General features: G+C 52.0%; 5 protein-coding genes and 1 pseudogene across 7 annotated transcripts; 3 read left to right on the plus strand and 3 right to left on the minus strand.

The window, feature by feature from the left end:
- The first annotated feature begins 10,768 nt into the window (after window positions 1-10,768).
- On the plus strand, window positions 10,769-16,011 carry STX4 (syntaxin 4). The gene is made up of 11 exons (XM_021700510.2): window positions 10,769-11,155; window positions 11,344-11,445; window positions 11,559-11,658; window positions 11,794-11,868; window positions 12,379-12,449; window positions 14,006-14,114; window positions 14,187-14,263; window positions 14,483-14,620; window positions 15,345-15,455; window positions 15,556-15,654; window positions 15,750-16,011. Exons 1-10 carry the CDS (start codon window positions 11,126-11,128, stop codon window positions 15,634-15,636), a joined length of 894 nt encoding a protein of 297 aa, XP_021556185.1. The 5' UTR covers window positions 10,769-11,125; the 3' UTR covers window positions 15,637-15,654; window positions 15,750-16,011.
- Window positions 16,012-21,581: 5,570 nt separating this feature from the next.
- On the plus strand, window positions 21,582-21,912 carry LOC110589926 (annotated as a pseudogene).
- An 11,311-nt stretch (window positions 21,913-33,223) lies between these two features.
- Window positions 33,224-42,262, minus strand: ZNF668 (zinc finger protein 668). 2 transcript variants are annotated; one of them, XM_021700600.1, is made up of 3 exons: window positions 42,190-42,262; window positions 35,015-35,689; window positions 33,224-34,468 (listed from the first exon to the last, which is right to left on the minus strand). In XM_021700600.1, the coding sequence occupies exons 2-3, from the start codon at window positions 35,665-35,667 to the stop codon at window positions 33,256-33,258; spliced, it is 1,866 nt and encodes a 621-aa protein (XP_021556275.1). In that variant the 5' UTR covers window positions 35,668-35,689; window positions 42,190-42,262; the 3' UTR covers window positions 33,224-33,255. The 2 variants fall into 2 exon arrangements, with proteins under 2 accessions (XP_021556275.1, XP_021556276.1); XM_021700601.1 differs by having other exon boundaries at window positions 35,015-35,684; window positions 42,190-42,230.
- A 2,208-nt stretch (window positions 42,263-44,470) lies between these two features.
- ZNF646 (zinc finger protein 646) lies at window positions 44,471-51,684 on the plus strand. Its single transcript, XM_021700602.2, has 2 exons — window positions 44,471-49,814; window positions 51,098-51,684. The coding sequence occupies exons 1-2, from the start codon at window positions 44,471-44,473 to the stop codon at window positions 51,217-51,219; spliced, it is 5,466 nt and encodes a 1,821-aa protein (XP_021556277.1). The 3' UTR covers window positions 51,220-51,684.
- Window positions 51,685-52,314: 630 nt separating this feature from the next.
- Window positions 52,315-56,800, minus strand: PRSS53 (serine protease 53). The gene is made up of 10 exons (XM_021700405.1): window positions 56,743-56,800; window positions 55,799-55,819; window positions 55,531-55,693; window positions 54,921-55,186; window positions 54,673-54,827; window positions 54,289-54,508; window positions 53,341-53,491; window positions 53,009-53,253; window positions 52,780-52,925; window positions 52,315-52,545 (listed from the first exon to the last, which is right to left on the minus strand). The coding sequence occupies exons 1-10, from the start codon at window positions 56,798-56,800 to the stop codon at window positions 52,315-52,317; spliced, it is 1,656 nt and encodes a 551-aa protein (XP_021556080.1).
- A 1,406-nt stretch (window positions 56,801-58,206) lies between these two features.
- Window positions 58,207-60,255, minus strand: VKORC1 (vitamin K epoxide reductase complex subunit 1). 2 transcript variants are annotated; one of them, XM_021700603.2, is made up of 3 exons: window positions 60,008-60,255; window positions 59,156-59,265; window positions 58,207-58,666 (listed from the first exon to the last, which is right to left on the minus strand). In XM_021700603.2, exons 1-3 carry the CDS (start codon window positions 60,178-60,180, stop codon window positions 58,458-58,460), a joined length of 492 nt encoding a protein of 163 aa, XP_021556278.1. In that variant the 5' UTR covers window positions 60,181-60,255; the 3' UTR covers window positions 58,207-58,457. The 2 variants fall into 2 exon arrangements, with proteins under 2 accessions (XP_021556278.1, XP_021556279.1); XM_021700604.2 differs by lacking the exon at window positions 59,156-59,265 and having other exon boundaries at window positions 58,214-58,666.
- Window positions 60,256-65,228: the final 4,973 nt, after the last annotated feature.

The following is a 65,228-nucleotide window of genomic DNA, read 5'->3' on the forward strand; positions in this document are numbered from 1 at the left end:
TAGCTCCTAGAATCTTCCCAACGGAGCTGCTACTGCCATGATCCCAAGTGCACAGATCAGGAAACTGAGGCTTGGAATGCTTGAGTAATGGACCTAAGTTCACAAGGTTAGTAAAGGACAGGGCTGGGGCTCTCGCAGGCAGCCTTTGATTACAAACCTTATTCTTGTAAAACCACAGTGTTAAAGCTTCTCCCTCAACTGCCAAACCCAGAGCTGCCTCCTAGGTCCTCTCCCTCCTCACCACCTCGGGTCAGTCTAGGCCCTCATTGGCTTTCACCGGGAGCATCACAAGAGCCTCCTCTCTGGTCCCCCCACCTGCAGCCCTTTCCCTGAATGTCCCATTTTCTCCCCAGGTGTTAGTGTGATTGTCCCCTAAACAAATGTGGTAATATCAGTCCCCTGCACCAACGACTCCGCCCACCAGGCCATGGCCTCCCGGGTTACACTCAGTAGCTGCTCTGGCATTTGAATCCCACCACCTTCACCTCATCTCTCCTACCACTTCCCTCCCTGGGCCGCAGACCCCAAGCCTTAACCACACCACGGGATCCCAGACCCTGGACACCCCGGAGCCTTTCACCGTGCCATCTCCCCTCTGCCCAGGACCCTGTCTTGCCCCTTCTTGGATAGTCAGACTTACCGCCCTTCAGGCCTCTCCCAGCAGTCTAGGCAAACAACCTCAGGAGGTGTGGGCTGAGTCAGCTTCTCCATGAGACCAGACTGGGCCTGACTCATGTCTGCTTCTCTCCAGCAACCAAGGTCAGGTGCAAAGCAGATGTTCACTAAAAATCTCAATGAATAAATGAATGAATGAATGGCGTATTCCTTCACACCCTTACCCAGGCATAAGGACAAAGGAAATAAGTTCCACGAAGGCAGGGACTTTTGTGTGTTTTGTTCATGGCTGGTTCTCCAATGGCACGTAGGCACCCGGCACATAGAAGGTGCCCAAATATTTGTGAAATAAAGGAATGAGTGAAAGGTGTGCATCTCAAATCTGGCTGCAGCTCCAAAGGTGGATGCAGGAACATGCAATGTGGCAACAGTCGTAATTCCTCTCATTGTTCAGCGATTCTTAAAGTCCACCCAATAACCCTATGAGATGGGTCGCCTGCACCAAGCCCCAGCCTCCTGCGCCGTCTCCCAGCCTGACTGGCCTTTCTAAAGCATCAGGACGACCAGTCCGGCCCCTGCTCGGAAGGCCTCCCCACGTTCCCGCTGTCCGTGAGACAAAGCCCAGACCTTCTACCCTGCCTTCCCCCTTCAGCACACGCCACCATCACTCATGTACTCCGATTCCAGTGACACGCTAGTCCCCGCATTTCCCCACCCCATGCTTTTTCTCATGTTCCTCCTGACTCCTGGAACACCCCTTCCCTCTCACATCCCGAAGCCCCACTCCTACCCTTCCCTCCAGTTTAGCTGCTCAGCCTTTCTTGACCCTTCTGAAGATGGAGGGGGAAGCCGGTTAAATATGCAGATTACCAGGCTCTTCCCTGGAAATTCTGATTTGGTAGATCTGTGTTGCAGCTCAGGAACCTGGGTTTTGAGCAACTACCTCTAGAAATTCTTAGGTTTAGTCAAGTTTGGGAACAACAGTGTATCTAGGCAGGGCCAAGGCTATGTTATGCTACATAACAAACATCCCCCGAATCTCAGTGATTTAATGCGACCAAGGCTTATTTTTGCAGTGCGCTTGGGTTATTCCTGTCCTTCAAGGAAGATTCAGTACTTCAGGTGGAGAAATTTCCACATAGCTTATCAGCCCAGTGGACTCTGAGGGCCTCATGTTCAAGGACCCCATCTGATTAATCTCTGCCTCCCCATGGTACCTGGCACAGGACCCATCTCTCACACCTGCTGTGCTCAGGAACAGAAGAATGAATACCCATTTGACCTATTCATCCATTAACCAGTATTTATGGAGACCCCACTATTTATGGAGTCTTTATGGAGACCCTCCTCCTTGTGGCAAGACTATGCTGTGGTGCTTCAGGTAGAGTGGTGAGCAAAACAAACATCAACCTGTCCATTTCCATGGAGCCAGTAACCTAATTTCTCTAAGTCCTAGGTCCCAAATCTGTAAAATGGGCCATAAGATTCACCACCACCCCCCTCCCCAAGGCACAGTGTGAGGATTTACTGAGAAAACAGGCATGGAAGCCATCTGTAACTAGAAAATCTGAATTCAAGCAGATGTGAAAGAATATTGTTGTCCTGTTCTTCTACCCCTCACATCCGGCTTTCAGGTTTTATTCATTACAGCCCTGGAATTTGGCTGCACAGCCTTCTCCCTATTTCCACTGCGTATTCGAACCATCATGAACCTGTAAAATGAACATAATGTCAATAACACGGATACTAGTAGTGATGGTAATAGTTAAATCTCACATGGTGCCGATCACGTGCTGGGCCCTATTTTATGTGTTTTATTCGTATGATTTAATCTTCACAAGAGCCATCTAAGGTTACTGTCACTATCTCCATCCACAGACAAGGAAACAGAAGTGCACGGAGTTTAAGTAATTTATTCAAGGCAGGAGCTGGGATCCAGTCCCGGCAGAAATCCTGGACTAGCGAAACATTCTCTTAGCCGGTTGGTATCTGGCTGCCGGGGGCCTCGTTCCAGCCCTTCTCTCCATCAGAACCAGAGTCCATGTCATGCAGCGGAGACCGGATCGTGGCTCTGACTCTGGAAGAACTGATGTCATTACAATATTGACATCGTCCTGTCCATTTACATGGTATATCTACCCATTAGTTTTGGATTTCTTTAAAATCTTTTGATAAAATTTATTTTTTTAAAGATTTTATTTATTTATTTGACAGAGATAGCGAAAGAGAGAACACAAGCAGGGGGAGTGGGAGAGGGAGAAGCAGGCTTCCCGCCAGGCAGAAAGCCCGATGTGGGGCTCGATCCCAGGACCCTGGGGTCATGACCTGAGCCGAAGGCGGACGCTTAACGACTGAGCCACCCAGGTGCCCCTCTTTTGATAAAATTTAAAGTGTTCTGTCATGGGGCGCCTGGGTGGCTCAGTGGGTTGAGCGTCCAACTCTTGATTTCAGCTTGGGTCATGATCTTGGGGTCGTGAGATCGAGGCCCACATCAGGCTCTGTGCTCATCAGGAGTCTGCTTGAGATTCTCTCTCTCCCTCTCTGCCCCTCCCCGCCCCCAAAATAAGTAAATAAAATCTTAAAAAAAAGTAAAACGTTCTGTCATAAAAGACATTAACGTATTTTTAAAAGGTTTACTTAGGCACTATATATTTCTATAAATGGTATTTTTACATTTCCTAATAGTCTGTTGCTATGATTTATAAAGGCAGTTTATTTTAAATAATTTCTCTTATTCCAGCAAACTTGCCTCCACATATAGCAAGAGCCAGATATCCAGGGGTGATCTAGGACCCTCCTACTCCCTTACCAATTTTTCCAATCTGCAACCATGTTTGATAGACTCTGTCACTTTAATGGATGTTCCATCCCCAACTCCAGGCCTCATTATTTGCTAACTGATTTCCCAATCAACCTTCACCTGGCCAGGGCAATTGCGCCTTTGTGCAAATAGAAAAAGGTGTCCCTTCCTCAGGACACTCTACCTCCATCTGTCAGACAATTGTAATAAATATTCAAATATGCGAATGTGCACAATGTGGTTGGTGACTCTCTTGTGTGATAGCCATCTGTGGTGGCCCTGCACATGGCTACCAGCAGGATCATTGTAAAATGAAAATATGATCATAGTATTCTGTTATGGGCTGAATGTGTCCCCCCCAAATTCATATGTTGAAGCCCAAACCCCCACTGTAACAGTATCAGGGGGTGGGCCTTTGGGAGGCAAATAGGTTTAGAAGAAGTCACAAGGGTGGAGACCCTGATGGGATTGGAGCCCTTATAAGAAAAGGAAGAGACACCGGAGAGTCCTCCTTTTGCCATGCGAAGATGCAGCAATCCATCCGCAATCCAGGAAGAGACCCCTCACCAAGAACCAAATCTGCAGGCACCCTGATCTTTTTCTTCCAGCCTCCAGAACTGTGAGAAATAAATGTCTGTTGGTTAAGCCAGCAATCTGCGGTATTTTGTAACAGCAGCCCAAGATGACTAAGACATATCTCTTTGTTTGAAATTATTCAAAGGTACCTTCTTTCTTTGATACAGTTATTTAAAATAGGTAATACTTTCACCTGGTTCAAAAATCTAAATGACATAAAAGGTTTACAGTGAGAATTCTTACTCTTGACAACGGTGCTTACCACCTTGTTCTCAGGAAACATCTGTAGGGAACCACTTTTATTAGTTTCTTCTGTAACTTTCCAGGATTTCTTTGAGGATACAAGCATACACACACGCACGCACGCGCACACACACACACAGACGTGCATGCCCACAGACACATTTCTTTTCTTTCTTTTTTTTTTTTTTAAGATTTTATTTATTTGACAGAGAGAGACACAGCGAGAGAGGGAACACAAGCAGAGGGAGTGGGAGAGGGAGAAGCAGGCTTCCCACAGAGCAGGGAGCCCGATGCGGGGCTCGATCCCAGGACTCTGGGATCATGACCTGAGCCGAAGGCAGACGCTTAACGGCTGAGCCACCCAGGCGCCCCCACATTTCTTTTCTTATACCACAGGAGCATGATATACTCATTCTACACCTTGATATTTGACTAACAAGATATTTTATTTTTTTTTTAAAGATTTTATTTATTTATTTGACAGAGAGAGACACAGCGAGAGAGGGAACACAAGCAGGGGGAGTGGGAGCGGGAGAAGCAGGCTCCCCGCAGAGCAGGGAGCCCGATGCGGGACTCGATCCCAGGACCCTGGGATCATGACCTGAGCCGAAGGCAGTCGCTTAACCAACTGAGCCACCCAGGCGCCCTGACTAACAAGATATTTTAAAGCACTCTCACGTTATATGGGATGAACATCCTCATCCTTTTTGACAGCTGCTTACCTGCTGATGGACAAATTTGCAAACAAAATCCAATGAGTAATACTGATATATATGTCATTTCATACATGGGCAGATATCATGAGTTAAAATTCTGTTTCCCCCCCCCTCCCCTTTGCACTGGCATGGACTTGTGACTTGTTTGGACTAATTGAATATGGCAGAAGTAATGTCATACAGCTTCTGAGCAGGGCCTCAAGAGACCTTGCAGCTTCTACTCTCACCCTTTTGGGACCATGAGGACACTATGCTATGAAGAAACTCAGGCTGGGGGCACCTGGCTGGCCCAGTCAGTAGAGCCTGCAACCCTGATCTCAGGGCTGTGAGTTCAAGCCCCACATCGGACACAGAGCTTACTTAAACAAACAAACTCAGGATGAAGTACCACATGGAGAGAGCGGCTCAGCCATCCCAGCTGACTCAACCATCAGAGCTAAGGTCTCAGACTAGTGAGTGTGACAGCCACGACAGGCCATCCAGCCCCAGCTGAGGTGCGCGCTGACTGCCATCACGTGAGTAACCTAAGATAAGATCAGCAGAAAAACCACCTGGCCATCCTTAGAATCTGGAGAAACAATAAGTCGTTGTTGTTTGATGCCAGTAAGCATCAAGGTGGTTTCTTGGGAAGCAATAGCTAACTGATACAGGTAGCCTTTCAGATAGATTTTCACAAGTGAGAATGCTGGCTCAAAGTGTGTATACATTTATAATTTTGATAAATATTATCTGAGTCGGGCGCCTGGGTGGCTCAGTTGGTTAAGCTGGTTAAGCCTTCGGCTCAGATCATGATCCTGGAGTCCCGGGATCGAGTCCCACGTCGGACTCCCTGCTCAGCGGGGAGTCTGCTTCTCCCTCTGACCCTCCCCCCTCTCATGTGCTCTCTCTCTCATTCTCTCTCTCAAATAAATAAATAAAATCTTTAAAAAAAAATATTATCTGGGTTGTACCATTTTGCATTCCTGCCAACAACGGGTGAAAGTCCCTGTTTCCCCACAGTCTTGCCAAAAGAGTGACAAAACAAAATGTTTTGTCAGATATAATGGGTTATTGCTAATGCAATAAAGGAAAAAAAAGGCATTTCAGTATTTCTTTTCATTTCATTTCATTGTCTTTTCATTTCTCTCATTATGTGTGAAGTTGAACATCTGCATAAGTGTTTAAGGCCTTATGGATTTTCTCTTTTGTGATCTGTTATGTTCTTTGCCCATTTTTTATTGAACTGTTGGTCTTTCTTATCAATATGAAGAAGCCCTTTAAATAGCAGAGATTACCCTTTGTATATGATAAGAATTGCAAATATTTTTTCCTAGTTTATTGTCTTTTGATTTTGCTTTGATGTTTTTTTGCCATGCAGAATTTTTTTTCCATGTAGACAAATGTATTAATCTTTTATAGCTTCTGAGTTTTGAGTTGGAGTTGGAAAGGCTTCCTCACTCTAAGAGTTATAAAGGATTTTTGCCCATATTTTCTTCCAGTATTTTTAGGGGAGCTTATCCTGACAAATTGTGTGATCCATCACTTTTAAAATGAAGTTCAAGGCCAAGGTTATGGCCCATGTGATCAGGAGTAACCCACGTGGAGAGGCAACAGGAGAAATAGAAGCTAGTTTAGGAGATTCTCAGGGGGAGACGATGCATCCTGTTTGAAACATGTTGTTGAATTTATTTTTTTATTTTTTATTTTTTTTAAAGATTTTATTTATTTATTTGACAGAGACAGAGACAGCGAGAGCAGGAACACAAGCAGGGGGAGTGGGAGAGGGAGAAGCAGGCCTCCTGCCGAGCAGGGAGCCCGATGTGGGACTCGATCCCAGAACCCTGGGATCATGACCTGAGCCAAAGGCAGTCGCTTAACCAACTGAGCCACCCAGGCGCCCCATGTTGTTGAATTTAAGGTGCCTCTGGGACCTCCAGGAAGGGATGTCCGGGAGACAAGTGGATTCAAGGATCTGGAGGTCAGGAGAAAATTTGGGCCTAGAGATACGGATTTGGGAGCCAGTTAAAGCCACAAGACTGTGTGTAGTGTCTGAAGAGGAGAGGTACTCAGATGGAACTCTAGGGAGTGGTCAAAGTCAGGCCACAAACACAATCATGAGGAGAAAGCTGTGGGGGCTTCATCTCTGTGGGCCTTGGGGCTTGGCACAAAAACCGCCTCAGAGACTTGCAGGATAAACAGAAGCCCTTTATGTGAAACATGCATGAGTATCTTTGGCTCCTGGGGCCAGAGCAAATAGGGAGTGGGAAGAAGACAAAGAACCTCCCAGCGGTCAGCCCCACCCAGCAGGTGTGGAAGAGAGACCCTGTGACAGGGGAGGGGAGAAGGCTCAGTCTTGCAGGCAAAGTCTTCCCCCTCTCCTCCCCACAGATGATCTAAAGCAGGGCATCAGCAGGTGGCAGCAAGTTCCCAAAGGTAGGTGGACACAGTGCGCCTTCCCCCGGCCCACGTTTTCCTTGGATCATAGTGGAGAGGACAAGAGCACAGAACCTAGAGCTCCACTTTCTGGGTTCAAATCCCGACTCTCTCCTTCACTAGTGTGTAACCTTCGGCAAGTTACTTAATACCTCTGTGGCTCAGTTTCCTCCTCTGTAAAACGAGGACAATAACAGTAGCTATCTTGTAGAACTGCTTATGAAAATTAAATGAGTTAATATTTACAAAGTGCTAATACTGGTGCCTGGCACATAGCAAATGCTCTATAAATATTACATTAAAAATAATAACTTCATTCATTCATGAATATTTATTGACCAGCTGCCATTTGCCAGGTGCTCCTGGAGGTACTGGTGAAAATCCCTGTCCTCGTGGAGCTTCCATTCTGGTAGGTGGAGAGGAGGAGTGAAGACAGACAATATATAAAATTAATATAAATAATATAAAAAATACATGGTGTGTCAGATCCAGGTGGAGACATGAGAGACATGAGAAGCTGGCAAGGCCCCTAGCCTCGTACCTGACGCACAGTGGGGTGCAGGAGGTGGAAAGCGGAAGGAGACCCTGGACAAGGAGCAGAGAGGAATCTGTGCGGAGACACTGGGGCTGCTCACCCCCTCAGGGTAACGATCAGCAGCAGCACTGCCATATAATGGCAGCAAACACTTACATAGCACTCAGTCCGTACCAGGCCCTGTTCTATTCACTTCACACATATCATCTCATTTAATCCTTCTGGCAATCCTTTGAGGTTGGTACTGTTATTGTTCCCATTTCTCAAATGAGGGAACTGAGGCATAGCAAAGTTATGTAACTTGCCTTAGAGAGTTGTATGATGAGGTGAATGAGCTGGGATTCCAGCCCAGGTCATCTGGCTCCAGTACAGGTAGGATGTTGGTAGGAGGGACCTGCAGGTGGAGGGGACCGGACGGGCTGCCATGCCTTGGGACTGGGTAGGGCTTGACCTTCCCACAGACTGAAAGGAACACACATACACAGCCCTAATACCTACACATCCAAGACCCAATATACTTAACACACACTTCAAGCTTGTTCAGAGGTCCCAAAAGGAATAACCCCCAAGTCATGAAATAGAGATAAGGACTCAGCTCTGGAGAACTCCATCTCCAGAGCCATTCTCCCTATATGGACCCTGCGCCCCACCCTCTCCACATACCACTCCATGAGGCTTTAAGCCCAGCTTCCAGTGACCTTAAGCCACCATTCCAAGCCCTGTGATCCCACCCAGAGACCACAAATACAATAATGAGTATCATAATCCTGGGAAATTTAACAAAGGCACCAACAACTCCAGATCACAGCTGGGAACTGAGAAGGCAAACCATCAAGAGGCTAACAGAGAGGCAGGTGGGACTGGTGGTCCTAGAGAGAGCTGGAACCCACAGTCGTAAAAGCCCACAGAGGAGGCAACCCTCAACAGTTCACAAGATGCTTCCATAGTCTTTCTCACCTCACTTGATACTGTTCAATTCTTACCTTAGGCAAGGCAGAAATTACCAGACCAAGTTGTCAAGTGGAGAAATTAAGTCCCAGAGAAGAGCAATGAGTTATTCAAGACCACATGCAGGACTGGGAGTCAGATGTCCAAAAGCCCTTCCACTGTCCCACTCAGAGAGACAAAGTATGAGAGAGAGAGAGAGAGAGAGAGAGAGAGAGAGAGAGAGAGAGAGAGAGGGAATGGGGGGAGGCAGGGAGGCAGAGGCTGATATAAAAGACCCTAAAGTGGAGAAATCCTTCTTCATGATCTCCAGGGGACCCCAAGGGGCAGGGCTTGGCCTCCCGAAATCCCTCCAACCCTTCATTCCTCCTGTAGGTTGATCAGAGCTGCACACCATCTTCACTCCTTCGTTCCCAACCCCAGGTGAGCTGGGTTCTGAAGGGAATAGAACGATCAAAGCCCTTCGAGTAGAATCAGACAGCATTTTTAGTTTCCAACCTCATAATCAATGAACTTTAGAGCAGGGAATGCCCATAAAGATGATCTCCCCATCCCTCTAGGCCACCCATTGTATAGATGGGAGGTTGAAGCCCAGAGACAAAGAAGTCACTTTCCAGAAATCCATACCAACTCAGTCACAGGAATCTAGATTTCCTTACCGGGGCATACTAGAGAGAGGCCATTCTTTCCTTTGCTTGAACCTTCATGTAAGTTCCCTGGAAAGAGCCCTGGAATCCAGGAGACCTGATTTTTATTCTGGCTATGCTGAGACTCACTGAGTGGCCTTGGGGACTCCTCTTACATAATCTAAGTTTCATAAGTGAAAGGTGTTTTGTCTTTTAGGCCCTGATTTATCTCTGACCCCTAGAACAGTCTCTGGCCCATAATAAATGCCCAATAAATATCCATTGAATGAGTGACCATCTAGAGGGCTAGGGCAGTGTCACCATGAGAGGCTGAAGCCTGAAAGACTAGGGAACCACGAGCTTTATCTTCAGATACATGAAAGGCTAAATTTCTGTCCACAGATATTTATTGAGGACCCATATGTGCTGGGTACTGGGGATTCAGGTAAGAACAGGACTGCCATGCCCTGACCTCAAGAGCTCACAGTCCACTATAATGTGGAATGTGTGCAGATTTTTTTTGCGGGCTTCAGAGGGTAGACCCAGATGCTAGGTAGGGAATTAGACGTAAGTGGCAGACTGCTCAATGTAATACAGACACTTTTCTCAGCTTTAGTTACCCTGAAATGGTCTCATGCTCAGAAGGTGGTGAGTGCGGCGGAACTGCAGTGTTCAAGCAGGGCGCCAGCCGCCCACCTGTCAGAGGCTGCGCCAGGAGTATGCGGGAGAAGAGATTTCTGCCTTGGGTGAGGTCACTTTCCACCCCCAGATTCTCTGCCTACAAAACCCTGCAATTCTCTAACGCTGGATCTTATTATTCTCTCAATTTCAAGGTCCCATGATGGTGACAGCCGCGAATTCTAAGTTCTCTGTCTGCCCACACCCCCGGTCCCAAAAGAAATGAAGCCGAATTCAGCAAGGGGCCTACCACCCACTGCCTCAAAAGGTCTCTGGGGATAGCCAGCAGCCCCTTCCCCGCTTCGTGGGGGCTGGAGGGGCGTAGCTTGGGCGCCAGGGTGCCGGAGACGTCGTGGGGAGAAGGGTGTTCCAGAGACGCAGTTGACAGCGTCGAGACACGTGACAATCAGAGCGTCACGTTCTGTGGTCCGCGAAGGTGGGACCGGGCCGGTCATGTGACGTGGGGGGGGGCACCATGGGGTGATGTGAGATGCAGGGCCTCTTAGATTACGCACCAATGACGCATTCCCACCCGGTTTGGCAACTAGATTTCCGTTGGAAGATGCGACAGTTCCGGCAAAGGGGGCGGGTTCTCACGTCCTGGCAGCTTTGCTTCCGTTCGGGGCGCCGCAGCTTCCGACCTCAACCTCTTCCTCGGGCGAGGAAGAGACGCGACCCCGTGCGCATGCCCCGATCATCCCAGAGGGGCGGGGCTGAGGCTGCGGGTGCGGGAGGGGGGGAAAGAAAAGGGAATTCCAACCTGTGGAATCTTGGGGGGTCCCCGAGGTCGGCTTCTTCCCATTGACTGTGGATGGTGCCCGGGACAGAGCCTCTGGTGGCTCGTGGGGGGGTTTGGGGGTCCGCAGGGTGAGGGCGGAGGGGAGTGTCACTGTCAGAGTGCGAGTGCGGTACGGGAGTTCCAAACTTAGTCTTGAGGCCCTCGGGGCTCCGGCGCCGGGGAGAGGGAGCTCGGGCCACCATGCGCGACAGGACCCACGAACTGAGGCAGGTGAGAAGTGGGGGCTGCAGGGTTGGACACGGGCGGACGGGACGGGGTCTGGCTGGAATACAGGACTCCTGGTCTTCGGGGCAGGGAGGGGTGGTTGAGGGCTAGGAAGGAAAGACCCGGAAGTCCGTGAGTCCTGCGGGGAGAAAGCAACAGCAAGGAAGTGATGCCAGTGACCCCGGCCCTGGCAGGGGGATGACAGCTCGGACGATGAGGACAAGGAACGGGTCGCGCTCGTGGTACACCCGGGCACGGCAAGGCTGGGGAGCCCGGACGATGAGTTCTTCCAGAAGGTAAGAAGCTGGGGTCTCTGCCCTGTCTTCGCGAGGGGACTGGATGACCCGAGGAGCAGCGCGGTCTGGAGTACCCCCTTATCTCCTTCAGCCCTCTCGGTCACCTTCCCCAGGTCCGGACAATTCGACAGACTATTGTCGAGCTGGAGAATAAAGTCCGGGAGTTGGAGAAGCAGCAGGTCACCATCCTGGCCACGCCCCTTCCCGAGGAAAGTGAGTGAAACCCCAAGTGCAAACGCAAGCTCAGCCGGAGGGATTGTGGGGATTGTAGTTCCATGCAGGTGGTGGCCAGGGAGGTTTGTTGAGGTAGGGGCTGCTGTTTGGGAGTCATGGCTTTCTCTTGTTCAGGTATGAAGCAGGACCTGCAGAACCTGCGTGAGGAGATCAAACAGCTGGGGAGGGAGATCCGATCGCAGCTGAAGGGTGAGCTCCTAGGGCCTCAGACAGATCCTTCCCTGTGGTCCAGCCCAGCTCCTGGTATATCTGGGGAGTGTGTGGCCCAGAGAGGCCAGTGATGTATCCAGGTCACACAGCAGGCCTAGGCCTAGAATCTCTTTCTCCTGGCTTCCTACTTTGCACAGCACATGCCTGCCTCTCGAGCTCCTTTATTTGAAAGGAAACTATTTACTCCTACAATTCTTGCTGCCCAATGTGCATTCTTTGGACAGGCAGATGGGGGTTTCTCAAGAGGCCTCTGTACACCTGTGCGAATTCTCTGATGTACTGCAAAGAAAAATATACTTTCTCCGATCAGAGGCTCAGAATTAGTCATTTATGATCAATTATAATTCCCAAAAGAATCCCATGGAGATAAGCACCTCTCTGTTACATGGATGGGGTATGGCCCTGGCCCTGTGTCCTGGTTCCCACATGATTTTCCAAAATCACAGATCAAATCCCCTTCCCCACTAATACCCTTGTATCTTCCCACAGCCATAGAGCCCCAGAATGAGGAAGCTGATGAGAATTATAACTCAGTCAACACAAGGATGAGAAAAACCCAGGTGGGTTATTATTCCCAGAACTAAGACATTTTGCAAGGGTTTCATAGATCATTAGATGGCCGAAGTAAGGAGGAAGGGCTCTTAGAGATCAAGTCCAATCTGATGGTTTTCAAATGGGGAAACTGAGGTTGAGAGAGAAAAAGGACTTGCCCAAGGTCAAGACTCCCGACTCCCAGTCCACTTAACATCCTGTCACCTTGTCCATTTAATGAGAAGTTGCTGAGTCCCCAGATATGACCTGGGTTTGGCTGTGGAAGGCATGCTTTCTAGAAACCAAGATGGGGAGTCAAGCTTGACTAGATGACAAAGACATTACTCACATAGGGTTTGGTAGCTAATATCCCTGCCCAGGGAAGAAGGGGGAACAGTCATAAATGACTGGGAGGTTTCCTGCCCATGTGACAGGGACATGCTCTGCCCCATGGGTGGAATTCAGGAAGTCAGGAAGAGGAACTTCCCTGGAGACAGAAGGTCACTGAATCAACATCTTAGTAAGGAGATTTGAAGTGATCTAACTGCCCACCCCCCCCGCCCCGGGTGCCCAGTGAGGAGTAATTTTACTTCCTGGAGGTCAGAGTTGGAGTAGGTGGGCCCAGAGCTCAGCAAGTCCCCTAGATTGAAGGTAGAGCAGTTTGGGCATCTTGCAAGGGTGCAGCTGAAGGCAGGAGAGCAGATATGTCTCTGAGGAAGGAGCTCCAAGGAATGAACACATTGAAGGCAACAGGGGAATGGACAAGATGAGAGGACGTTTCAGGGGGAGCCTGTGGTGGCCATCAGTGTGAGAGGCTGAGGGCGCAGCTGGACCTGTAAAATCTAGGCAATGGACTGACCTCCAGGTATATTAGTCTAAGCAGTGAGGCTGGTGTTCAGCAAGCATTCACAGGTATTTATTGAGTGCCTACTGTGTGCTAGACCCTTTTCTAGCTGTTGGGGATCCAGCAGTGAACCAAAGAACCCTATCCTCATGGAGCTTATGTTCTGGTGGGGAGAGACAAACACCATAGTGAATATGTACATTATTTTAGAACACAGTTAAGCATTAAGGGGAAAACTGAGGAGAAGAGGGGTTGAGAGTGCTGGGAGAAGGCAGGTTGCCGTTTTAGTAAGGTAGAGAAAACCTCATTCAGAAGGTGACCTCAACCCAGAACGGGCCCAAACTCATCTGATCTCGGAAGCTAAGCAGGGTCGGGCCTGGTTAGTACTTGGATGGCAGAAGGTGACCTCTGTGGGGCATGAGCATTCTAGGCCCAGGGAGCAGTGAATGCAGAAGTCTGAGGTGGGGGTGGCTTTGGTGGGCGAGGGGGGAGGAGTCCACCATGGTTGGAGGGAGTGAGGGAGGGAACGGCTGGAAGAGGTAAGGTCACAGGGGAAATGGGGGAAAGGGAAGGTCATGCAGGGCCTCATAAGCCCTGGTAAGGGCTTTGGCTTTTACTTTGAGAGAATGGTGGTCAAGGGGGCAGGCACCTAGAACAGCTTACGCTGTTTGCTCGCTGTACCTGTAGGGATGTTGAGGCCAAATCCTTCCGGGGTGCCCAGCCTATATTCTCTACCACTAGCACGGGGTCCTGTCCCAGCAATTCGTGGAACTCATCAACAAGTGCAACTTGACGCAGTCCGAATACCGGGAGAAGAACGTGGAGCGGATTCGGCGGCAGCTGAAGATCAGTGAGTTGTGGCGTCTGGCCTCCAGGGTCAGGTAACCTGACCCAGCTCTGAGCCTGGCCTTTTCCTTCACAGCGAATGCTGGAATGGTGTCTGATGAGGAGCTGGAACAGATGCTGGACAGTGGGCAGAGCGAGGTGTTTGTGTCCAATGTGAGTGGCCACAGCTAGCCTCCCTCTTCTGGGACTCTCATCTTCTCTGATTGAGGGGATATGGAGGCCCGGAGGGGAAGGAGTTAGCAGGCCTAGAGTCACTCATCGGGGCCCCAGCCCCAGTTCTAAGCCCGAGGGCTGCCTGAGAGCTCAACAGGAACTTCTGACCTGCTGCCGGGTTCCCCGTGACCTGTCTGTCCGTTCCTATCCACTCCCCAGATACTGAAGGACACACAGGTGACTCGACAGGCCCTAAATGAGATCTCTGCCCGGCACAGTGAGATCCAGCAGCTTGAACGCAGTATCCGTGAACTTCATGAGATCTTCACTTTTCTGGCTACTGAAGTGGAGATGCAGGTGGGCACCCAAGATGGCCGGCTGGGCTTGACGTGAGACCGTGTTCAGTCAGAACCCCCGCTGTGACTGTCGGCCCATTCCACCCTCCAGCCTCTCTCCCCGAGGCTTTCGTCCCCCCCGCCCCCGAGGCTGGCCCTCACTCCTCAGAGGCCTGCCTCCGCAAATCTGTATGAGGTTGGGGTGGGAGTGGTCTTCTGCTGCCCCTGGTTTCATGGGGTGAGGTAAGCTTCCAGCCCTGTCCTGGAGGAGCTGACCCCTAGTGCTGCAGCCAGTGGCCTTGGGGCCACTGGGGGAGGGATTTCATTCAGTAGGAGTACTAGACCTGAAGGCTGGCGGTGCCATGAGGAGGCAGGGATGGGGAGGGCTTCACAGCTGTTGAGAGGCAGGCCTAGAAGAATGGGCGAATTCAGACAGATTACGAAGGGACAAAAGTTCGCCCTCTGTGAAAAGGTATGAGCACTTGGCTCCAAGCCACCACAGCAAATGAAGGTTGTAGGGGGTAAGGGAGCAGGGCGGAAGGGACCACATGATAAAAGGGAGCCCAGAAGCCGCCCTCAGGTGTGCGAACTTTTGTCAGATGTGGTCCTGCCCCACACCTTTGTTAGTGCTGTGTTTGCTGCCGGCAGACGTCCTTCAGGCGGCTAGCGTGAGCAAGCAGAGGGGCTGCTGGGCCCTCCACCCCCGGTCATCCCTACCTGCCTGAACCACCCCCTCCTCTGAGCAGGGGGAGATGATCAACCGGATTGAGAAGAACATCCTGAGCTCAGCAGACTATGTGGAACGCGGGCAGGAACATGTCAAGATTGCCCTCGAAAACCAGAAGAAGGCTCGGAAGGTGAGCCTCCCCTCCCCTCCCCTCTGCTCCCCTCCCCTCCCCGGCCCTGGTGGTCTTTCCTCCCCTCCTGAGTGAGTTTCCCTGAACTCCTCTCCCGCAGAAGAAAGTCTTGATCGCCATCTGTGTGTCTGTCACTGTCGTCATTGTGGCAGTCATCATTGGTATCACCACATTGGTTTGAGAGCTTCGCACATTCTTGGTGAGATACTGTGGGCCTGCCCCCTGGCCTGCCTCATCCCAGGCCCCAGCCTTTCCTCGTCCCCTCAGACCCTCTTCTCCCTCCTTCCCTTGCAGGCACTAAGAGCACCAGAGACCCCGGCCTGCCCTCTCTCCCAGCAGCTGAGGGGGGAGGGCAGGACAGAGCCTCCAGCGGGATCCCCTTCCTCACACTGGCCCTGAGCCGAGGGGCAGACAGTTCTCCTGGGGTTGCCAGCCTCTCATTCATGGGGGCTTCCCCACTCAGGCCACAATGCCTGGGGGACGGCCTGCAGCGTCCTGTTTGGCTGGGACACACGGTTTTGTAAGAAATTAAAAAAAAAAAAAGTGCTTGGAGACTGCCATGTGCATGTGTGTTCCTGGAAGGGCCGGCCCAGGCCCTTCAGGCATCCAGCCTCCCCTTTTCCTGGCCATCCTTGGGGCCAGGCCCAGCCGAGGGAGACTCAAATCAGACCGTTCTAGGTGCTGTGACCACAGCAAGCTGGCACTGCCCTTCTCTCCGTAGGAACAGGTGGGACAGGGAGGGGCTAACACCTGCATCTGGCTCAGTATTGTCCTTGGGGAAAGACTACTGGGAGCCCCTAACCCCAGAGCAGTGAAGCTGGGCCAGGCCAGGCTGGGACATAGGTGAGATGTGTGTGGGCATCAGGTATTCCTGAGGCCAGGAAGAGGCACCGTGAGTAATGGAGGCTGTTACTTCAGATACAGTGAACAGGGAAAGGCCTGTCTCAGAAGGGGTGACATTTGAGTGGAACATTAAATGAGGAGGAGCCAGTATGGGAAGAAGCAGGGGGAGAGTTGCCAGGCAGAGGGGAGCAGGCAGCCCTGTGCCCAGAAAAGGGCATAGCCTTTGACCTAAGAGTCTGGCCTAGAGAGCCAGGGACTCTGGATCAACACACCTGGTTACTAGGGGGCTATGTTGCTGAAGCAGTAGAAGAGGGGGAGGAGCCTGACCCCTGGTTTCTTTGAGGCACCTAAGCTCCAGGCCCCAGCTCTAAATTTCTAAGAGTTCCGAGTCCAGAGCCTGGTTTCCAGAGCTGGGTATGGCACCTGTCCCCAGACACCTGGTTTCAGGAGTAGGCTAGCTCCTGGCTCCGAAGCCTGGTTGGAGTGGGGCGGCGCCTGACCCCAAACAAGGTCTGGGGGCCGGGTTCCAGCCACCGCGTCCCATCCCTCTTTCGATGCCACAGGCCCCTGCTGCTGCTGTCGTCGCTGCTGCTCCAGGCTGCCCTTGCCCTGCCCATCTGGCCGCAGTACCGCTTGCTTCGGGTGATGGGGTGCCGCGAGTCATAGAAGGGCTGGACGTGATGGCCTTGGTGCAGTCTCGGACCCCGCCCGGCCTGGGGGAGGCCTGGGGGAGGAGCCAGAGGGCGGGATTAGGCCCCAGTGACCTCTGCCTGCTTTGCCTCCTTCCACCTGGGCACCCGCCTGCAGCGCCTCCCAGTGGCCCTCGAGCGACCCTGCCTTGGCTGTTGCAAGGCGCCTGCGCCAGGTCCGAGCCTTTGCTCGGCCCCTCGTGTAGGGGGCGTGGCCTGGCCGCAAGTGGAAAATGATTGGCCCGCGGAACAAATGTTGCTCCTAAGGAGCATCAGGATTGGTCTGTAGGACTTCCAGGGACCTCCTGGGGGAGTGAGCCCAGGGTATTAAACCACAATTAGCCTTGCGCGGATATGGGAGGGGCCTCAGCGAGTCCTCTGTCGCATCCAAAAGTGATTGGATCACAGGGCGGGGCATGATCAAACCTCTAAATGAGGCGGAGGGGGCACGGGCTTGAGAGGGTAGGGTGAGTCAGGGACCTCACCCGAGAAGGCGTGGCTGGGTCCTCCTCCCTAACCGCTGAACTTGGCAGCTGCACGAGTCTGGAAGGGTACCCACGCCTTTGTCCTGCCTGAGCTCATGTGTCCTGTGTACCGATGAAGCCCTAGATACCTCAGGAAAGAGCTCCTCATTCTCACCAGTGTGCAAACACAACCTGGATGTCCACTCGCTGGGAAAACTGCGCGGCCAGACGGATCCTGCCCCACTAGAAGACTGATTTAGATACGGGGCCTCCGGGCTTCCCTAATTCTCCATCTCTTCCCCTGCGGCCTGCATCTTCAGCGGAATTCTGCCCTATTGGTCGCCTTTGTCCACCCCCTCACCTTTCTGCCTTCAGAGGAAAACTGCACAACCCACTGGCACCTACTGGGATCTGATAGAGATGATCAGATCTATGCCGGGACTGCCTCACATCTACGCACCTGGATGTCAGTGTGCGGTATGTGACCTTGTATTGGCTTTGCTGGACAGCGCCACCCCTGAAAGCCTGCTTACCTGTCTGTCTCACCCAGGAAGTGGTCCAGAACCTCCTGACAGACGTAACTAGATGGCCGAGTGAGGCCTTGGATGCCAGGCCCAGTAGTTTGAACTTTTCCTGGGGTCTAGGGGACACATGGAAGGTTTTTGAACAGATGAGTGGCAAAGTTTGGGGCAGACCTAGCAGTCAGGTGGACCCAGGCACTGGAGATTTCACAGGCTCCCCTGTGTATACCCTTTCCCTGCGGGGAGCTGACCTAAATGAGAAGTTAAGGGCAGGTTTTGCACTGAAATCCTGTCTTGGCTGCTCTCAGCCCAACTTTCAGGGAACAGGGTCTTGGTTGGGTGTGGCTTTTCCAAATCCATCTTGCATCATAACTTTTCAGCTGTAGCTCTCCCCGCTTATTGCCTCATTGACTCGATATTTTATGGTTCAGATTGCCAGGAAAAAGAACCTGACTGGTCTGGGTCAGGCTACTTTGACCAGCCTATAAATTGAGCTCGAGTCAAGACTTTACCCTTGACCACGATGTATGTGAAGTGTTTACATGGTACAAAACACTGCCACAGAGTGTGTATAAAGGAGGAGTGGACAGGCTCAGTGATTGACATTTCTCGTGATATCACAGCCCTGTGATAGACTGTATTATTGTTCCAAATATATACTGTCCTTTCTACTGGATCACTCACTATAGGATTATATCCATTCGTGCCCCACTTATAGTAGGCTTGGCTATATGTCTTGCTTTGGCCAATGGGATGCGAGTAGAAATGTAAAGTATCACTTTCAGATATTTAAGTGTCAGTAAGTAGCCTGGAAGCTTGCCTTTTCTTTTCCCACTTGCTGTGAACCACTGATATTTGGAGAATAGTTGTTGCCACATCAGAATAAGTCTAAACCAACTGTCACAGAACTAGTACCCAGAAGTGGGTGCTACCACATTAAAAATGAATCTGAATTATGTGCCATTGGCTCTGGAGCTAGGCAGCGGCTGATGAGGAAACCATTAGTGGAAGTTGGAAAGATGGTGATATGTGTTAGGCAGTGGTGAAGCATTTGGTTAAATGGTAGGCTGGAAATAAGTAAGAATATAAATAATGTCCAAATGAGCTTGGGGCTTTAGGGAAAAAAGAATTTGAGAAAGAATATTAGTAGCATGACTTGATTGCTTTGGGGGTGCATTTGACAAGTTACTGTAAGAAAGAGATGACTCCGAAAATAATTGGCCAGTTTTTAAGCAGAAATGGAAGAGATGGGCACGTGGGTGGCTCAGGTCTGCCTTCAACTCAGGTCATGATTCCAGGGTCCTGTGATCGAGCCCCGCATCGGGCTCCCTGCTCCGCAGGAAGCCTACTTCTCCCTCTCCCACTCCCCCTGCTTGTGTTCCCTCTCTCGCTGTGTCCCTCTCTGTCAAATAAATAAATAAAATCTTAAAAAAAAAAAAAAGAAATGGAAGAGATTATAGAAACTCCAGGAAGGTGATCTACATTTTTAACCAGTGAAAGATACAGTTGACAAGGCCCTTAAGCTGAAAAGTTTGAGTGAAATTAATCTTTGTGGCAAGGGTCTTATCAAGTGTATGACTCTCATGCCTTTTGTAGAAACTTCTGAATTGGTCAGAGTGGTTCCCAGTAAAGCCTTTCAGTTAGTCAAGGTGATTCAGAAAAGTGAGATTAAGAGTACAATTCCCAAAGGAGTTAGTAGGTTCCACTTGCTTACAATTAAGTCTACAGAGAGAGGCATGTCCGAAGAGAATTGTGGGTTTGGCAGTTAGCCCATAGAACTGACTGGAATCAAATAGATAAGAAGCTGCTTTCCCTCCACACAAAAAGCCACTAGGTTGGATTTTTTTTTTTAAAGATTTTACTTATTCACTTGAGACACAGAGATACAGAGAGGGAGAGAGAGAGCATGAGCAGGGAGAGAGGCAGAGGGAGGAGGAGAAGCAGGCTTCCTGCTGAGCCAGGAGCCTGATGTGGGGCTCGATCCCAGGACCCTGGGATCATGACCTGAGCCGAAGGCAGATGCTTAACCATCTGAGCCACCCAGGCGCCCCCACTAGGTTGGATTTTTAAAAGACCATGAATGTTCAAGACCTTGAGGTTCCCAAATTTCTATGGGCATAAAGGAGACGGAAAGCTGCTTTGCCTCAGAAGGGCATAACCTCCAATGTTTTCTCAAACATTGGCCAGGGAGAATAAATGGGAAAGGATGAGCTACTTTATGGGAACTAGGGAACTAGTCCCAGGAAGCAATCCCACTCCCAGGTAAAGGTGGGGGGCCTTTGCAACATCTGCTTAGCAGGATGTTGCAATTACTATGGACCAGTAAGTGCTCTGTGTCTCCCATTCTTCCTTCTAAATGGGAGTGTTCACTGCTATTATCCTGTCCCTGTTCCACTTCATATGTTGGAATGTGTGTGGGGAGGTAACTTGTGATGATGGTGATGATGGTGATCATTTTGGTTCATAGGTCTCTGGCTCAAGAGAAGCCGCCTCTGGACCTGATACAGAGACTATTAGTGGTCCTGGACTTGAGCCTGATGCCATGATTAGATGGGTCAGTTGGGTGGTCTCCCTGGGGAAGGATATGTGTTTATTTTGATGTAGAAGAAACACAAAGGCTGTGTTTGTGACAAAGAGGGCAGACTAAGAGGATTTCACAATCGTTCAAAAACCCTCATTCATTAACCCTCTCTGTGGGTCCCCGCCATATGAAAAGATCATATATCCCTACTCCACTGACATCAGCTTTGGGTATGTTGCTTGCATTAGGCCATGGAACTCGAGTAGGAGTAACATGTACTACTTCCAAGAGGAAGCTTTAAGAGCCATCATGGGGACTGACACCTTTCTTCTCTTCTTTGTCTTGAGATTGAAAATTCCAGATTGAAGCTGTTCCTTCAGACTAGATTCTGGAATGAAGATGATGTAGAACAGAGCAACAGCTGTCCCATGGAGGATGTTGGTTCATAACATCCTCAGGAGCTTCCCAAGTGAAATCTGAAACCAGCCCCTGTACACAGAGAGCACGGAGAGATTGAACAAAGAGGCAGACCACTGCAGATCGGTACATAGCGGGGTTAAGAAGCAAGGGGACTTACATGGAAGGCTTGTCTTGGGCAGCCACCAGATGAGTAGATCTCTGCACCTCCCACCAAATCTTTTTTTTTTTTTTCCCAGCTCCCACCAAATCTTAAAAATTTATATAGAGGCCTTGGGTGCCTGGTTGGCTCAGTCAGTAGAGCATGTGACTCTTGATCTCATGGCCATGAGTTCAAGCCCCACACTGGGCATGGAGCCTTCTTAAAAAATGTTTTATATAGAGGCCTTAACTGGGTTCAGTCATGTATACCATCCAGATGGTCTCAACAACACGGTGCTCTCTCAAAGCTGCATTCTTGGGGCAGTCTCTGGGCGCAGGGAAGGCAAGTACATTCCAAGGACATGGAAGGGGTATGAGGAACCTTTGATTATGGGGGTGCTGCTCACAGGTCAACTGGCAGTCATATCCTCTCGGTGACCTCCCCCCACAGAGGACATGGAATATGAGTGAGAAAAACACATTTGGGGCGGCAGCTCCAGAGCAGAGTACAAACTGTGGCGTCTGGAGTTATGGCAGGGCAGGCGTTTAGAAAGTTTCTTCCCCAATTGGACCAAGTTTTAGTTGAAACGAGTGCAGCTGAAACTGTAACCAAAGGAGGTATTATGCTTCCAGAAAATCTCAAGGAAAAGTGTTGCAAGCAACAGTAGTAGCTGTTGTATCAGGCTCTAAAGGAAAGGGTGGAGAGATTCAACCAGTTAGTGTGAAAGTTGGAGATAAAATTCTTCTCCCAGAATATGGAGGCACCAAATTAGTTCTAGATGACAAGGATTATTTCTTACTTAGAGATGGTGACATTCTTGGAAAGTATGTGAACTGAAATCATTATTAAAATGGCACAAAGTGAAGCTGCCCATTCCAGTGAAGTTGTGAAATCTTTCATCATGTAAATAATTTTCATTTCTCTCTTTTATAATAAACTAATGGTATCCAAACTAATGATATCCAGTGTCTCTAAAATTTAGTTTTAGTGTACTGATATAAACATTAGCAAATAAAAAAAAAGAAAAGAAAAACACATTTGTTGTGAGCCACTGAAATTTTGGGGTGGTTGTTACTGCAGCATAATTTGATCCTAGCTGACTGATAAAAGCTCCCTCCATGTTGCAGAGATTCTCTATTCAGTTCTCCTTTCCTATTTTTTTTAAAGATTTCATTATTTATTTGAGAGAGAGAGCACAGAGGGAGAGTGTGAGGGAGAAGCAGATTCCCCACCCAGCAGAGAGCCTGATGTGGGGCTTGATTCCAGGACCCTGAGATCATGACCTGAGCTGAAGGCAGAAGCCTAACCAACTGAGCCACCCAGGCGCCCCGTAGTTCTCCTTTCCTATCATCAAGACAATGACATACCAAAATGAGCTGCAGTGGCTCTCTAAGGTCTGAGGCTTGCCCCTTGTTTAGAGATATTTACCCTCAGGTCCAGTGAGCCTTCTTGATTCTTGCTGGTTCTTGGCAACTTGTGGTAGCTGCTTATGTGAACTAGAAAGACATCTGGGGGATGGGGCCCCAGACCTTCTAGCATCAACTTGGTCCCTAGTAAATGCCAATCTCACATATGTCCTAAGACCACAATGGCACCATTACGAGGGACTTGTCCAAAAGGAAAAACAATAAAACCCAAACTTGCCTTAATTGCATGGATGTCTGCCCTTCCGAGAAGCCCCAACATAATGGATAATAAGTGGAAATTCTGTATTTTTGCCTATGGGTACATCTGCATGAAACAGAGACCCAAACTAACCATGGCTTACACAAGGTAGGAGTTTATTTCTCTCTTACATAAAAGTCCAAATTAGTATGGTGGGTCTTTGCATGAAGTCATCAGGACCAATGAATAATAATAATAAAAAAATAATTTTTAAAGGTTTTATTTATTTGACAGAGAGAGAGCACAAGCAGGGGGAGTGGCGGGCAGAGGGAGAAGGAGAAGCAGACTCCCAGCTTAGCAAGGAGCCCAATGTGGGGCTCGATCCCAGGACTCTGGGATCATGACCTGAGCCAAAGGCAGACACTTAACCAACTGAGCCACCCAGGCACCCCAATAATAAATTCTTTTATTTATCTTATTGCCGTTCCATCCCTGGGATATTGCCCTCACCCACATGGTCTAAGATGGTCCAACACCACTTCCACAGTTTAGCCCTTGTGAAGCAGAAAAGTGAAGGGGATGGCTTGTCCTTTACCCTAAATTGCAGAAGTTGCACTGAGAATTTCTGCTGTAATCCTATTGACCAGAATGTAGTCACATGGCCAAGAAATACAGTCTTCACCCTGGGCAAGCTTTTTGTCTGGATAAAAGTTCTAGGGGACCTGGGGAACTATTCCCAGGAAACAAGCTAACTTTGGAAGGATGAATATTGGGGGACCATCAGCAGTCACAGCCACACACTACCCGTGTTAACCCATCCCAATTGTATTAATTTCCTATTACTCCTGTTACAAAGTACTACAAATGTAGTGGCTTAAAACAACACACATTTATGCTTTTACAGCTCCGGAGATCAGAAATCCAATATTAGTTCACTGGGCTAAAGTCAAGGAGTTGGCAGGGCTGACTCCTTCTGGAGGAACTGTTTGCTTGCCTTTTTCAGCTTCTGTTGGATGCCTGCATCCCTGACTAGTGGCCTCATCCTCCACTTCAAAGAACATTTTCCATGCTCAGCTTCCGTTGTCACATCACCTTCTGCTCTGATTCTGACCTTCCTGTCTCCCTCTTTTTTTTTTTTTTAAGATTTTATTCATTTGCGAGAGAGAGAATGAGAGAGAGCACAAGAGGGAGGAGGGTCAGAGGGAGAAGCAGACTCCCTGCTGAGCAGGGAGCCAGATGTGGGACTCGATCCCGGGACTCCAGGATCATGACCTGAGCCGAAGGCAGTCGCTTAACCAACTGAGCCACCCAGGCGCCCTTCCTGTCTCCCTCTTATAAGGATGCTTCTGATTACTTTGAGCCCATCCAGATACTGCAGGATAATCTCCCATTTTACAATTCCTAATTACATCTGCAAAGTCCCTTTTGTCATCTAAGGCAACATTCTCAGGTTCCGGGGATTAGGATGTGGACATGGTTAGGGGGCCATTGTTTAGCCTACCATACCGCCCCATTCCACATTTAAGTCATTCTTCATATATTCATAAAATACTGAGCAAGAGTTATGTACCTGATATTATGGAAAGTGCTGGAGAAATAGAGCTGAAAATACAGACAAGTTCTCTGCCTTTCGTGGAGTTTTTATTTTAGTGGAAAGGACAAGTAAAGAAATAACTAAGATATTCCAAAACCATGACATGTATGACAAAAAATGGCAAGCGGTTAGAGATGGGTGTGCTAACAGGTAGTCAGGAATGGCTTCTTAGAGAAGGTGACTAATCCAGAGGACAGACCTGAGAGCTCAGGGCAGAACAGAGCCCTGGAGGATTCCTTCTAGAACTGGAAACCTAAGGGAATTTGCTCAGCTGGATTTTGGAATTGCTTTGGATCAGTGACTCCTTTTTACCTTCCATTTCTCCCCATTTTGAACCAGAATGTCTATAACTATTATCCTATGCACGTCCCACCATTGCACATTGGGAGTACATGACTCGTTTAGTTTCATAGGTCCACAGATGGCAGGAATTGTGCTCTAGGAAGGATTATACCCAGAGCCTCATCTGCATCTACTTTTAGATAATGAGATTTAGGACTTCGGACTTGATAAGATTTGTATGAGATTTTTTTGGACTCTGACTTGATGCTGTAATGGAATGAGACTTTTAGGGACTTTGGGAGGAAGTGAATGTATTTTGCTTGTGGAACAGACAAATCTTTGAGGGCTAGAGGGTGAACTGTAGTAAGGAGAATAATGGCCCCTAAAGATTCCATGCCCTAATCTCTATGAATATGTTACCTTACATGACAAAAGGGACTTTGCACATGTAATTAAGTTTACTAATTGGTTGACCTTAAGATAGGGAGAGTATCCTGAATTATTCAGGTGGACCCAATGTGATTACATGAACTCTGAAAGCAGAGAAGCTTCTCCAGCTAGCAACAGAAGAGGAAGACAGAAGTCAGAGAAATTTGAAAGAGGAGGATTTGATGTGCCATTGCCAGTTTTGAAGGGATCACAGCCAAGGAATGTAGATGGCCTTTAGAAGCTGAGATCAACCTCTGACTGACAGCCAGGAAAGAAAACAGGGACCTGAGTTCTACAGCCAAATGGGACTGAATTCTGTTAATAACCTGGGTAAGTCTGAAAGTGGACTCTATGCGAGAGCCTCCAGATAAGAACCCAGACTGGCCAAGACCTTGACTTCAGTTTTGTGAGACCCTAAGTAGAGGACCAAGCTGAGTCAGCCTGGACTTCTGACCTATAGAACTATGAAATAAGAAATGAGTGGGGCGCCTGGGTGGCTCAAGTAGGTTAAGCATCCGACTCTTGATTTTAGCTCAGGTCATGATCTCTGTGTTGGGATCGTCCTCATTGGGGAGTCTATTTCTCCCTCTGCCCCCTGTTGGTGCGCGCTCGCCCTCTCTCAAATAAATAAATAAATCTTAAAAAATGGGTTTTGTTTTTAAGATGCTAAGTTTGTGGTTATTTAATATGCAGGAATAGAAACCTAATACAGTATGACTGGAGCTGAGACTTGAATGAAGAGAAAGAGCATCATGGATGGGCAAATCTGGGGCAGTGTGTTCCATCCCCAGGGAGGAGCAAGTGCAAAGGCCCCAAGCCTGGGAAGAAACAAATTTGTTTGCTGGAGCTTGCTGAATAGGAGTAGGTAGATGAGGTCAGAGCAGGGCTAGGGACTGAAAGGAAGGCAGGCTCCAGGTGGAGGGATTTCTGTTGAGAGGGGACTATGTGTAGATAATTGAGAACTGGCCTCTAAATCTTGGTTGAATCCAGAATCACTGCCCTGCCTACAAAGCTTGCTGCCTTCCCCTATCTCATCCTCAACCCTGGTCCTGGAGCATTCTCCTGTGAGAAGCCCGTAATTTATCCAGCCATTTGGCTGGGTAGGGGGTGATGACTGTGGTCTATAGTACAGACTGATGAGGGATACCAGCTGCTGCTCCAGCAGCGGGGCCTATGATTTGGCATTCCCAGGATGTACTCACTACCTGGGACAGTCCTGGTAGAGAGCCAGGGAGGTAAAGAAAGTTAGGGCGGAAGAAAAGTGAAGGCCAGAAGTTAGACCGGACATTATCCAGATAATAAAACTGGACAAAGACATCACAAGAAAAGAAAACTACAAGTGTATTTCTTACAAAAATCCTCAACAAAATACCAACAAACCAAATCTAGCAATATATAAAAATTATTAGGGGCGCCTGGGTGGCTCAGTCGTTAAGCGTCTGCCTTTGGCTCAGGTCATGATCCCAGGGTCCTGGGATCGAGCCCCACATCGGGCTCTCTGCTTGGCGGGAAGCCTGCTTCTCCCTCTCCCACTCCCCCTGCTTGTGTTCCCTCTCTCGCTGTCTCTCTCTCTGTCAAATAAATAAATAAAATCTTTAAAAATAAATAAATAAAAATTATTATACAGCATTACCAAGTGGGATTTTTCTCAGGAATGCAAGGTTGGTTTAACATCCAAAATCAATTAATGTAATTTAAAAAAAATTTTTTTTTTAAAGTAACCTCTACACCCACTGTGGGGCTCAAACTCATGACCCTGAGATCAAGAGCTGAATGCTCTTCCAACTGAGCCAGCCAGACTTACTTCAATTAATGTAATTCTGAATATTTTTAAAAGATTTTATTTATTTATTTGAGAGAGAGAGAGCACGAGTGGGGTATGGTGTAGGGACAGAGGGAGAAGCACACTCCCCACTGAGCAGGGAGCTGGACCTAGGGCTCGATCCCAGGACCCTGAGATCATGACCTGAGCTGAAGACAGATACTTAACCAGCTGACCCAGGCATCCCTAAATAGATTTTTTTTTAAGATTTTATTTTTATTTATTTGAGAGAGAGAATGAGAGAGAAAGAACACCTGAGAGGGGATAGGGTCAGAGGACGAAGCAGACTCCCTGCCGAACAGGAAGCCCGATGTGGGACTCGATCCCAGGACTCCAGGATCATGACCTGAGCTGAAGGCAGTCGCTTAACCAACTGAGCCACCCAGGCGCCCAAGATTTTTTAAATCCCAAATTCATGGGTCAGAGGATTTAATATTCTTAAGATGGCAAAACTTCTCAAATTGATCTACAGATTCAATGCAATCCCCATCAAAATCCTAGCTTCTTTTTTATTTTTCACAAAAATTGGCAAGCAGATCCTAAAATTCATATGGAAATGCACGGAATCCAGAAAAACTTAAAATAGAGGAATAAGTTGGAGGAATCACAGGTCTTGATAAAACTTACTACAAAGCTACAATAAGCAAAATAGTGTGGTACTAGCATAAAAAAAGTAGAGATAGATGATAGATAGACAGATAGATAGATAGCTATGTATATCTTCTTGGAATACAATTGAGATTCCAGAGATAAACGATGTGTACAGTTAGTTTATTTTCAACAAGGGTATCAAGAGAATTCAATGGAGAAAGAACATTCTTTTAAACTAATAGTGCTGGGATAATGGGATATGCATGTGCAAAAGAATGAAATCCGGGGCGCCTGGGTGGCTCAGTCGTTAAGCGTCTGCCTTCGGCTCAGGTCATGATCCCAGGGTCCTCGGATCGAGCCCTACATCGGGCTCCCTGCTCGGCGGGGAGCCTGCTCCTCCCTCTCCCACTCCCCCTGCTTGTGTTCCCTCTCTTGCTATGTCTCTCTCTGTCAAATAAATAAATAAAATCCTTAAAAAAATTTTTAAAAAAAGAATGAAATCGGACCCCTCTCTCAAACACATACAAAGGTTAGCTCAAAATGGATCCAAGATCCAAATATAAGAGCTTTTAGCTATAAAACGTTTATAGTTTTTTTTTTTAAAGATTTTATTTATTTGAGAGAGAGAATGAGATAGAGACAGAGAGCATGAGAGGGGGAGGGTCAGAGGGAGAAGCAGACTCCCCGCCGAGCAGGGAGCCCGATGCAGGACTGGATCCCGGGACTCCAGGATCATGACCTGAGCTGAAGGCAGTCACTTAACCAACTGAGCCACCCAGGCGCCCCAAAACGTTTATAGTTTACAAAAAATTTTTATAAATTTTTAAAAAGGATTTATTTATTTTTAGAGAGAGAGAGCACATGGGGTTGGGGAGGAGGGGCAGAAGGAGAGGGAGAGAATCCTCAAGCAGACTCCCCGCTGAATTGGGAGCCCAACATGGCTCCATCCCAGGACCCTGAGATCATGACCTGAGCCAAAATCAAGAGTTGGACACTTAACCGACTCAGCCACCCAGATGCCCCAAAAGTTTTCTAAATTTTAAGCTTATAAGTTTATAACTAGGTTGTAAACTTTATGTTTCTAACATTCTTAGATAAAAACAGGCACAAATCTTCATGAACTTAGATTAGGAAATGGTTTCTTATGTATGGCTCGCAAAGCACAAGCAACTAAAGAAAAAAATAGATAAATGAGATAGCCTCAAAATTGAAAACTTTTGCGCTTCAAAGGGCACCCAGAAAGTACAAGGACAATCCACACAATGAGAGAGAATTTTTGCAAATCATAGGAAACTTCTATGTAGAATACAGAAACACTTTTGCCACTCCACAGCAAAAAGTCAAATAGTCCAATTAAAAAATGGGTAAAGAACTTGAATAGACATTTATCCAAAGATGATGTACAAATGGCCAATAAGCACACAAGATGTCCAACATCAGTTTCCATCAAGGGAATGCAAATCACAACCACAAATTCACACCCACTAGGATGGCTATAATAAAAAGACAGATAATAGCAGCTGTTGGTAAAGGTATGAAGAAATTAGAACAGTCATACCCTGTTGGTGGGAATGTAAAATGGTGCAGCCACTTTAGAAAACATTCTGACAGTTCTTCAAACAAGAGAATTGAAACACATGTCCATGTCCAGGGACACCTGGGTGGCTCAGTCGGTTAAGCTTCTGAGCTTCAGCTCCTGTCATGATCCCAGGGTCCTGGGATCGAGTCCTGCATTGGGCTCCCTGCTCAGCGGGGAGCCTGCTTCTCCCACTGCTTGTGTGCACTCTCTCTCTCTGACAAGAAAGAAAGAAGGAAGGAAGGAAAGAAAGAAAGAAAGAAAGAAAGAAAGAAAGAAAGAAAGAAAGAAAGAAAGAAAGAAAGAAAGAAAGAAAGAAAGAAAGAAAGAAAGAAAGAAAGAAAAGAAAAAAAGAAAGAAAGAAAGAAAGAAGAAAGAAAGAAAGAAAGAAAGAAAGAAAGAAAAGAAAGAAAGAAAGAAGAAAGAAAGAAAGAAAGGAAGAAAAGGAAGGAAGGAAGGAAGAAAGAAAGAAAGAAAGAAAAGGAAGAAAAGGAAGGAAGGAAGAAAGAAAAAGAAAAACATGTCCACATAAAAACTTGTACATGAATGTTCATAGCAGCATTATTCACAGTAGACAAACAATGGAAACCCAAATGTGCATCAAGTGATGAATGGATTAGAACATGTATCTCCATGGGGTGCCTGGATGGCTCAGTTGGTTAAGCGTGGGACTCTTGACTTTGGTTCAGGTCATGATCTCAGGGTTGTGAGATCAAGCCCCTCATTGGGCTCTTGCACTGGCTGTGGAGGCTGCTTAAGGTTCTCTCTCTCCCTCTCTGCCCCTCCCTCTCTCAAAAAAATAAATAAAAAAAAAATAAGCGGAAAACATGTATCTCTATACAATGGAATATTATTCAGCAGTGAGGAGGAATGAGTACTGACACGTCCTACAGCATGGCTGAACCTTGAGAACATCGTGGGAAGTGAAAGAGGCCAGTTACAAAGACCACATATTGTATGATTCTGTTTGCACGAATTGTCCACAAGAGGCAACTCCAGAAAGATAGAAAGTAGATTAGTGATTGACCAGGGCTGAGGGAAAGGAAATGGGGTTGGGGACAATAGGGAGTGACAGCTAATGGGTGTGGAGTTTCTTTCAAGCGGGTGAAACTATTCTAAAATTAGATTGTTCGATAACCCTGTGAATATACTAAAAACCACTGAATTGGATATTTTAAACGGATTAATTTTATGGCATGTAAGTATTATCTTAATAAAGCTGTTAAAATAATTTTTTAGAAAAGTCAGACCGTCTGAGTCCTTAAGGAGTGGGAACTGGGGTATAGGATGCCTGGGGTAGCAGAGAAGGGGGACCAAGGCATGGGTGTGCTGTCTGGTCTCAGAAAGGGAAGAGAGGCTGTGGATTCCTTCTAAACATCCATGGGACCCACTTCATCCTTCATTGTAGATAGATACCCATGGGTATCTATTGATTAATTAGGGTATATGGATCTTGCTCAAGGTCACAAAGCAAGTTGGTAGTAACCAAAATCCCCCTGTTGCCAATACCCCAGTCCAGTCTGTTTCTTTCCTGGACCCTGTCAGTCTTTGGTTCCAGCCTGGACAGGCAGAAAGCCTGGGGTCAGTGCTTGTCCTGCTTTGGGCAGTGAATGTCCTTGGCCAAACTGGTGTCTCTTCCTTCAGCCACGACACCCTGCTCCCTGCTGTTGCCATGTGGCCCCCTTGTCCTGAGATGGAGAGCAGGAATAAGAATGCTTTCTAAAGCTAATGTCTGAGGACCAGGCACGACAACTGTGAGTGAGGTCCTTGATGTCAAGGGAATACTTGATACTTCTGTTCCTGGAGCTACTGGGGTTCACAGTCCTGACACTGCCAGCTGCAAAGTCCCCTATGACTGGCCTGTGGGCCTGGAGAGGGGCTGCCCACTGGTCACTTCCTGAGGCTGCCAACTTGGTGTGGAGTTGGTAAGAGCAAGTCTAGAGATAAGAGCATGGAAAGGAGGATCTGGTTCACTCTGACCTTTGGCTTCATTTTGGCTTATAAATCAGGAAGGCCCTAGTGGCTGGACTTTATAACCCAAAATCAGTTCCTGAGTGTCCTTCTAAGAATATTCTATAGAAATTTGAGTACTAAGGTGTAATTAAGCCCAGATGGGAGTATACTAATTACACTGCTTTGCACTTTATTTTTTTCACTTGACATATTTTTGGGATATCTTTCAACAACATGGGTTAATAAGCCTCATTTTTAAAAAAAATAGCTGCAGAATATATTTTACAGCGGCTAGCCTTATTTAATTAGTCCTTTGCTAATGGACATTTAGGGTATTCCTGGTTATCACAAATTTTGCTGCACTGAACATTCTTTTCTTTTTTTTTAAGATTTTATTTATTTGACAGAGAGAGACAGCGAGAGAGGGAACACGAGCAGAGGGAGTGGGAGAGGGAGAAGCAGGCTTCCCACAGAGCGGGGAGCCCAATGCGGGGCTCGATCCCAGGACCCTAGGATCATGACCTGAGCCGAAGGCAGATGCTTAATGGCTGAGCCACCCAGGCGCCCCTGCACTGAACATTCTTATCTTCAATTTTGCCGATGGAACATGGAAGTGGAAAAAGAACTCTGTGGTGTAATTCTTTGACGTGTGCTTGCCAAGTTATAGAGTATATGCATTTAACTTTTTATTTTTTTTTAAAGATTTTATTTATTTATTTGAGAGAGAGAATGAGACAGAGAGAGAGAGCATGAGAGGGGAGAGGGTCAGAGGGAGAAGCAGACTCCCCGCCGAGCAGGGAGCCCGATGTGGGGCTTGATCCTGGGACTCCAGGATCATGACCTGAGCCAAAGGCAGTCGCTTAACCAACTGAGCCACCCAGGCGCCCCTATGCATTTAACTTTTTAATAAACATGATCAAATCATCTTCCCAAAAGGTTATACCAATTCACATTAAACATGGGCCTTCTTTTTTTTCTTTAAAAAGTTGTGTAGCCTTCCAGAATATGGATATGACTATAATTTAACAGCCTATCTTTCTCCACTGATTTAAATAATCACATTTATCGTCAACTAAATTCCCAGAAATAGGGCAGTTTCTAAACCTTTCTCCCCTACCCCATTGGCTAATGGATTCTTGTGCCAGTAATAACCTGTTTTAACTTCAGTGTGTTGCTATTTATCTAGTATGTCAGATACATCACCTCAAATATGTATTACATAGAATTTTGGGCTTTTAAGTTCTATTAAAAACCTTTTTGGGGGTGCCTGGGTGGCTTAGTCTGTTAAGCCTTCAACTCTTGATTTAGGCTCTGGTCACAATCTCAGGGATCGAGCCCCAAGTCGGTCTTCATGCTCAGTGTGGAGTCGGCTGGAGATTCTCTCCTCTCTCTCTGCCGCTCTGCCCCCTCCCCACTCACGCATGCCCTCTCTAAAACAAACAAACAAACAATCTTTAAAAAAACAACAAAAAACCTTTTTGGATGACAATGACTCTAAGGATTAAACTAGGAAGAATCAACATTTTTAATGTCTTTCCATTCAGGTACATGGTATGTCTCCATTCAGTTAGGGTTTATAACCTAGTAACTCCAAAAGTTAGGGTTTATAACCTTTAGGATGATACCATTTTCTTCATATATGTTTTGCATGTTTCTTGTGAGGTTTATTCCTTCATAGTTTATGGGTTTTGTTGTTACTATGAATGGAACTCCTTTGTCCCCCAAGTGGGTTTTCTAGTTTGTTATTGCAGTATGCAGGAAATATTCTAGTTTTGGACCTCAGTGTATTTTCTGTAAAAGGATAGAACTACTCAATAAGAGGTTTCCATGATGAAATAACTATGGCCTAAACAAAGACAAATAGATTTGTTCATTGTTGGACTTCTCAATGACTTTAATACACTTTTGATCACCAACAAACCCCAAGAAGAGCACAGGGAACGTCCTGTACTTCCTTGACCAGGGAACCCTTTGTCAAGACATTCTGAAAATATACATTGGGAAACAATGCAGCCAAAGACTCTTCTAGTTTCTCATCTGTCAGTCTAGGGGTCTCCACTGAACCTTACCGGATGCCCAAACTCCCACTCCCTTTTCCCCAACCAAAAAACAGAAGACAGCCCAGTGTCAAAGTGAAATGCTTTAATGAGTGTTACTCAGAACCACACGTGTCTCTCAACAGCTGCTGCCCGCCTCCATTGTCCCCAGCTCTTTGTTGGCAAGGAGAGCTAGCTGCCTGGGGGGGGGGGGGCAGGGATCTGGAGTCTAAAGAGTGAGCTGGGGCAGAGAGGTTCAGGAGACACCCTGTGAGGTCTGGGCTCTTGGGAGTGAAGTGGAGGGGGCGATGGGCCTCACGCAGGCCCCTCTTCAGGCATTCCTAGCAAAGCCACAAGGGGCTCGAGGGGCGTGGGGGTCCCGATGGGCACAGGGTGGGTGCGCTCGTGCTTGCGCAGGTCACTGGCACTCAAGAAGGCCTTGGGGCAGTGGGGGCAGGTGTAGGGGCGCACAGAGCTGTGGGTGCGGCTGTGTTTGCGCAGCCCTGCCCGGTCAGAGAAGCTCTTGCCGCACTGGGTGCAGGGAAAGGGCCGGAGCTCTGGGTGCGAGCGCTCATGCCGTCGCAGCAACGTCAGCGTGGAGAACGTCTCCTTGCACTCCCGGCACACAAACTGCGGTGGCTTCTCATCAACCTCCTCGCCCCCCACCTCGCCTGCTCCCCCCAAGGGACCAGGAGCCTCCCCAACCCCAGCATCTTGGCACTCCACATGTTCCACCGTCATGCCCACCACTTGCCACTGGGTGGCCATCACACCACCTGATTCCGGGGGCAGCCCCAGCAGCCCTGCTGGGGGGTCCCCTAGCCCTGAACCTGCTGCCGGGGCCGTGGAGCCCTCGCCTGCCACGCTGACTGGCAGTGCCAGCCCCACTACCAGCTCCTGCTGTGGGGGCGCCCCTGCGGCCTCGCTACTTCGATGGGTCCGCTCATGCTTCCTCAGGCTTGATGATACCACGAAGGACTTCCCGCAGGCGTTACAGTGGAAGGGGCGCTCGCCCGAGTGCACCCGGCTGTGCTTAGTGAGACTGGCTCGCTCGGCGAAGGCTCGCCCACACTCCTCACAGCGGAAGGGCCGCTGGCCCGAGTGCACCAACGCATGGCGCTTGAGGTCCCAAGACGCCACAAACGTCTTGTCACACTGCAGGCACTTGAACGGCCGGTCACCCGTGTGCACCCGCCGGTGCATGGCCAGGTCTGCCGGCTGCCGAAAGTCTTTGCCGCACTTCTCACAGCGATAAGGCTTCACGCCCTCGTGCGCCCGCTGGTGGCGCCGGAAGCTCGAGGGGTCGGAGAACATGCGGCCGCAACGTGGGCACAGGAAGGGCTTCTCGCCGGAGTGGGTGCGCTCATGGCTCTGGTAGGAGCTCAGCTGCGTGAAGCCCTTGCCACAGGCTGGACAGCGATAGGGCTTCTGAGCCGCATGGATGCGCTGGTGGCACGTGAGCGAGGATGAGCGGGAGAAGCTCTTGCCGCACTCTGAGCAGAGGAAGGGGCGCTCACCGGTGTGGGACCTGTGGAGGACGGAGGACCAGACATGAAGGTGGCAGGCCTATCACCTGACCCCTGCTGCCTGTCCGCCCTGTACAGTAGGGGCTCCTAACATCCCTGGGGACCACAGGGCAGCACCCGGAGTAAGAAACCTTCAGACTGGCTGTCTAGATCCCAGATAAGACCCCCTCTCTGCACACCAAAGGCCAGGCTCCACTCCCACCTACGGGCCTCCAACCAGAGATCCTCTGGGTGGCACGACTTCCGGCCTTGCCCCCTTTCCAGCTGTCCAGGGACCCAGGACAATTAGATCCCAGCGGAATCCTCCAGGGCTGGCTTCCAACGCAGTCGGCCCCGCCCCCGTCCCAGCTGGGGTACCCGCTTCTCGGTTCGTGTGCTCGGCTCTCCCTACAGCCCCGCCCCCCTAATCTTCCATTGGCTCTTTTCACTCTTTGAGACACAACCCCTGTTCCCATTGGTCACAGGGCAGCCTTGCCCCACCTCCGCCCCATTGGCCGGCTTTCCGAAGCTCTTCCCAGCCCGGATCAGCTACAGCACAGCGCCCTCACCGCTCGTGGTTGCGCAGGTCCTTGAGCTCCGCGTAGGCCTTGCCGCAGCGCTCGCAGCCGTACGGCCGCAGGCCCGCGTGCGTGCGCCGGTGTTTGCGGAACACCGAAGGGTCGGCGAAGCTCTTGCCGCAGTCGGCGCAAGCGTAGGGCCGCTCGCCTGTGTGACCACGCTGGTGAATCTTGAGCTTGGAGAGCGCGCCGTAGGCCTTGGGGCAATGAGCGCAGCGGAAGGGCAGCTCGCCAGCGTGCGAGGCCAGGTGCACGCGCAGGCACACAGGCTGCATGAAGCGGCGGCCACACTCGGGGCAAGGGAAGGGCTTTTCGCCAGTGTGGCTGCGGCCGTGACTGCGCAGCTCGGGTGCCGTCTTGTAGGCCTTGGGGCACAGCGGGCATGCATAAGGCCGAGGCTTAGCCGATGCACCTGACACCTTGTCCCCGCCAGCATCCTCTGCTTTGGGTTCTGTCTCCGGCTTCAGCTTCCCTTCCGCCACCTCCTCTGCGCAGTCTACAGGCCCATGTGTGGCAGCGTGACGCGCTGCCCTAGGCGCATTTGGAAATGTCTTAGTACAGGACAGGCACTTGTAGCGGCGACCGGAGCGCTTGTAGCCGGGGGCGGGGGCAGAGGGCCGGGCCTCGGCAGACTCCACCTCCATGGCTCCAATGGGCGGAACTTCTCTAGGAAAGAAGCAAAGTTAGACACAAGCCGCATGCCTTTGCAGATCTCCAAGGCCTCTCCTTGCTAAGGCCTCAAAGGGGAGCTCTGTCTTATCTGCATTTCTCTGACCAGGCATGGCCATATCTTTCCTTCCAAACATTCCTGGCTCTTACACTCTGCTCTCGAGTTTCCTCCCTGGTCTGTTCATTGATGAAAGAAGTTGGACCAGGTAACCTCAGAGGGGCCAAGAGAGGAGGTTGGCGTCATCAAAATGTCCACCTGTACTTCTCTCCCCAGCCTCTGGGCTTCTCCAAATGCTGTAGCATTCCCAGAAGGCCCAGGTTCCATCCATCTCCCCATCTTCCTTCCTCAGCTCAGCGGCTAAGGCCTTGTGCCAGGGCACGGGTCCTATGCAGGGCTGCAGACACAGAGGCTATGTGGATGTGGGTCTGGCCTGAAGGTTGCCAAGTGCCCAGGGAAGACAGAGGTAGGTCCGGAAGAAGGCAGAATTAGTGGGCTAACTGGTAATTGGCACCGTCTGTCCGAAGCGATAGGTCCGCAGTGTATGGATTTTGTCTTTCCCCTCTGGTTAGTCAGAGGCAGCAACTGTTTGCACAGAGTTCTGGCCTTGCACAGCTGGAAGGGACTCCACCCCAGGCAGGAATCCTGGTCCACCCTCTGCTCTGGAATTGCTGTTGGGCTCCTGTTCCCATAGCTCTGGTAATGGGGAACTCATTACCCTCAAGGCAGCTTGAGCCATTGCTAGCAGTTAGGAGTGTCTCAGTCATAATAAATATGTCTGATTTAGCCTGGCCTCCTGGGGCACGCGCTCTAGTTAGTCTTTCTCATTCAGTGCCCGGACACCCTCCACCCAGCTGCTCCTGGGGATCATGGCTGGGAGGAAATAGGATTAATGGCTGCATTAGTCTTAACACCAGCTCATCCTCCCAAGGGGATGAAAAGAAGAGGATTATGGGCAGATCCACTTAGGGAGTACTCAGCAGCAGCTGCTGGGGGCGGCCAGTGTGAGGGGGTAAGGATGCTGCTATAGGCAAGGGAGGGAGCCAGGTGGGTCCAGAAGCTAGGCTGGGAAGAAGGAGATCTGAGTCTAGTACTCCTTTCTAGGCCTGTTTCCTCATCTGTATACCTCAGGGGCTGGTGGCTTCCAAGTTATGACCCACAGGAGCCCTTGGGGTAAGTGGCAAGGGCTGCATCTTTAGAGTCAGTATCCTTCTGCCCAGTGGCCCTGCCCCAGTCCCCTGCCCCTAGACACATAATATGCTATGTGTACAGGCAGCCAGAATCTTCTTCATAAAGTATCATGTCATACTTTGTCCCCTGCTCAATAACTTTCCATGACTTCCATCACACCATGCAAGCTCCCAGGTCCCTTCTGGCTGTTACAAATCCCACCAATCCTTCCTTTGAGCTCCACTTCCCCAGGATGCTCTTCCTGCATCTCCCCTCTGGTTTTTGGCCCCAATCCCACACAACTTTGTTCTAACCTCAGTTTGTTCCCCCCACCCCCCACACTTTTCCCACTAAGTGCTGGGACTGGAAGGTGAATTAAAGGGCATGAGGCCTAACCTTCCCCGTGGCTTGAATTCCCCCTAGAAATCCCAGCGGATCCTTCCCTATCTCTGGATGAGGCAGTCACTACCTCCTTTCCAGACCATCTCTGGAAAGTCTGACTGATAAAGTTTCCCTTTAATAAAAATGATAGCTCCTATTTACTGAGCCCTTGTTAATAAAAGGCAGTATCCTAAGCTCTTTACATGTATTAACTCAAACTTCACATCAACAGCACCAGAAGAGTTCTATTATATAGATTCCTTTTCTACAGAGAAGGAAACTGAAGCCCAGAGAAACAATGTAGCACTGTGGTTAAGTGTCCCATCTCTGAAGCCAAACTAACTGCCTGGCTTCCAATCTTGCCTCACTCACTTCCTAGCTGTGACCTTGTGCCATTTACTTCATGCCATGGTACCTCGATTTTCTCATCTGAAAAATGGAGGTAATAATAGTACTTACTTCACAGTGTTGGTTGAGTTATATGAATAACTGCCCTCAATTATTGAGAGTCTTCTTAGAGCCAGACACTTTGCTGAGCGTGCTACCTTATTTCTCTCACAGCTTCCTGAGATAGAGATTCTTGTCTTCATTTTACAAACAAATGAACTGAGGTTCCAAGAGGTTTAGTGACTAGCCCATGGTCACAAAGCTAGACTCACAGCTGGGACTTGAATCCAGGTGTTTAACTTGCCTTGAGTTACTGGGATCTTTATCAGCTGTCTGGGCCCCCCAGACTTGTCTGCTGCCTGGGCCGGCCCTACACTGACCAGAACCCAGAGTTCAGGCCACATCTTCATGTTCTCTCATCCCTGTGGAACTGCCTTGAGACCAGAACCCAGCACCCTTTATGTTTCTGTTTCCCTCTCAGAGGGCTTGACCCCTGGGTTCTAAGCTCTGGGCTTCAGTGTTCCTATCTGTGAACCAGAAATCAGATAGCTGGAGGTGTACATCTCTCCTCCTAAAGCACTTCCTTGGGGGAAAAGGTAGGGAAGCACCAGGTTGGTTGCAGCAGGTGCCCAGCTCCATGAAAAGCAGGGGACCATGTAGGCCAGGCCCCTATCTAAAATCCCACCATTAGGTCCTCACTTCATTGTTTACTAAGGACTCTTCCACCCACCACTCCCTAGACTGATGTTTCTCCAAGTCAGGTCTGTGAACCCCCTGCGAGAGAATAATCATCCAGAGAGTATGGGGTTGGACTCAGAAATCTGTACTTTAAACACGCTCTTGGGGTCATGACAGCCAACACTTAACACTTAAGAACCAAAGACACATCCTTAGGTCTTCACAAAGCTTCTAAGAGAGAGCCACTTTTACTAGGCCTCTCTTCAGATATGGAGATTCAGCCCCCCCCCCCCCCTGCCCCCCCCCCCCAAGGGAAAACACTTGTATAAGGACACCAAGCTAGTCAAGAGGCCAGACTCAAATCCAAGTCTTCAGGCCCCTGGGCTGGGTTCTTTCTCTACCAGTCTGTATTTACTTCAGGTTTATGAGCCAAATCAGGAGATTTTCCACTGCTCCTAGGACAAAGACCTCTATCTTTTCCATGTGGAAGGCTACCTCACCTCCCACTCCTCTTTGTGGTCTTACGAGGCTCCACCCACACAGGCTCCCTTTCTTTATGGCGCGCCTGGGTGGCTCAATTGGTTAAGCATCTGCCTTTGGCTCAGGTCATGATCCCAGGGGCCTGGGATCGAGCCCCGCATCCGGCTCCTGGCTCAGCGGGAAGCCTGCTTCTCCCTTTGCCCCACCACCTGCTTGTGCTTTTCCTCTCTCTCTGTCAAATAAATGATAAAATCTTAAAAAAAAAAAAAAAAAAAAAGAGTGAAATTCCTTTCCACCTCAGGGCCTTTGTACTAGTGGCTCCCTCTGCCAGAAGCACTGTTCCCCAAGGATCATTGTGTAGCTATCTCTTTGATTTCATTTGGGCCTCAGCCCCCTGTCACCTCCTCAAAGAAGGCTTTCCTGACCACTTTTCCTTCTTCTTTTTTTTTTCTAAGATTTTATTTATTTATGTGAGAGAGAGAGAGAGCATGAGAGAGGGGAGGGTCAGAGAGAGAAGCAGACTCCCTGCTGGGCAGGGAGCCTGATGTGGGACTCGATCCTGGGACCCCAGGATCATGACCTGAGCCGAAGGCAGTCGCTTAACCAACTGAGCCACCCAGGCGCCCCTCCTGACCACCTTTCTTTTTTTTTTTAATATTTTATTTATTTATTTGACAGAGAGAGACACAGCGACAGAGGGAACACAAGCAGGGGGAGTGGGAGAGGGAGAAGCAGGCTTCCCGCGGAGCAGGGAGCCCGATGCGGGGCTCGATCCCAGGACCCTGAGATCATGACCTGAGCCGAAGGCAGACGCTTAACGACTGAGCCACCCAGGCGCCCCTCCTGACCACCTTTCTTTCTTTTTTTAAAGATTTTATTTATTTATTTGCGAGAGAGAATGAGAGACAGCACGAGAGGGAAGAGGGTCAGAGGGAGAAGCAGACTCCCCGCCGAGCAGGGAGCCCGATGCAGGACTCGATGCCGGGACTCCAGGATCATGACCTGAGCCGAAGGCAGTCGCTTAACCGACTGAGCCACCCAGGCGCCCCTGACCACCTTTCTTAATGCTGTTTGTATTCTTGCTAATCACTATCCCCTCCTCTTTAGTTTCCCATATGGCGCTCATTAGGATAACATTCTCTGCAAGCTTACCACGGGCCAGGTATCATTCTATGCATTTTGTGGGTACTCCTCAAGCTAAGCCTCACAACTGCCTAGAAATTTCTTAAAGATTTTTTATTTATTTATTTGAGAGAGAATGAGAGAGAGCACATGAGAGGGGGGAGGGTCAGAGGGAGAAGCAGACTCCCTGCCAAGCAGGGAGCCTGATGCGGGACTCGATCCAGGGACTCCAGGATCATGACCTGAGCCGAAGGCAGTTGCTTAACCAACTGAGCCACCCAGGCGCCCAACAACTGCCTAGAAATTTCTTATGGACTGAATGCGCGCATGCATGGAGAAGGCCATGTGAGGATATAACAAGAGGGTGGACATCTACAGGCCAGGAAGAGAGTCCTCACCAGGAACTGAATTGGCCAGCATCATGATCTTGGACTTCCCAGCCTCCAGAACTGTGAGAAATAAATTTCTGTTGTTTAAGCCCCTTTAGTCTGTGTGGGGTTTTGTTGTTGTTGTTGTTGTTATGCATAGCCTGAACAGACTAAGTTAAACAGTATTATTTCTGCCATTTTACAGACAAGGATACTGAGGCACACAGACATGAAGTCATGGACACAGCCAGTATTCAAAGTCAGGTGGTCTGGCTCTCAAACTTCTGCTTTCTGTCCTGATTGTTGCTTTGGTGCATTTACACATTTTATGGCTGGATTATTAATTCTCTGTCTCCAGCACCAGGGTCTAGGCTGGCAAAGAGCCAGGAACCTTCATTTTTTTTGGTATCCTCTACACCTAGAACTATGGCTGATGCCCCAAAACAAAGTGAGTGAATCAACCTCTAAGACAGAACTCAAACCCAGGTCTATTGCCTCTGCCTCCTCCACAGTAGGGGTTTGTGAGAATATCTGTAAACAACTATTTACTAACTGAATTTCTCTGCCTTTCCAAGTTCACAAGGTCCAAATATCACCCAGTATCCCACAGTGGGTTCGTTGCTCTGGTGAGGGAGGCTTGTCTTTGCTTCACTACTGGCTTAGGAGGGAGAGGCAGGCCTGCGGCCTGAACAGGCTGTAAATGCCAGAGATGCATTGATTTCATTCCCAGACAGCTTAGGCTAGGACCCTGCGAGCTGGGATGAGGTAAAAAAGGAATTACTTTTCATCCCCTCTGCACCTTGGTCTCCCCATGTGTACGCAAGTAGACATCAATAAGGCCTCACCGGCCATGAGACCTGGTGAGATGGTGAATGGGGAACTGTAAACTGTGCGGAAGTGAGGGCTAATCATCTCCTAGGCCTCCAAGCTGGTCAGTTCACAACCTAATCCTCACCTACTTTTTCAGCCTCAGCTCCAGCGGCAGTGTCCCCCTTCCAACAGCAAACTAAGCCCCAGCCTCAATTCTCAAACTTTCCTACCTAAATGCATCTCCACTTGCAGTTCTCTCTGCCTCGGGAGCCCTTGCTTGCCTTCTCCCATGGGAAAAACTCTTTTGCATCCTTCAAACACCCCCTTCCTCAGTGCCCTCAAGAATGCTTAATAGGCAGTAGAGGTAAGGACGCCACGGCGCTCTGGGCCTCAGTTTTCTCATCAGTAAAATGGGATCTCTGAGGTACGTGGGAGATTGAAGGGCTTTAGGGCCTAAGAGACGCACTGAGAAGGGGCCTAGAGCTGCAGAAACCCTGCGCCTCCAGCTCCCAGCAACTATCTACACGTCGGCGCCCCCACCAGACAGCCCCGCAGGGCAGAGCCCTGGGCTGACTCGTCTCGGAAGGCTAGGAAAACGTGGCCTCGGAGAACGAGTCAAGAAGGAGTGAACGAAGAATGAGAGAATGAACAAATGAATGGGCCAAGGGCCGGACGCTGGACAAAGGCCTGCAAGATGGCGTTCTCTAGGACCGCGGGAGGGGCGACTAGCACCTCGGCCGGGGAGGGGTGCCGCCGGCGCCGGGGACCTTGTTAGGCGGGCCGCGCGCCTGGGACAAAAGCCCGCAACATGGCGGGCTCTAGGACCCCCAAGGCCCGCACCGTGCGAGGCAGGCAGCCGCGCCGGCCGAGCCTAGGAGTCAGCAGCAGCCGGCCGGCGGGGACAGCCGGCGGGTTCTAGGACCCGCTGGGCCAGAGCCCGCCGGCGCCCTCCCGGGGCCGCACTCCTCCCGCCCCGCCCGCGCTGCTCGCGCCAGGCCAACTCCATCCGCCCTCTGCACCCAGAGGGAAACTGAGGCCTCTCGGACTGCGTCCGCGCTGGGGCGGCCCAGGGGTCCCCGCGCCTTCCCGCCGGCATTTCCTACCTTAACGAACTTGGGTTGGCTCCGTGGCGTCAGCGGCAGCTGCTCTCGCCGACGGAGCCCGGGACACTGCCAGGGAGGGGCAGGCGCTAGGACCCAGCGGGGGGAGGGGGGAAGGCGGGGCCGGCAAGCGGAAGTGGGCGGGAGGTTTTCCCGCCCGGGAGGAAGGCAGAGTTGACCCGAGCACTGCAGGCGAAGGTAGCGGAGAAACATCTTGCAAGGGTTCTCTGTGGGTGCTAATGACAGAGGATGCCAGACAGGTTTACGGTATACACCGGGCTATTGCTAGCTTGGGGCCAGGTCACCAAGAAGAAGGTGGGAGGACAGAAGGGCCATGGCAAGCTTTGTAGTACCCAAATCCGCTTATATTCCACCACATTTCCCTCAGTAGCAAGGAGTGAATGAAACTCCCTCCATCTGTCTTGGGAAGGTTTTCAGGGAGCTCCACGAAAAGTGTCGCTAAAGTACCGAGGCCAGAGCAGCAGAACGCATTTTTTCCTCTTCTGCTTTCAACCAATATGCATCGGAACAATTTTCGCAGCTCTTGCCGGAAGTGTGGCTAAGACTGGTGCAAAACAACGCAGCGCTTTGACCCTCCTGGGCGGGGTCAGAGTCGCGTATCAGCTACCTCTCCCTTAGCCCCGGAAGTGTGTCTGTGTAGAACCGCTGCTTGGAGGCGGCACAGGAAGTGTTCTCGAGGCAGAGCTTTCGAGGGGAACCTTTTGCGGCTAGGACACTTCCTGTTTCCTAGTAACAATAGGAAGTGTCCGCGGAGCTGGGGGTAGACTCTGGCTCCGGCCAGCTGCGCCCTCTTTCCTCTCCCTCTTTCCTCCTCCGTTTTCTCCTTTCCTTCTTTTCCTCCTTTCCCGCCTCCCAGGAACCCTGGCGAAGTGTGCGTGTGTGGGAGCGCGAGAGCCCCCCACAGCCACCCCTTGGGGAGCGCGGCTGCAGTTAGGGTGAGGGTCCCAGTGCGCAGGCGCGCTCCCGTTCGCGGTCCCCAACGGACTCACCCGCGGCGGGAACGAAAAGGGGCCACCCGAGCGAGGTAGGGGTCCTGAGAGGAAATTGGCCGAGGAGATGAGTGAGGCGAGAAGACCTGGTTGGTGGTTGATCAGGAGAAGGGGTTCGAACGAAGGGGCTTTGTGAGGTGAGAAGTCGGGGAGCAGGTTCAGTGAGGGGGTTTAGATCCGGAGATATGAGTTGTGTGTATAGGGGTCCCATGGGAGTGAAGAATAAGCGCAGGCCAAGGTGATGGAGGAGGCATAGGGGCCTGCTATGGAGAGAGTAAGGGCTTTGGAAAGAAGATTGCCCCAGTCATTGCGTTTGCTCCTGTGTAAGCTGGGATAACAGGCGCTGCAGTGTGTTTCGAGGATTCAGTGACACAACGAATATTCTTTACTTAGCACAGTGCCCCGCACATGGTAATGCCCACTTAGCATGTGTTCATGTCACCATGCATATTTTAAGAGGAGATAGGAGAAAAAATGAGAAGGGTAAGAAAGAAAAAGGTAGGGGGTGGAGAACAACCAGAAATGAGTTGGAATTTCCAAGATACGAGATAATTTGGGTTCAGGGGAAGTAGGTGAAGGAAGTGGCCAAGAGAGTCTTAGAAAAGAGACCTTGTGACCCTGAAAGGAATAGGGGAGGTGGGGGAACGAGCCAGCCCTTTCTCTGAAGAGGGTCTAACCCTACCTCTCAGGTCCTCAGCTGTCAACTGAAGAAAAAGACTGCTTTTCAGTGCCTCTAGGTCACTCTGTTTAGCTGAGGGGTCAAGGAGAGAGGATTGGACTTCGCACATTGAAGGTCCTAGAAAAGGTTCAGGTTTCCTTTTAAGAGGTCACAGGAGATAGGTTGGTTGGTTGTTTCAGAATTATACAGAGGAGAGTGTTAGGGACAGTAGATTTTTTGGATTTGGTCTGATGAATAGAGGTAGGTAAGTCTGTGATCAGAGATAAGGTTGCATCCCTCTAGACTTCAATGTCCTTATCTCTATCTCTAGGGATGAATTAGGCCTAGGGGAGCTTCCATATTTGGGGAGCTTTTGTGCAGGGAGGCCTTAAATGAGGGGTGCTTTCAGATCTAGCAGAAAGCAAGTCCCCGGGCATTACTGCTTGGGGAACATTTCTGTGATCTCTCATGAGCTTGTTGCTTGGAGAGCCAAGAGGCAAAGTTAACTCAGGCCTTCCTTCTGACCACCACCCCCTCTTCCTAGGCCTCCCAGAGGAAGATGCTGCTGCCACTTGCCTGGTGTTCCTGAACCTCCAGGTTTCTGCCACACTGCCCCATGGAGGACACGCTCACCTCACTCAGCTGCTCTGACTGTCAGCGCCACTTTCCTAGTCTCCCGGAACTGTCCCGGCACCGCGAGCTGCTCCATCCATCTTCCCAGCAGGACAGTGAGGAGGCAGACAGCATCCCTCGGCCCTACCGCTGTCAGCAGTGTGGGCGGGGCTACCGTCACCCAGGGAGCTTGGTCAACCACCGGCGGACCCACGAGACGGGTCTTTTCCCCTGTACCACCTGTGGCAAGGACTTTACCAATCCCGTGGCCCTCAAGAGCCACATGAGGACTCATGCTCCCGAGGGCCGCCGTAGGCGCAGGCCTCCCCGCTCCAAGGAAGTCATTTCGCGCCTGCGGGGGGAAGCAGCATCCTCTGACTCTAGGGACCAGAGGCTCAGCCCTGGGGAAAGCTGGATGAGCCAGAAAAAACATGCCGAAGAGACATCTGGCTGTGAGTCTGGGCCTGACCCCAGGGCAGCTCTGAGCACTAGGGAGGATCCACCCACCAGACAAAGAGAAGGCTGGGAAAGGCAGCCAGATTCTGAGGGGGGTGCAGAGGGCTGGGGGCCCACTACCAGTTCTGCCAGAGCCACCCCGCTCCCCACCGCAGCCAGCAGCCTCCTTAGCAATTTGGAACAGTATTTGGCTGAATCCGTAGTGAATTTTGCCGGGGGCCATGAGCCCCCTCAGTCACCTCGTGCTGAGGAGGAACGGCGGTACAAATGCGCTCAGTGTGGCAAGACTTACAAGCATGCCGGGAGCCTGACCAATCATCGCCAGAGCCACAGCCTGGGCGTCTACCCTTGTGCCATCTGCTTCAAGGAGTTCTCTAACCTCATGGCCCTGAAGAACCACTCCCGACTCCATGCCCAGTATCAGCCTTACCAGTGTCCTCACTGTCCCCGTGCCTTCCGGCTCCCCCGAGAGCTGCTGGACCACCAAGAGTCCCATGAGGGCGAAAGGCAGGAGCGGCTATGGGAAGGGAAAGGGACGCCCGCCACCAATGGGCATGCGGAGGAGAGCAGCCAGGACCAGCTCCCGACTACACAGATGCTGAACTGCTCTGGGGAGCGCAGCGCCTCTGGCAACCTGGAGGACGGTGGCCTGGAGGAGTACCGGCCTTTCCGCTGTGGGGACTGCGGCCGCACTTACCGCCATGCTGGGAGCCTCATCAACCATCGCAAGAGCCACCAGACGGGTGTCTACCCCTGCTCCATCTGTTCCAAGCAGCTGTTCAACGCGGCTGCCCTCAAAAACCATGTGCGGGCTCATCACAGACCCCGGCAGGGAGCTGGGGAGGACGGGCAGCCATCAGTGCCACCAGCCCCCCTGCCTGTGGCTGATACCCCCCACAAAGAGAAAGAGGTCCCCGCCACCACCCTGGACCACCGCCCCTATAAGTGCGACGAGTGTGGTCGGGCTTACCGCCACCGGGGGAGCCTGGTGAACCACCGCCACAGCCATCGGACAGGAGATTACCAGTGCTCACTCTGTCCCCGCAAGTACCCCAACCTTATGGCCCTGCGTAACCACGTGCGGGTCCATTGCAAAGCTGCTCGCCGCAGCGCAGGCCCAGGGGCTGAGGGTCCCCCCAGCCACCTCAAGGGAGAGCTCCCTCCTGACCAAGTGGAAGCAGAGGCAGCCCTACATACAGATCAGGGGCGTGGGTGCAAACATGAAGAGGAGGCGGCTGCGGCCGATGTCCCCCCAGCAGCAAATAGGACAGCACCACAGATCTGTAGCGTGTGTGGGATGCTCTTTGAAGACCCTGAGAGCCTTGAACGTCACGGCCGGACCCATGGGGAAGGGGAAGACAGCAGGACAGAGACCAGGGCGTCCCCTCCTCGGGCGTTTGCCTGCCAAGATTGTGGAAAGAGCTATCGCCACTCAGGCAGCCTTATCAACCACAGGCAGACCCACCAGACGGGGGACTTCAGCTGTGGGGCCTGCGCCAAGCACTTCCACACTATGGCCGCCATGAAGAACCATTTGCGGCGCCACAGTGGGCGGTGGGGCCAGCAGCACGGGAGGTGGGCCAGCAGTGCTGGCAGTGGGGGTGAAGCCAAACTCCCGTCAGGCGGGAACTGGGCCCAGGACTTGGTGGGGAACAGCGAGGGCCTGGACTGTCCGCGAGACCCTTCAGGGGGCGATCCTAATGGAACCGCAGGCAGCTCGGAAAGCGATGGGGGCTGTCTCCAGACTGAAGCCGAAAGGGCTAGATGTGGGCTCGAGCGGGCGGAGGCCCGTATCCAGGGTGATAAAGAGAGCAGGGGTACTGAGGAAGGGCTGGAAAGGAAGGAGGCCTGTTTCCTAGACAACTTGGACATCCCAGGCGATGAGGAAAGCAATGGGACTCGCTTCTGTGATGGTCTCACTGGGGTGGATGAAGACCAGAACCGGGCCCCTGGCCAGCCCAGCTCCCCGAACCACTCTCCCGACGAAGCTGTCACTGGCTGGCAGGCGGAGCTCTCCCACACGTGTTCGGACTGTGGGCATTCTTTCCCTCATGCCACCGGCCTGCTGAGCCACAGGCCCTGCCACCCGCCTGGCATCTATCAGTGCTCCCTCTGCCCGAAGGAGTTTGACTCTCTGCCTGCCCTGCGCAGCCACTTCCAGAACCACGGGCCCGGGGAGGCCGCCCCTGCACAACCTTTCCTCTGCTGCCTCTGCGGCATGATCTTCCCGGGACGGGCTGGCTACAGGCTTCACCGGCGCCAGGCTCACGACTCCTCTGGCCTGACCGAGGGGGAGGAGGAGGAGGGGGAGGAGGAAGGAGCCGCAGGGCCAGCCTCCGCCCGGAGCCCTCCGCTGCAGCTCTCGGAAGCAGAGCTGTTGAATCAGCTGCAGCGTGAGGTGGAGGCGCTGGACGGAGCTGGTTATGGGCACATCTGTGGCTGCTGCGGTCAGACCTACGATGACCTAGGGAGCTTGGAGCGTCACCACCAAAGCCAGAGTTCTGGGAACACCACAGACGAAGCTCCCAGCCACTTAGGAGAGTCAGGCGATGCCATGGGAAGGGTTGCAGGTGATGTCCGTGTCTTTGAGGGCACGGTGACCTCTCTCTCTGGGGAGGGTGGGGACACAAAGTCTGGAGAGGGAGCAGGTGCTATGGTTGTAGACAGCCTTTGCATGCGGGGGGAGGAAAGTCCGCCAGAGGCCCAGCCCCGCCCCTTCCGCTGCAACCAGTGTGGCAAGACCTATCGCCACGGGGGCAGCCTGGTGAACCACCGCAAGATCCACCAGACTGGAGACTTCATCTGTCCCGTCTGCTCCCGCTGCTACCCCAACCTGGCTGCCTACCGGAATCACCTGCGAAACCACCCGCGCTGCAAGGGCTCTGAGCCCCAGGTGGGGCCCGCCCCAGAGGCCGGAGGCAGCAGCGAGCCTCAGAACGTGGCAGGAGAAGGGCTGGGGCAGGCAGATGGGGGAAAGTTCCAGGAAGAGCTTAAAGTGGAGCCCTTGGAGGAGGTGGCAAGGGTGAAAGAGGAGGAGTGGGGGGAGGCCACCGTGAAGGGGGAGGAGGTGGAGCCGAGGTTGGAGACGGCAGAGAAGAGCTGCCAAACCGAGGCCAGCGCCGAGCGGCCCTTCAGCTGTGAGGTGTGCGGCCGGTCGTACAAGCACGCTGGCAGCCTCATCAATCACCGGCAGAGCCACCAGACTGGCCACTTTGGCTGCCAGGCCTGCTCCAAAGGCTTCTCAAACCTCATGTCCCTCAAGAACCACCGGCGCATCCACGCAGATCCCCGGCGGTTCCGCTGCGGCGAATGTGGGAAGGCCTTCCGCCTGCGGAAGCAGCTGGCCAGCCACCAGCGGGTCCACGCCGAGCGGGGCGGGGGCACCCGGAAGCTGACACGGGAAGATCGGCCCTTCAGGTGCGGGCAGTGTGGGCGCACCTACCGCCATGCCGGCAGCCTCCTGAACCACCGGCGCAGCCACGAGACCGGCCAGTACAGCTGCCCCACGTGCCCCAAGACCTACTCCAACAGCATGGCTCTGAAGGACCACCAGCGGCTGCACTCAGAGAGCCGGCGGCGGCGAGCAGGGCTATCCCGGCGGGCAGCTGTGCGCTGTGCCCTGTGTGGCCGGGGTTTCCCTGGCCGGGGAGCCCTGGAGCAGCACCTGCGGGAGCATGAAGAGGAGACCAAAAGTGGGCAGAGAGGCACAGAGGACAGTGAGGGGACCCTGGCCGATGACCAGGGACTAGAGGACAGGTCGGGTGGTCCTGAGTCAGTTCTCCAGCTGGAGGATGGAGCCAGGAGGCTGGGGGAGCAGAGTCCGAGCCCCATCGGGGCAGCAGGTTCGGAACCCACCGAGCCGGGATCCGGGGACGTGGGGAATGCCAAAGGGAGGCAAGGAGACGGGGGGCCGGTGAGTCACGGCGGAGACTGGGTTCCTCGGGGTCAGGTACTGACCAAGCCAGCAGATGAGTCAGAGGACAGTATCCCCCAGAGTCCTTGCCATCTTGGCAACACCCAGCCCAACGGACCTAGTCTGAGTCCTGTGGCTAGCTGGCACGGTGCAGACAGCCGACCTCAGCTCCAGCCCGAGAGTCCCCCCTCTTCCCGCAGCCGTTGTGGCAGGACGTACTGCCAGTCGGAAGGCCCTTTGAACCGCCACAGCACCGCCGAGACAGACTGCCGCCATTGCCTGCCCTGCTCCAAGGAGTTCTCGAACCCTGGGGCCGCTAAGAGCCACAGCCGCAACCACATAGCTGCCCAGACCTTCGCCTGCCCCGACTGTGGTAAGGCCTTCCAGTCCCATCATGAACTAGCCAGCCACCTGCACACTCAGGCCAGCGGCCTCGGTCAGATGCCACCCCAGATACAGGAGGCCACAGGGCCTGAAGGTGGGACTGTGGAGGATGAGGTGGATAGCCCCGGCCAAGGGGAAATCCAGAAGGCCCCACCGGAACCCCCCAGGGCCCCAGGAGAGAATGCTGGGAGAGCTGATGGGGGGCAAGGAGTAAAGTCCACGGCGGCTGAAGACGAGGAACGGCCGTTCCGCTGTGCCCAGTGTGGGCGGTCCTACCGCCACGCCGGTAGCCTGCTGAACCATCAGAAGGCCCACACCACTGGACTCTACCCCTGCTCCCTCTGCCCCAAACTTCTACCCAACCTGCTGTCCCTTAAGAACCATGGCAGGACCCACACAGACCCCAAGCGCCACCGCTGCAGCGTCTGTGGCAAGGCCTTCCGGACAGCTGCCCGGCTGGAGGGTCACGGGCGGGTCCATGCACCTCGGGAGGGGCCCTTCACCTGCCCTCATTGTCCCCGCCACTTCCGTCGCCGAATCAGCTTCCAGCAGCACCAGCAGCAGCACCAGGAGGAATGGACAGTGGCCAGCTCTGGTACGGGGGCGTGAATGGCTTGGGCAGAGGACGGAAAGGTCCCAGAGGAGGTGGGCACAGAGCGGGGGGGGGGGGGGGAGGAAGGAGAGGAGAGGGTCCTATGGCTTCCAAGAGGTGTCAGGGGGCCGGGGGGCTTGAATGTGGAGAAGACTAGTTTGAGGATGCTTCCTTGTGAGGGCTGAGATTGGAACCCTGGGCCAGGCCAACAGCATGGTGGGTTGGACAATGGGGTGGGATAGGGTGTGCGCAGGGGCAGAGGCTGCTGTGCAGGAGCCGGAGAGGAAGGGGCTTTTTGTTAGGGGAGGGGAGGGGAGGCAGCTATCTGGCTATCACATCTGGGAACTCCCCTGATCCAGCCAGTAAAGGAATGATTTCCAGAGAAAAATATGGTCTAGGCGGTGCTCTTTCCTTGAGGGGGCAGGGAGCAGGAGAGTGAGGAATGGGCGTGGGAGGCACCCCCAGACTAGACTGTTCTGTGGCTTTTGTGCTGACTTGGCCAGGGAAACCAGGCCACCGGTTGGCCCCCAGCTCCCTGTCCCTCTTCCCTGCATCTTGTCTCTGGTCCCCCTCCTCATTTCTTGGAAACTAGGCCTTTGGTCCTTTGCTACTGATACTCCCCATGCCTCTTCTTCCCCTCATTGAACCCTTTCTTTGCTGCGCATCTCCTTTTTAGGAGCCAACCAAACCACTCTTTCTACCTGCATACCCCCCTTCCCACCAACACACCTTTAACTGGAGGACTGAGTCACAGATAATTGTTTCTTTGAAGCCAGGCCCAGCTGTAGCAACAACAGGCATTAGCCCCTATCTCCCATCCTCTATCAGGGGGAACCTCCCTGGAAAGTCACTCCACCCAGCCCAGCTGGGGGATGAAGCTATGGGGGAGTGAGGCAGCCTGTTGCTGAGCCCTGGGCTCACGCCTTCGGCCTCCCCTAGAGATCTGTAGGCCTTCTCCCAGGACCCATTCCATTTAGTGGCCACCAAGGGTTGGTGTCTCTAAGATGGCAGGTCCTTGACCAGAGATTGTCAGGGAAGGAGGCAATGGTGGGTGAGAGTCCCCTGAGAGCTGACGAGATGGCTTTCAGGATAAAAGATTTCTTGTGACCTCAAGGGAATGAGCGAGAAGCCAGTTAATCAGGCCTGGAAAAGTAATTGGGAGTTCTCATGCAGGCCTCTGGGGCCATGGGGGATGGCGGCAGGATGGCCTGCAGGCCTAGGGAATGGGGTGCAAGCTGTGTGGGGTTTGCCGCCCTCAGTCAGTGACCACCTCTCTTTCTCCCCAGGAGTCCCAAAGGCACCAGCGGCGGGGAGAGGGGACTTGTCATTGCCCCCTCCTCCCACCCCCACGACCTCACTTCTGGATCCTTCACCCCAGTGGCCTGCAGACCTCAGCTTCTCCCTCTAAACTTCAAGTCTCCAAAGATCAGAATAGGGGGGGGGGGGGGGGGTGGCGGGTTGCAGGGAAAGGCTTGATCTCCATGTTTTGCTCAGGAGTAGTTAGGCATCCCCATCTCTTACTCTCCTCTCCCACTGTGCAGAGGACCCAGATCTGGCTTCTTGCCCAAGGAGGGGGTAAGGTGTTCCTCATGTCCCTGTCCTTGAAGGCTCTCCTTTCCCCAGCCTTTTGTCACTATGCTCTTCCCTGTGACCAGCCCTGCAGGAAACCCGGTGCCAGGCTCTGCCACGATGTGGGGCCACCATCACCAGCCAGATTCCAACACCAGGGAGAGGCTGATTCAGAGAGCCACAGGTGGGAATGTTGCCTGTGGAAGGAGAGCCTTTTGCTACAATTTGTAACTTATTTTCTAAAGTCTATTTTGTAACAATTTATTTAAGTTTTAAAAAAAGGAAAATTGCTCCCCCACCCCCTAAAAAAACAAACAGACGAATTTTCAAAGTAAGTGGCTGGTGTGATCATATCTGAGGGGATGAAGACTAGGGAAGGCTGGGGACGCCTGTGTCACACAGCAGAGCTGGGTGTGGGGGAGCATCCACAGGCGACATCTCCCTGTCCTGCAGGGTGAGGAGTAAGGGCAGCCGCCGGTCCAGACAGGCTCCTTCCCAGAGCCCGCTGGGCTGTTGGGCCCGTCCCAGTGCCTGGGATCACGGGGGGTGGGGGTGGGGGGTGAGGATGGGAGAGGGGCAGGGGCAGTGACGTAGGATTTGTCTCACTGTGTCTGCAGCGTCCCAGAGCCACCTGTCAACAGCCAGCTGGTTTGCCTGTCAGGAAGAGGAAGGAGGGTGGGGTTGGCCTCATCCTCAGAACTTTCCTCCCTCCCTGGAAGGAAGAGGAAGAAGGTACTACTTAACCCCCATGACAGATGAGAAAACTGAGGTTTGAAGAAGTTGAGAGGCCTGCTCCAAGTCACAATGATGAAGAACCAGAATTTTGTCCACTTACCCCCCACACCCCCCAGGGCAGCTAGGGGTGGGTCAGAACAGATCTTTCCCTGGATTGAGAGAGCATGGGTCTGGAGAGGGACGGGTCAGCAGGGAGGCCCTAGGGCCACATACTCGTGTTGGCGGAGCAGCTTCCGGGCTCGGTCTCGGGCTCCGGCTCCTCAGCAAAATAGACCCGCCAGTCCAAACTGCTGACCCAGTTCTCATAGGCAGGGAGCGCCACGAAGACCGCAGGCCTTGCGGGGCCTTGGCAGGCATCTCCAAAGCTGTGTAGCCCAGCCAGGAACCATGTGCCCCTCACCTCGTGCACCAGGGGTGCCCCGGACAGGCCCTGTAGGGGTCAGGTGACACTGGGTGACTTCCTCTTCTCCCTAGGCTGCTGTGGGGGCAGGAGGGGCTAGGGGCCGGGCCGAGGCTCTGGCTGTCTGGGAACCAGTTGGCAGAAAGGCCCCATTTCAAGTGAGAGGCAGGTCTGGAGGCCAAGCCTGGCAGGAGGTCTGTTCGTGAGTTACAGAATAAAGATGCCAGGGGTCGGTGGGGTAAGGCTTGGGGGACCGGGGCTCACCTCACAGTGGGGCGGCTCACCCACAACACTGGAACACACCATCCCTGGCAGAATGGGGACGCTGTCGCTCCCAAGAGTTGCATGCAGCCGGCTGCAGGCCCTGGGTCCCAAGAGGGTCACAGGCACTGTCTGAGGGGAACTGGCGCCTGTAAGGGCAAGGGAAAAGACCCAGCTGCCCCAGTGGCCTCTGGGATGGATGGACGGCTGCTGGTGGGCCTGTCCTACGTACCTGCTCCTTGACGGGGCAGCCCCAGGACCCAGCCACGTTCCCCATCGGGCAGATGGTGGTCAGAATAGGGCAGGCAGAGCGGCCGAAGGCTGGGGCCTAGTGTCACGGGTTGGGCCAGCAACAGGAGGGCCACATCGTAGCCCCCCTCTGGGTGGGTGTAAGCCCCATGCAGGACGATTTGCTTCAGGCCCCGCTCCTCTGGTCCGGCCCCCAGCCCAATGCTCCATTCCTCTGGGGTCTGGCGCCTGGGCAGAAGCAGCATTGACAGCATCAGGTGGCAGGGCTGCTGGCCAGGGCGAAGGGGGCACAAAGGCAAGAGAGACATGGCTCACCCGATGAAGCAGTGGGCAGCAGTCAGCACGACCTCCTCTGACACCAGGGCTCCACCACAGGCCAGCTTCCCCTGGTGCTTCAGCCTGGCATCCCAGGGCCATGGGGAGGGGGCTCCTGCCTGGGGACCTTCTCTCCTCAAGGATCCACAGGCTGGAACAGATGGGATGACATCACCTGCCTTCTTGCTAAGTGCTCACTGCATGCCTGGCCCTGTGCTAAGCACTTCCCACGTACTATCAGATCCTCACAGGATCCTTTTAAATTTTGGATTTTGTTACCCTCATTACCGAAGTAACCACAGTCCCAGAGAGGTTAAGTGACTTTCTAGCTCAGTAACCACAGGCAGGTAGCCAACTTGAGACTCAAAAGCCGGGGCCTAAGCTTTTACACCCCGATTGTCTAGCCTCATGAGAGTGGCCCTGCTCCTCATTCTCCCACCCCATCTCTCTGCACCCCTCCGGGCTTGGACTGGCCCCAGAATTCCTGGCTCACTAGTACTTCTCTTAGCATCAAGACACAGCTTCCGTCCTAGGAATTCTTTTGCATGCAATTTGCATGTTAGCCTGGCATCCCAGGGGCATGGCTAGAAGTTTGAGTGGGAGCCCTACCCTGTCCCATCTCCCTGGGTCCCTGCTTGGAAACTTGCAGCTTACTCCCAGAACCTTCAGTTAGATCTCAGATCCCTCTTCTTACCTAAACTCTAAATGCACAAAGTTCTAAAGTATCTCTGCCTCTCAGCCCTAAATGGGGCTTTTCCTCTCTTAAGGGCTGAAAGGGGCCTTAAAAGCCCCCTAATTAGCCCCTGACAGTATGTGAATACCTTGTCCCAATTCTCTATTCTGAGCTGAAATTTGCTTCACTGTGCTTCTATCTGCTGCCCAGAAGTCCTTATTACGCAGGCCTGGGTGTCCCCGCCTGTCCCACTCCTTAACGCCCCCTGCTCATACCTACACAGCTGTCCTCGTCACTGATCTCCGGGGTCCCCGGGTTCTGGGACAGGAAGGCCGCCCCCTGAGCTCGAGCCTGCAGCCAGGAGCTGTGAGCAGCCATGCTGGTCAGCAGCACAGGGGTGTCTTCTTGGGCACAGCTTGATGCAAAGCTGATGATCCCAGCCTGAACCCAGTGTCCGTCAGGCTCACGGCACAGCACGGGGCCCCCAGAATCCCCCTGGAGCCAGGCAAAGGAGTCAAGGGTGGACATTTGAGCCCCAGCCATGGGCAGACACCCTGTCCTCTAACAGTGGCATTCCACCCAACCCTGTGGACTGAGCACCGAGCCCAGGGCTAGGCCCCCTCCCCCTCTGTTCCCTTCCCTTGTCTCCCCCATCAGACCTGACAGGGCCCCTGCACCCCAGGCTGGGCGCCCCCACACAGCATCCCCGGCCGAGCTGGGCTAGCCAGCAGCCGCTGGTGCAGCCGGTCGTAGAGGCAGTTACATGTGGGGCGGCTGATTAGACGCAGGCGCAGATTCCGCAGAGTCCTGGGAGCTGGCACGAGAAAGGGGGTTGGTGGGGAGCAAGGGAGACTGAGCAGACGGACAGCTGGCAGCTGGGGCTGTGTGACCTTGGGCGAGCGCTTACCACCATTGGTGTCCTGATCCCAGCCAGTGGCCCAGCAGGAGGTCCCAAAAGGAAAGCGATGGGTAGGTTGGGGCAAGCAGAGGGGTGCGTGGGCCACGGGGTGGGCAAGTCGTAGCAGGGCCAGGTCTGAGCCCTGGCTGTAGTGGTTATAGGCCCTTGGCAGCTGCAGAGCCGTCACCCCCACCTCCTCGGCCCCTGGGCTCAGCCCCTCTTGTTGCAGAGAACCCAGGACAACTGACCAGGAGTTCAGTCCTGTCATTGCTGCCCTGGAAGGGGAGGGACAAGGCCGAGGCATTGAATGCAAAGGGGGACAGTAACACCATGGGAGACACCACTGGGTAGGTGAAAGGGGCAGAAATCAGCCCAGAGCTTTAAGCCAGCTCCTTCCCTCCCCCAAAACTCTGTTTTCTCTTTCGTAAGGCTTCTACCACAAACGGTTCAGATTAACTTGATAATGTGTACCAAGCACATGGCACACTCAGTAAATGGTACTTTGTTATTCTAGGGGCAGGGGTCAGTTTTATGGGGTTTGGGGACATATCACCCACTCCCCCCCCCCACCCCTCCGGCCAAAAGCCAGAAACTCAGCTTGACCCCAGCCATGACTCACTTTTCAAAGCAATGAGCAGCAGTGAGGACCCAGGTGTCCGCCACCAGGGATCCACTGCAGATGTGGACCCCCTGCCTCCTCACACTCGCTTGCCATGGCCACTCGCCAGGTACTGTGATGCCCTCCTGAGGCTCAGGGGGGCCAGGGCCACGCTGCCCACATACTGTAAAGAGGGGTGGATCAGACTGACAGAAGACCCCTGTCCTGCCCTCACCACAGGCCTGAGCCAGATCCAAGAAAGGCCTGACCCCATGTCCCCAGAGCTTACCGTGCTGAGCTGCTTGAAGACCTGGGAAGAGAGAGACACAGGTGAGATGGGGGAGCCTTACCTGGTGGGCCCAGCCTTGGCAGAGGCAGAGGTTTGGGGGGATGGGCCCTGGGTCCTTGTCTATGACTGCAGCTACCTTACCAGCCCCTCCCAGAATGAAAATATATGAGGTCAAGAAAGAGCTTTTATTAGAACCTATTCAGAGTGTACACTCAGTAATTAATTCTCCTCCTTCAGCTGTGCTCAGCACTCCTAGGCCTGAGAAGCAGGGCCAGGGTTCAGCTTGGGACGGGTCCAGCCCTCCTCCAGGCTTCAGAACCCCCAACTCCAGCCCCCGCCACTGAGTCAGGGAGGCGGCCTGTGTATGTGGAGAGCATTAGCTTAATTGTGCCCTCAGCCTCGATGCCTAAGAGGAAGGATTAGAGGCCGACGTTATGTTCAAGTTGGGGAGGGCTCCAAGAGATGGAGACTCACCCCACCCCTGTTCTGACGACTCAGACTCCCCGACCTTTCCAGAATCCGCCAGAAACTCTACCAAAGGATCCCCTGCCCTGCCTGTGTCCCATCACAGGCACATCAACATCTGGGCCAGGAGAGGCCAGGGGAGATGGGACAGAGAGATGGAGAGACAGAGCCAAAGGGCTCCCAGAACCTGCCGAAGGTCATTCTGGAAGTAGAGAGGCAGAGAGGGGCGCAGGGTACACACACAGGCACAGTGACTGCAGACACAGACTGTCATCTGGCCCAAGAAAGTCCCATCCGTTTTGTCACAGGTGGCCACATCCACCTCCCCTGCTCCACAGCCAGACACAGGCTCGGGCCGACTGTCGCCCCAGACATGCGCCCTCACCACACTGAGCTGCAAGGCTGCTGGGACAGAGGGTGGCCAGTCCCTGAACGCCCACCATACCACACCCCTCCCCACTCACACACGGGTGGCTCACCCTCGATGAGGACCGCTGCTCCCAGGATGAGCAGCCCTGGTCCCCAGCTCGGCTGCATGCTGCTCCAGGCCACTCTGCCGCCCGTACTCCGCTTTTCGGAGAGGCCACCTGGGTCTCCCTAGCTCCACCTCTGCTCCGCCCCCGGTTGGCTAAGAGTCAGGTGTCCTTGCTTTTCCTCAGGCCGGGAAGGGAGCCAGTGGCTCCTAGCTCTGGGGCTGCAACTTTGTTACCCTGGGCTCTTCACCACCCCTCCGGGCAGCTCCGCCATGGCCAGACTGCGTGGGTTCAAACCCTAGTTCCCCCAGTTAACTGCCTGAGCGACCCTGGCCAATTAGCCTGTCCGTGAACTCAGAATTGCTGAATGTGAAAATGCCCGGACCAGAGTCTGACATAGAGTAGACTTGCCCCCAGCGTGGAAGCTGTCCTCTGGGGACTGGGAAGGGCACTGTGGGCAGACTCCCAGGTCTCACTTTATTTCAGCTTCCCCACCTCTCTCCCAGGCCCACGTGCAGGTGGGTCTCACATACCTTCTCCCACCTTGCTTCAGAGGCTGCGTGTGCAGGGCTGGGGACTGAAGACCAGGGCTCTGTACCGGCAGCACGACTGACAAATCTCAGCACCTCTCTGCTGCCTTCCCAGGGACCAGGGTTACAGCGGCGCCCACCTTTCTGGCAGGTGGTGGAAGACTCAGTCGGGAGGGAAGAACACTCAGGGCGCACTCTTTTTCTCTTCCCCACTTCCAACTCAGGCCAGCCCAAACTGCTCAGGAACCCTGACCCCAACACAGAGGCAGCTGTGTTAAGAGCATAGACATGAGCCAGACAGCCCCGGTGGATCCGAATCCCGAGGGCACCTTAACCCCCTCCCTGGCACCAGCTGTGTGATCTTAGGTAAATTACTTACCCTCTCTGTACCGCAGTTTCCTCATCAAGATAGGGGTAAGAGCATCTACCTCATATAACTGGATATATAAGGGCTACATGAGTTAACATACGTCATGTTCTTCAGCAGTGCTTGGCATGTGGGTAAGGTGCTTAGTATATATTAGGAAAAATAAAACAGAAATACTCAAAACGTGTCCCTGGTCTCCCAGGGTTGCCAAGACTGGCTTGGGGTGGTGGTAAGGCAGTTGGAGGGGTTAAGGTTAGACCACAGGAAGAACTTCCCGGCTAGCATGCACAGAACTAGGAGGGTAGTTTGCGCTTTCAAGTGTGTGCTTGGCCCTCCCAGAAGAGAAAGCCTGGCTCTCGTTGGGCAGCAAGGACAAGCTGCCAGCCTGTTTCTTGTGGGTGGGGCTGATGGCACCCCAAGTCTTACTCCACACGCCAGAGAAGGGACTAACCACCCTTTCCAGGCAGGCCCTCCACTCTCCCTCGGACTCACATCCTTCCAGTCCAGAGGAGGCAAGACTGGGGGAGGCCCAGCACTAGGGTCCCTCGCAGACAGATGGCTCAGACTTAGCCAGTTTATTTAAGAAATTTTATTGCTCAGAACCTTCCCTCCTTGGGCAATGGCAGGAGCTTCGGAAACCAGCCCTTGGGGACAGAGCCAGAGGCACTAGCGTGGAGGAGAGAGTGGCACATTTGGTCCGTTGTCCTGTGTGGGAGTATGGTGGGGTCGGGTTGCAGACTCTTCTAAGGACCCAGACATGGCCCCCTTGGGCAAGGCTCACATGCCAAAGCAGAGCATGAGGTCAGCCTGGCTTGGGTGAGGGCTCAGTGCCCCTTGACCTTGCCCTGCGGTTCCTGGACCTTCCGGAAACTGAGCACCACTAGGCCCACATTGATGGCATAGGTGGTGATGCAAACGATGCAGAAATCATAGAGTACGAAGAATAGGATCCAGGCCAGGTAGACAGAACCGACAAGAGACACCAGGGAACTCAGCACCAGCAGGATAGATGCCCAGCGGGCCCGGAGGCAACCTGCAAGGCAGACAAGGCTCAGGCATGGGCTTCAGGGACTGGTCATCTCTAGAACACTGCCTTGACTTCATGGTACCACCCAGATCTCAGAGGCTGCTGGGGAGGAGGCTCTGATGGGCCTCACCAAGGCCTTGGTTCTCCTATCTGTTCAATGATCCCTGGAACCCAAATAGTGAATCTTCCTGCTGAGCTCTGCATGTGATGAAAGAGAAGCAGTCCTTGGAGTCCCCTCAGAGAGTAACTTTTGAGTCTTTTCCACAAAAGTGGAGTGAGTCCTAGGAAGTCTTTAAGGGCCCTTCTGGCTCCGACAGTAACTAAACCAAGGGAAAGACTCGTTAGTTCCCGCCCCCAGGGGGCTCAGTGATGAGCCGCTGGCTATCTCGGCTGGCTGGGTCACCAAGATTGCAAGGGAAGGGGCTGGGCTGGCCAAGGGGGAAGTGGCCTGTTAGGAAGAGGTGGGGTCTGCAGGGAAGGGGCGGGGCCACTCACCCAACAACAGCTGTAAAGTGTAGAAGATGCAACCGAATATGCTATTGGACTGATTGAGGATGCTGTCCTGGCCGAGCACATGTTCCACCAGTCCGAAGCCCCGGCCCCACCTGGTGGACGGCAGGACCCAGGTTAGGAGTGGCAACCCAGGGCCTTGGCCCTGTCCTGGTGGGGTGATTTCCAACAAGCCACCTAGGCTGGCCGTCCCCTTCCCTCCCCACGCCCTCCTGAGTCCAAGGGTCAGTGAGCTCCCGGCTGGCCTCCCTTTGGCCACGTCAGGATTCCATTTCAATGTCCCTGTCCTCCCCTATCCCCAGGCCAGGCCAGGCCTGGCCATGGCTCCACCATATGCCCCTCTTTACATCCTAGACCTTCAGTAATTCTTAAGATGGCAAAGTAGGTAGAACAATTGGCCTTGCTTTACAGGGAATCAGGTGCAGAATCTCTCTGCCCTGGACCTCTAAATCTCCAGCTTCCTGGCCGCCCACTCCCCTCCTCTGTATTCGGTCAACCCCAGGCCCTCAAGCACAGACCTGGCCGCCTTATCCCCAGTCACGGCCATCCTCAAGACCTCAAAACCATCACCAGTCCCTATACGCTATCCCATTCCCCCTTCTACCCCGGTTACCGTTATTGCTTGGCATAAGGATCTCCGTGCTACTCGCCAGAATAACCACAGTGCCCCCGCCCCAGGCCCCACACTCCTATCTCGGACACACCGTCTCCCCCCAGGCAACGCCCCCTCGAGCTGCCCCGCCGCCATGCGGCCGATCCCCAGCTCCAGAATCATCTGGCAACCTGGCCGCCAAGACGAGCAGACCAGCCTCTCGAGCCTTCGACTCCTGCGCGCACCTGGAGGAGAAAACGCGCGAGCAGCTGATGGCGGTACCCACGTCGCAGAGCGCGCGGTAATCCCGGTCCCGGGCGCGCGCCGCCTTCACGTGCAGCGCGTAGAGAGAGAGCACTAAACCCGCGAGGCACAGTGCGAGCCGCACCCATCCAGGGTTCACCCAGGTAGCGCCCATGTCTTCTGGTCCCGCCCGAGGCAACCGCCCGCAGGGAAGCAGCCACGGAGCAGGGGCAGGGCAGGATGTGGCCACGCCTTCTCCCGCCCCTCTGACCGGGCGATTGGCCTTCCTGGTCTCTCATTCCCTGATCCAATTGGTTGTTCCTACGACTTTGACAGGCGTGCTGTGGCAAGGTAGGAAAACAGAGAGGAACGCTGGGATTGGAAAACCAGATTAGGGAGGGGTAATTACAGAGCACACGGCCTGCCAGGCATAATGGGAGTTGTAGTCGAAGCGGCCGCAATGCCTCAAGGGAAATGGAGTCCCCGAGGTTTTAAAAATTATATTAATGTAGCGTTTACGCTATGCCGAGCTCTGTTCTAAACTTTGGAACATCCAGGGACTAGGGGCCGGCATACCAGGGAATCCAGCGAATACTGCGATCCGATCAAGAACCAGCCTTTTCACTGAAATTAGGACTCTAATCTCCAGTGGTCATAGTTTGCTCAGCTATTCCCTCCTGCCTTATCAGCGCCACCTGCAGGCCAGCCTCTCTCCCTCTCTTCCTCTCGCCGTTAAATTCCCAGCTCTATTAGCACCGCCAAACCCTTGACATTATCCTAACCTGTGTTCTGCCGTGGCTCCAGCCTGGCAAAACCCGAGTCTGGATCAACCCAACGGTCCCTCTTTTCCAAGCCTTCGGTGGGCTAGCTGTGCTCTTTCCCTCGCAGACATCCCATTTATTGATGACCCATCTCTCCTACGCCTCTCCTTCCTTCTCATCTGCATTGAAACTTGCTTGCTTCTCTTTCCCCATTTTAGAAACAGTAACAAATCTCCCTTCGCAATCAAGGTTTTGGGAAGATTTTACACTTCCAGTCTGTACTTCCTCACTTCTTCCTTGCTGCCCAGCACACCGTAAACTAGCTCCTCCCCGAGAGGGAGGAGCTGACGACTAACGACTGATGTCACCGTGATGCTAAATCCAATGGGTATGTATATGTGTGTGTATATGTATATAATCTCTACACCCAATGTGGGGCTCAAACTCACGACCCTGAGATGAAGAGTCACATGCTCCTCCTACTGACCCAGCTAGGTACCCCTCCAATGGATTTTTTTTTCCTACATAAAGATTATTTTTATACTTTTTGCAGCAAAAGGAAATTGTAGTATTTGTGCAGTATCCAAGTGAATAAAGACCATGCCTAAGGCTATCTCTGATCTGGTTCTTTCAGGGCCCCTCCCTGGAGTTCTGCCGGATTGGTGTGGGTTGGGGCGGGGTTACCTTTCTTGGAAAGGGAGGTGTGGCTGCTCTGGCATCCGGCCCTACCAATGGATATTTTTGAGTTCTTACCATGCTTGACCTCTCAACAGTATTAGTCACTATTGCGCACTCCTGCCCACGAACTCTCTTTCTCTGGATTCTGTGATATTTCACTTTCCTGCTGGCTCCTCTCTCTCTAGCTACTCCTTCTCAGGCCCACTCCTTTTTTTTTTTTTTAAGATTTTATTTCTTTATTTGACAGAGACACACGGAGAGAGGGCGGGAGAGGGAGAAGCAGGCTTCCCACCGAGCAGGGAGCCTGATGTGAGGCTCGATCCCAGGCCCCTGGGATCATGACCTGAGCCGAAGGCAGATGCTTAACGACTGAGCCACCCAGATGCCCCTCAGACCCACTCTTCTTCCAGGCAGCATGGTCAGCAGAATAATGGCTCCCAAAGATGCCCATGTTCTAATCCCAGTGACTCGTGGATATGTTAGGTTCCATGGCAAACAGGAATTAAGATTGCAGATGGAATTAAGGTTACCAATCTGCTGGCTTTAAAACAGATTATCCTGTGCAACCAATATAATCACTTAAAAGTGAAAAAGGGCAGGGGAAAAATGAGAACGGGCAGCAGAAGAAGGGAGTCAGAGGGAGGTGTGACTACGGAAGGAAGACACAGAGAGGATGCAGTGTTGCTGTCTTTGAAGATGGAGGAAGGAGGTCATGAACTAAGGAATGTTGGGTGGCCTCTAGAAGAAAGAAAAGGCAAGGAAATGGATTCTGCCCAAAAGTGTCTGGAAAGGAACTGTTGATATCTTGATTTTAGCCCAGTGAGACCCTTGTCAGACTTCTGAACTGCAGAACTATAAGAGAATAAATTTGTGTGGTTTTAAGCCACTAAATTTGTGGTGATTTGTTATAGCAGCCCTAGGCCTGTGTCTCTTCTCCATTATCCTATGGGGTCACATCAGCCCTAGTCAGTGCTGGAAGAGACTACAGAGTGGTGTGAATACCAGAAGGTGGGAATCATTGAGGACGTACTGCTGTTCAACAAATCATCACAAAAAAGAATGGCTTGAAACAAAAACGGCCATTTAATTTTCTTTTACAGATTTTATAGGTTGGGAATTTGGGAAGAGAGTTTGGCTGAGAATTCTGGTTCCCATAGTTGCAGTGAGATGATGGCTAATACTGGAACAATGGGAGACTGAAGTAGCTGAGGGCTAACCTAGCAATTCTTTCTCTTTCTCTTGTAGTCTCAGGGTCCATGGAGTCTCTCTGTAGGGGCTAGTTTGGGCTTCCTCACAGCATGGCAGTCTCCACGCTATACTAGCCAGCTTTTGAAATTGTCCTGAAAGATTTCCATCTTCTAGTATTCATATCATTCATTGTGTAGTCTCTTTCCACACTAGACAGGGCTGACCTGAGCCCATAGAATAATCCAGAAATTATGGTGTGTCACTTTCATGGCTAAGTCATAAAGAGATTGTGGCTTCCATCTTGCTCCCTCCTCTGTGTAAGGCCAGTTGCCATGTTAGGAGGACACTCAGGCAGCCCTAGGGAATGGACCGCTTAGTAAGGAACTGAGGCCTTTTGCCAACAACCAGCATGACCTTGCCAGGCTTGTGAGAGAGCCACCCTGGAACTGGATTCTCCAGCATCAGTCAAGCCTTTAGGTGGCTCTAGTTTTAACCAACATCTTGACTGGAACTTCATGAGAGATCCTGAGCCAGAACCACCTAGCTTAGCTGCTTCCAGATCCCTGACCCAAAGAAACCGTGTAAGATTCTAAATGTTTATTGTTTTGAGCTGCGATGCTGTGGGGGTAACTTGTTACACAGCCATAGGTGATTAATACAGGGCAGTTGGACTGCTTGCAGAGCAGCTCCAGATTCTAGTACAAGGGCTCCAGGGAGTGAGGGGGAAGCCGTATCATCTTTTACGATTTAGCTTAAAAGTCACACGGTAGGGTGCCTGGCTCAGCTGGTGGAGCATGTGACTCTTGATCTTGGGGTTGTACGTTTGAGCCCTACATTGGGCATAGAGATTACTTAAAAATAAAATGTTTTTTTAAAAAGTCACATAGTATCCCTTCCACTGTAACACAAACGTCCTCAGTTCCAAGGGGAGGAACACAGAACTCCATCTCTTGATTTGAGAAGCGTCAGAGTCATATTCTAAGACGTTCGTGTGGGGTGGGCCATTTTTAGAAATACAAACTGCCACATGGGACAGCATTATTTTCTCCCCTGTCTTCTCTTACTCCCTACAGGTCATGGCTTCCAACCTCTGCCCCGAGCCTAAATCTCTCTCCTGGGCTACAAACCCCTTAGTGGGATCGCCTCTTGGCTGTCACCACCTGGATGCCTCACAGGCCATTCAGATGCAATGCAATGCACCCCAAAGTGAACCCCTTAAACTTCCCCAAACCTGTTCCTCATCTGGGGTTTCCCATTTTAAACATGGCCCCTTCATCCATCCAAGCCACTCCTCCTGGATTGCTCTCTCAATCCCTTTAATCTATGCAGACCACTACCCTCGTCCAAGCTACCTTCACCTCCTACCTAAATAAATGCAGTAGTCTCCTCACTGGTCTCCCAGGTATACTTGTCCCTCATCCACAGATTGATTCTCTACACCACAATCAAAGTGATCCTTTCAAAAAAAAGAATGATTGTAGGTGTGTCTGGCTGGCTCAGTTGGTAGAGCATGCGACTCTTGAACTTGGGGTCGTGAGTTCAAGCCCCACTTTTGGCCTAGAGCTTATTTAAAAAAAATAATGATGTAGTTCTGTCACTTTCTGCCTTTCAATAGCATCCCGTTTCAATAGCTCAGAAAATAAAGCCCCAAATTTCCTTCATTTTTTCAACAAATGCTTATGGTGCAAATGTTATGTGCCAGAAATGTGTTAGGATCTTGGGATAAAGCAGGAAAGCAGACAAATATTCATGCTCTGGTGTTACATTTTATTTTATTTTTTAGAGATTTTATTTATTTGAGAGAGAGAGAGAGAGCACAAGTGGGAGGGGACAGAGAAAAGCAAGCTCCCCACTGGGCAGGGAGCCTGACATAGGGCTCAATCGCAGGACCCTGGGATCACGACCTGAGCCGAAGGCAGACGCTTAACCAACTGAGCCACCCAGGCGCCCCTGGTCTTACATTTTAGAAGAGAAGAGAAAAGGGGCACCTGGGTGGCAGTCAGTTGAGCATCCGACTTTTGATTTCGGCTCAGGTCATGATCTCATGGTCGTGGGATCGAGCCCCACAGTGGGGCTCAGGGCTCCATGCTCAGCAGGGAGTCTGCTTGAGATTCTCTCTCTCCCTCTCCTTCTGCCCTCCCCCTGCTCTCTTTCTGTAAAATAAATAAATAAATAAATAAATCCTTTTAAAAAAAGAGATGAAAAAGTGCGCAATTAATACAATCAATACATAAAGTATATAATATGTTGTTGGTGACAAATGCTACAAATAAAATAAAAAGTAGAGCAGAGTGGGGAGAATGGAGGTGACTGCAAGTTTATTTATTTATTTATTTATTTATTTATTTATTTATTTATTTATTTTGCAAGTTTAAATAGGATGGTCAGGGTGGCCTTCATTCAGTTGACATTTGGGCAAAAGCTTGAAGGAGGTGAGGGGTAAGCTATGTGGATATCTAGGGGAAGGGTGTTCCAGGCGGAGAGAACAGCCAGTGAGAGGCTCTGAGGCGGGGTGTACCTGGTTTGTTTAGGGAGCAACAGGGAGACCAGTGTGGCTGCAGTTGTGTGCGGGGGGGGGGGGGGGGGGGGGGGGGGG

Source organism: Neomonachus schauinslandi, chromosome 5 (genome assembly GCF_002201575.2).
Source record: "Neomonachus schauinslandi chromosome 5, ASM220157v2, whole genome shotgun sequence".
Classification (NCBI taxonomy): domain Eukaryota; kingdom Metazoa; phylum Chordata; class Mammalia; order Carnivora; family Phocidae; genus Neomonachus; species Neomonachus schauinslandi.

Coding starts and splice junctions, on each gene's coding strand:
- ZNF668 (XM_021700600.1), bottom strand. CDS start 35,667: ATGGAGGTGGAGTCTGCCGAGGCCCGGCCCTCTGCCCCCGCCCCCGGC. Junction 34,469..35,014: donor GACCTGCGCAACCACGAGCG/GTGAGGGCGCTG, acceptor CGTCCTCCACAG/GTCCCACACCGGTGAGCGCC.
- PRSS53 (XM_021700405.1), bottom strand. CDS start 56,800: ATGCAGCCGAGCTGGGGACCAGGGCTGCTCATCCTGGGAGCAGCGGTC. Junction 55,694..55,798: donor TCTTCAAGCAGCTCAGCACG/GTAAGCTCTGGG, acceptor CCCTCTTTACAG/TATGTGGGCAGCGTGGCCCT. Junction 54,509..54,672: donor GGGTGCAGGGGCCCTGTCAG/GTCTGATGGGGG, acceptor GCCTGGCTCCAG/GGGGATTCTGGGGGCCCCGT.
- STX4 (XM_021700510.2), top strand. CDS start 11,126: ATGCGCGACAGGACCCACGAACTGAGGCAG. Junction 11,869..12,378: donor GATCCGATCGCAGCTGAAGG/GTGAGCTCCTAG, acceptor ATCTTCCCACAG/CCATAGAGCCCCAGAATGAG. Junction 15,456..15,555: donor ACCAGAAGAAGGCTCGGAAG/GTGAGCCTCCCC, acceptor CCTCTCCCGCAG/AAGAAAGTCTTGATCGCCAT.
- ZNF646 (XM_021700602.2), top strand. CDS start 44,471: ATGGAGGACACGCTCACCTCACTCAGCTGCTCTGACTGTCAGCGCCAC. Junction 49,815..51,097: donor ATGGACAGTGGCCAGCTCTG/GTACGGGGGCGT, acceptor CTTTCTCCCCAG/GAGTCCCAAAGGCACCAGCG.
- VKORC1 (XM_021700603.2), bottom strand. CDS start 60,180: ATGGGCGCTACCTGGGTGAACCCTGGATGGGTGCGGCTCGCACTGTGC. Junction 59,266..60,007: donor TCGCGCGTTTTCTCCTCCAG/GTGCGCGCAGGA, acceptor GCCGTCCACCAG/GTGGGGCCGGGGCTTCGGAC. Junction 58,667..59,155: donor CACTTTACAGCTGTTGTTGG/GTGAGTGGCCCC, acceptor TCTGCCTTGCAG/GTTGCCTCCGGGCCCGCTGG.